We start from the raw sequence: 72,089 nt of genomic DNA on the forward strand, positions 1-72,089 counted from the left end.
TAATCATGGATTTATTCTTTTATCTACGTTAAATGTAATTGTTTCATGAAATATTATTTTTCAAATGTTCTATTACAATAAATAAATAAAAATGGAATGCATTCAACACATAAGACAAAATGATAAGGAAGAAAATGGTTGATCACAATGTTTGTGAGTACTTATGTTTTCAGTCTTATGTAACGTTTCATATTCATTGTAATCTTCATATTTAAATAACTAATTTACAAATTTCCATGGATATCATCTAAGAGATGTTAACATACAAATGAGATACAATCAAATATTGATCCATATTAGATTAAGTATGAGTTGTGAGTATATGTTGAAGTATCAAGGGCTAATTAAACAATTTGTAAGTAGCTATGTTGCTTAACTTCCCTCATTTTATAATTAATGGAATGTAAACAAACATTTATATTATTTATATCTATGCTTTGTCATGGAATATTAAATTTGTAGGAAACAAATTATGGAGTGGAGCCATCAAAAGAGATTTTGAGAGACAACATGGAGCATGGATTTGAAAGAATGTGTACTATTTATAAAACACTTGCTACTATTGTACATTTATTTTTATTTACATAACCATTTATATTTCACTATATAAATTTATATATACTTAGTACACTTTATTTCTATGTTAGTAGATGGAACTTGAAGAGATAAATCATAAAAAACAAACGAATCAATTTTTTTTATGTTAAATAACACAAGTACAATATTTTCTACAAGTGATGAGAGATGAAACTTGAGAAATGATACTAGTTTAGGTGTTGAATGAGAATAAATGTAATTGAATGTTATTGTAAGTTGTATGTTTCCAAATATTTGTTTACGAAAATTTGGTGATTATGTTTAATGTACTTGACAAATTCTCCCAATTGCATGAGGACATGCTACCAATAAGTATAACAATTACATATTAATATTTTGTTCGATGTATTCGACATAAAGTCCTATTTGGATGTTGATAGGTTACTAACAAATGTAGTATTTACATATTGGATGCATTTTGATTATTTCAAACCTTTATTGTTATGTAACCAGCTTACAAAATAGAAGAAAAGATAGGTAAACAACTTCAAAATCAACCTCTTCAAGGGGGAAACCTCCTTTACATTACAAAAATAAAAAATTCTTGGATGATTCAAATGAGAAATCCTCCTTTATATATATAGGAGTCTAAGGGGTCACAATATAAGCAGAGCCAACATAACAATAATAATGTAAGGGCACAAAAATAACAATAGTGGGATTCTATGGGGTACAATAATAAAAATATGGGGACAACATGGGCAAAACAACAATAATAAGGGGCTACAATGACAATAATAATAAGGGAATACACTAGTATTATAGAGACCTAACATACCCCTTTCCTTCAAAAGAGTGTTGTCCTCAACGCTTGAGTAGTTCTGGATGCTTTTGTATAAAATTCTCATCCTCCCATGTGGAATATTCAGCGGGTAAGTTCTTCCACTTGATGAGATAATATGATATTGATCGATGTCATAACTGTCGATTTCTTATTTCTGTGACTGCTTCATGTTCCAATATCATTTTTCCTTCCTCTTCAAGTTCTGGCAATATTGTTTGAATTGGGATCTTGTCACCTATTACCTTATTTAAGCATGACAAATGGAAAGCTGGGTGGACTCGAGAAGGTGCAGGAAGCTCCAATTTGTATGCCATTATTTTGCAGCACCTTTTACGGACCATAATACTTTGGTTATAGTTTATTATCCTTCTTATCTTGGTTGAGGGACATTTGTTTATATGTTTATAGACGTAGAAATACCAGTCACCTATATCAAAACTTATTTTGCTGCGATGTTGATCTACCTGTTGTTTCATTCTATTTTGTGCCAAAGTGAGGTTATCCTTTAAGAGTTGGAGAGCTTGTTGTTGATGCTCAATGTGATCTTCCACTGATTTAACCTTAGAATTTTCTCTTAAATATGTTGTGACGAATGGTGGATGATATCCATAAAGTGCCATAAATGGGGTCATTTTTGCTGCGGTATGAAAGGAAGTGTTATACCACCATTTAGACAGAGGAAACCACTTGACCCGTTGTGTCTTCTTATCACATACAAAGCAACAAAGATATCCCTCCAAACATTTGTTCACTATCTCAATTTTACCGTCAGATTGGGGATGATAAGATGAGCTATGAGCTAACTAAGTACCCAAACAGGAAAATAATTATGTAAAAGATTTCCAGTGAAAATGAGATCTCTGTTGCTTACAATAATCTTTGGGTTTACATGTAGCTTTTGAGTTGTTTCCATAAACGTAGTAGCAATTCTACTGGTTTTAAATTAATGAGATAATGCACAAAAGTGTGCATAATTGGTAAGTCTATAAACTACCACCATGATGACACTCTTTCCTCTGGACTTGGGTAAACCTCTGATAAAATCCATTGAAACCTCCTCCCGTCGTTGACTTGCAATAGATAAAGGTTGTATTTAGACTTGAGGTCTTAATGGTCTCAACTTTATTTTGTTCGTAAAGAAAACATTCCACCAAAAACTTTTGAATATTAGATTTAAGGCCATCCCAAAAAAATCCTTCTTAACCCTATGCTAAGTTTTTAAAAACCCTAATTACCCTCATAAGGGAGAAGTGTGAAATTCCAGAAGAATCTTTTGTATGAGTTGGGAATTCTTACAGAGGTATAAGTGACCTTTGTACCATAACGAGTCACTTTTCCAACTAAATGTATAAGATGTACTGGGATATTGCTCCAAATTTTGAATGAGTGCCCACACCTCTTCGATGTTCTTTTATTCATCCCTTGCTTCGTTTATCCAATCTAGTTGGATAATAGAAATGGCACAAAACAATGGTTCCACGTCCTCATCCTTTCTTGAGAGTGCATCTGCAACAACATTTTGCTTCCTTTTTTGTTGATGATTTCAAAGTCATAACCCAAAATTGTTGTGACCGATTCCGGCTGCTCTTTTGAAGATAATCTTTGTTCTAAAATGTATCTAAGACTATCATGATCTATTTTTACCTTGAAGTGTCTCCCCATTAGGTAAGGTTGACATTTCTTAAGTGCCTGTAGTATTGCCAACATTTTCCTCTCATAAATAGACTCGTGTAAATACTTTCCTTTGATTGGACGAATTTCAAAGGAAATGGGTCTTCCTTCTTGTATTAAAATAGCACCAATTCCATTTCCTGAGGCATCACATTCCACAATAAAGGTTTTTGTGAAGTCTGGCATAGCTAAGAACAGTGCTTGACACATCGCCTCTTTAAGATGTTAAAAGGCCTTTATTGCTTCTGGAGTCCAAGAAAACGCATCTTTCCTTACTAATGTTGTTAGAGGTGTTTCTATTCTCCCATAATTCTTAACAAACTTGTGATAATACCCTGTCAACCTGAGGAATCCTCGTAGATGCTTTATGGATGTGTCGATTTTGCATTCCTAAATGGCTTAAATTTTTCTACGGTCTACCTTAACAGCTTCATCAGATATAATATGACCCATATATTCCACTTCTTTTACTCTAAAGAAACATTTGGAGGCTTTTGAATATAATTGTTTCTCCTCCAATAATTTGAGCACCCTATCAACATGTTGAGCATGACCCTTCCAAGACTTACTGTAGATTAGTATATTATCAAAAAATACTAACACAAAATTTTTAAGGAAGGGTTTGAAAATGAAATTCATCAAACCTTGAAATGTAGAAGGTGCATTGGTAAGTCCGAAAGGCATGACCAAAAATTCATAATGACCCTCATGAGTTCTAAATGTTATTTTCAGAATGTATTTAGTATTCACTATGATTTGATGATATCCCGAACGAAGACCCAACTTGGTGAAGTAAATTGCTCCATGTAATTCATCCAATAATTCATCAATAATAGGAATGGGAATTTTATCTTTAATAGTGAGCTTGTTGAACTCTTTATAATTCGGACACATCCACCATGATCCATCCTTTTTGTGCACCAATACTACTGGAGCAAAGAAGGAACTTTGACTACGTCGAATTTTACCAACCTCTAGCATTTCCACAACCATACATTCAATTTCACTCTTTTGGGCATATGGATATCCATAAGGCTTGATATTTGGAGGTACACTTCTTGGAATCAAATGAATAGCATGATCATGATCACGAATAGGTGGGAGGCCTCTGAGAGTCTCAAATACCTTGGAATGATTGTACAAAACATTTTGGAGATCTAGATAAATAAATGATTTCAATGTGGGAACCTCTAATGAACATAATTGTGAAATTATGTGATCTGAATATCACCCTATGAGTGATCTCAGTTAAAGATTTATTAAATGAAGGTATTACAGACCCATGTGATGGTGTGTGTCTATGTTATTTAGGCAACGAATTGATTAGATTGCAAATACATAGACCCTTGAAATGGAAAATAACAGAGAAATACAATACGCAAATATAAGAACACAAGAATTTAATAAGGAGTTCATCCTATCCTCCAAGGCTACATCTCCGGTCTAGCTCTCACTGGTGGCCTTCTTTTAATGTGTCTTAAAGCATAGAATTACAATGAAGGAGCTCAATATGGGTCTCCTAAAATAGAATTTTGCTTGGTAGGGTGGTTCTTGGATTTCCCAAGTCACTAGAGTGCACAGACTCTGTTCCTTACCAGCTCTTTGACCCCTCTAGTATTTAATGGAAGGAGCCCAAAGTGGTGCTCAATCCAGACAGATCCTCTCAGGGATGGCTTGAATCTCTTAAGCTATCTGGTGCTCGACACTGCCTTTGGTCAACTCGACCCTTTGTCTTCTTCTGCTTTTTGCTTCAGTATCTTCTTTCCTTTCTTCTCTTTCTCCATCTCCGTCTCTGTGTCCATGTCTTCTGCTTTGTCTGTTCATAGCTTTAAAGCCATTCGTTCTCATGGCTGTTCGATTCCCCTTCCACCTTCATCGGATCGCCTACTATAGCTTCGCTTGGAGTTCCTTGTTTCGGCGTCATCATCAGGCTCATAGGGAGTGGCCACTTGTCGTCCTGCAAGTTGCACCAGCTTTTTCCTCGTTGGTTCAATTCTTCAGTCATTTCATGGAATGAGTCGTCTCCCACCTTGGTGGTCACATCGAACCTCAAATCATTATAGATCATGGCTTAATCCCCCGTCAGTTCTAGTTTCCCCATCAGGTGCGATCTCAACTGTTAGATCTAGGGCCTCAACATCCGACACCATTTGCACATTTCGCACAGTTGACTTGCTCGACTATTAGTGAATGATGAGTGGCAGTTTTCTCTCCCCTCCGCTTGCCATGTGTTGGGTGCTGAGTGGAATCACTCGGTTTTCACCAAATCTACTTACCGTCCAAGGGTGCCCCCAATACATACTATCGGTTTTTTGGAGCGCGGGTCCCGCCTTAGCCTTTAGCCTTTTCCCCATGGTTTTCCCAGCTCCCATGCAACCGCGCACTTGGGGCCTCTCCTTTTTGAGGGGTTTTTCCCAGCGATGCGTGATTAGCACTAGGCTCTATGCTAATTGCGTATCGAAAGTTGCCTCCTTTTCCCGATTCGGGCTTCCCAGGGGCTAGTTTCGCCTCCTACGCAGTCTCCATGGGCCTCAATTAGCGTGCTTTGACCGGGGTCCTCATCGTTCCACGCTGGCTACCAACTGCCACTGTTCAAAGGTACTTTTGATCGCTCCCTGCTATTAATTTGAAGTTTTGTCGTGATTTGATATAGTCATGGTTCTCTGATTTTCCTTCATGGATCCAATTCAGATCACGGCCTTCCCACTGAAAAAGCTTTTGGACCAACAAAAGTTTGTTTTCAAGAATCGACTAAGTGAGGGTACTGTTGTCCCACTTGTCCAACCTCAATCCATTTTGCATTGCTTGGCTTTGAACCTTTGAGCCCAATTCTGAGGTATTCAACATCTCCTATGCTCGTTGTCCTCACCTTCCTGTCCTACACTGTGTCTTCCTATAATTCATTAATATATTTAGGTAACAGGTCATCAATAGAAGGCAATTGACTCTGCTCTTCAGGATCCTCAATCATGGAAGGTTCAAACAATCTCAAGCAGTCTGCATTTACGACTAAGTAGATGTGCATGTAAGCTGGCAGATCAAGGTGAAACGAATTCTCACCAATCTTATCAAGTATTTTTAAGGCTGCATATCTGATATGCTTTAGATTTTTACCTTCACCTTGCATCATGTCCTTGCTGATATACAGCCAGACCTGGTCACCAACTTGGAAACTATGCTTGATCCTATGCTTGTCATGCCTAGCTTTGTGCTTGGCTTGGCTCTTTTCTAGCTATTCCTGTACTGCCTGGTGGATCTCCTAGATCTATTCAATGAACCTAGTTCCCTTGTCCACATAACTGTGTCCATCAACTGTGGTATCTTTATCAAAGAGAAAATCTAAAGGATACCTTAGTGTGAAACAAAAACATGTCTCAAAAGGAGATCTCTATGTAGAGGAATGTTTTGCTCTGTTGTAAGCATGCTGCACATAACACAAGTTTTCATCTCAAAGCTTAGGATGTTTGCTGCAATATCCTCTAAGTAACTAGATCACTGTCCTATTAACTACTTCTGTCTGGCCATTAGTTTGTGGATGAAAAGTTGTTCTTTTCTTCAGTTTGGTGTCCATCAGTTCCCACAGACTTGACCATAACTTCCCCACAAATAAGGTGTCTCGATCAGATACAATGGAAGTGGGTAATCCAAAATGAACCCATACATGTTCAAAGAACAATTTTGCAATTCTTTCAGCTGTAATCTGTTTATTACAAGGTATTAAAATACACATTTTGCTGAACCTATCCACAACAACATATAGATAATCATGACCTTTCCTAGATTTAGGCAGTCCACCAACAAAATCCATGGAAACACTTTCCCAAGGGTGAGAAGGAACTGGTAATGGAGTGTACAAGCCTAGTTTTCTATTGTTGGGCTTGCTTTTAGCACACATAGTACACCCTCTTACATATCTTGAAACTGTCTCATTCATTTTTATCCAATAACAAAATCTTTGCAGCTGTGAAACTGTTTTACTTACCCCGAAGTGACCCCATATCAGAGAAGTGTGTGCTTCTCTCACTATATTTACTCTCTCAGTTTGTGTAATGTAGAGCTTCCCACTATGATATAAGAGTCGGTCCTTCACATGATAATCTAATTCTTCTACTCTTTTGCCTTGACTCAAAGTTGCATATACATCTTTAAAGTCTATATCTTGAGCATATTGTTCACTGTAGCTTTCATGTAGCATAGAATTATGCTTAAGTATAGTAGATGCATTTATAATGGGTCTAGATAACATGTCCGCAACTTTATTATGTATGCCCTTTTTATATCTGATGACTAAATGGAACTGTTGTAGAAAACTCATCCATATGTAATGTCTTGATTGCTGCAACTTAGTTTGGGAGTGTAGATATTGAAGTGGTTGATGATCAGTATGTATTACTGTCTCTTTGCCCATTATGTAATGTTTCCAATTTTTCACACTTTGAACTAATGCATACAATTCTTTATCGTATGTAGGATAGTTAACTAATGAAGGTTTAAAAGTCTCATAATGATAACATATGGGTTTACCATGCTCTTTCAACACTTCTCCCATGGCATAGTCACTGGCATCTGTTTGGATCTCAAATGGTCTTTGCAGATCAAGCAATGCTAGTACATATGCTATACTAATCTTTTCTTTCAAGGTGTCGAAGGCTTTCTGGTGTTTGCCTCCCCACTAAAACACCTTGTTCAATCCTCTTAAAGCACGTAAAGGAGACACAATTGAGGAAAAGTTAGAAATGGACTTCCTCCAATATTGTGTTGCTCCTATGAATCTTCTCATTTCTCTAGCAGACTTGGGTTTAGGCCGGTTTACAATGACTACCACTTTAGAGGGATCTATTTTCAATTCACCACCCCCTACTATATGACCCAAATAATTTAGAGATCTTTTGCCAAAGTCACACTTTGAGAGTTTAACATGAAGTTTTTCTCTTTTCAAAACATCTAATGTCTGCTTAAAATGCTTTAAGTATTATTCCTATGTTTTTCTAAAAATCAGAATGTCATCCAGATATACAATAACAAAATCATCAAGAAAAGATTGAGTAAATCATTCATTAATCTCATGAAAGTAGTAGGAGCATTAGTTAAGCCAAAAGGCATAGGCAGCCACTCATACAATCCCTGCTTTGTTTTGAAAGTAGTCTTCCATGCATCTTGTTCTGCAACTCTGACCTGATGGTATCCACTATGCAAGTCTAGCTTGGTGAAATAATCAGCTTCCTTTAATTGATCTAAAAGATCATCTATGCGAGAAAGGGGATAACGATTTTTTATTGTTATCTTATTCAGTGCTCGATAGTCAATGCACATTCTCCACGAGCCATCTTTCTTTCTCACCAAAATGATTGGTGACCCACATGGTGATGTGCTAGGTCTAATGAACCCCTTCTCGAGCAACTCCTGCACCGGCTTCTTGATTTTAGCATTCTCTAAGCAAACAACTTGTGCATTCCAATGTTAGGAAATGGAATATCTCGCTGCAAAATAATATCATATACTATTTCCTTTTTGGGTGGCAGACTTTTAGGTTCTTGAAACAAGACATCATACTCTGAAACAACCTTTTCTATATCAGCTTGTTGTTTAGTACTACAACTCTCAAATACATTGGTTTTATCAGGTTTCTTCTCCTTTACAACCATCAGTAAGAATTGTTTGCATGAATTTATCATTCTTTTCATCTGCCCTAAGTTTATGAGAGTATAATTATTCTTGAGCTTGTGAGCTCTTACAAAGAATTCAATTCCATCTTTAACAAGTAGATACTTGTTCTCAGATCTATTGAAAATAGCTTTTCTTCATACAAGTAAGGACTTCCTAAAACAATTCCACATATATCCAAAGGAATTATGTCTAACTCAACCTCATCTGCAAATGTTGACCCAAAAGAAAACTTGAGTTTGCACTGTCTAGTCACTTGTAGTTGTGCTTTATCATTCAACCATCCTAATGGGTATGGTTTCTTGTGAGGTGTAGTTGCAAATCCCAATTTCTTTACAATTTCTCCAGAAATTAAATTTACTTGTGAGCCACTATCAAACAAAGTATCAATATTTTGATATTTGGAAACAACTCGAATATGGAAAATCTCATGTCTTTTTCTCTCATTCTCTTCATCAATAATAGATTGAACAGAATTACTAGTAGATGCTTCAGAAATCTTACCTTTTATACCTGTGGCTACAATGGTTGTTTCATCTCCCGAGTCTGACCCCAAATCTTTATAAATAGTTGCAACAATCTTCTTCTTCTTGCCCTCGAACTTCTTAGGTCTCAACTCCGGATGTAAAATCCAATAATTCTCATCATCATGCCCATCCTTTTTACAGTGAATGCATGAAGCTTTACTTTTCTGTGCAGTGTTAGCCTTCCTTGCTTTCCACTTCTGCTTTCTTTTCTCCTTACTCTTGCTTACAGTGGGTTGGGATGGTCCCCCAACTTTTGGATTTCCATTCTTTCCTCTAGCTTCTAGATGGGTAGCTTGTACAGATACCTCATCTATACTAGTGAGTTTAAACATGAGGATGGTATGCCTCATGTAGTTGTGTAGACCACCAATGTACTTCAAAAGAGTCTTTGGTGAGTCTAATGAGATTCCTAGAATCAATGCCCTCTTTCTAAATTCTTGAGTGTACCCTTGCACACTTTGCCCTTTCAACTACCGAAGAATTTGCCAACTCATCATGGCTTGTTGCATGTAGGCCAATGGATAGAACTGCTTTTTGATTGTAGAAACAAATTCACTCCAGATAGAGACAGTCTTACCATGTCTTTTCATATTAGCTTGGGTTCTGCCTTCCCACCAAACCAAGGCAGTGACTCGTAGGCGTAGGTTTGCCAGCTGAATCTTTCCCTTGTCTGAGTCGATGTTATGTACTCTACAATAAACATCAATTTGTCTAATCCAATTTTCCAACTTTTCTACATTTAGCTCTCCATCATATATAGGCAAATCAAATTTAACATCTAGTTTGATCAAAGATGCTTTCTTGTTATGCACAGGGCTATTAGGAGGTGTGAGAAAGCTTTCCTCTTTCCCTTTTCCTTTTGAGTGGTCATGGAAGTGAGACTCATCTTCTTCTTTGTCTTGTTTAGAACCTGATGAATCTTCATCCTTATGCTTTCTAAAGTCCCTATACATCTCTTCTACCATGGACTTTATGGCTAGGAAACTTTCTATGAATTGAGGGTCTGGCCTCATTGAACCTTTCTCCGACATGGTCTTCTGAGGATAGACTCTCCCAATTTCAGGATTAGTTTGGACCAACTCTCCTTCTCCTAATTTGAGCTTTGATCTAGTGAGCATTCAACAACTAAACCAACACAAGCTTGTCTAACCTTAACAACCTAGAGCTCTGATACCACTTGAACTGAATATCACCCTATGAGTGATCTCAATTAAAGATTTATTAAATGAAGGTATTACAGACCCATGTGCTGGTGTGTGTCTATGTTATTTAGGCAACAGATCGATCAAATTGCAAATACACAAACACTTGAAATGGGAAACAACAGAGAAATATAGTAAGCAAATATAAGAACATAAGAATTTAATAAGGACTTCACCCTATTCTCTAGGGCTACATCTCCAGTCGAACTCTCACTGGTGGACTTCTTTTATTATGTCTTAAAGTAGAGAATTACAATGAAGGAGCTCAATATGAGTCTCCTAAAATAGAATTTTGCTTGGCAGGGTGGTTCCTGGATTCCCCAAGCCACTAGAGTGCATAGACTCTGTTCCTTACCAGCGCTTTGACCCCTCTGGTCTTTAATGGAAGGAACCCAATGTGGTTCTCAGTCCGGACAGATCCTCTTAGGCATGGCTTGAATCTCTCAAGCTCTCTGGTGCTCGACACTGCCTTTGGTCAGCTCGGCCCTCTATCTGCTTCTGCTTTTTTCTTCACTGTCTTCTTTCCTTTCTTCTCTTTCTCGATCTCCGTCTACATCTATGTGTCCGTGTCTTCTGCTTTGTCTGTTCATGGCTTTAAAGCCATTCATTCTCATGGCTGTTCGATTCCCCTTCCACCTTTGTCGGATCGCCTACTATAGCTTCGCTTGGAGTTCGTTTTTTTGGCATCATCATTAGGCTCACAGGGAGTGGCCACTTGTCCTCCTGCAAGCTGCGCAAGATTTTCCCTCATCGGTTCAATTCTTCGGTTACGTCATGGAATGAGTCATCCGCCACCTTGGCAGTCACATCCGACCTCAAATCCTTATATATCATGGCTTAATCCCCCATTGATTCTGGTTTCCCCATCGAGCACAATCTCAGCCGTTAGATCTGGGGCCTCCAGATCAAATACCATTCGCACATTTCATGCAACTGACTTGCTCAACTATTAGCATGGTGAGCTATAATTTTCTCTCTCTTCTGCTTTCCACGCGTCGAGCTCTAAGTGGAATCGCTTTGTTTTCGCCAAATCTGCTTACTGCCCAAGGGTGTCCCCGATAAATACCGCCAGTTTTTTGAAGTGCAGGTAATGCCTTAGCCTTTAGCCTTTTCCCCATGGTTCTCCCAACTCCCATGCGACCGAGCACTTGAGGAATCTCCTTTTTGAGGGGTTTTGCCCAGTGATGCATGATTATCGTGCATCAAAAACTGCCTCCTTTTCTTGATCTGGGCTTCCGAAGGGCTAGTTTCACCTCCTATGCAGTCTCCATGGGCTTCAGTCAATGCACTTTGACCGAGGTCCTCGTCGTTCCATGCTGGCTGCCAACTGCCACAGTTCAGAGGTGCTTTTGATCACTCCTTGCTCTTAATTCAAAGTTTTGTCGTGATTTGATACAGTCATGGTTCTCTGATTTTCCTTCGTGGATCCAATTCAGATCATTATGACCCTTTGTTATTTCTTTAGAAGATTTGTCATGCTGTTATAGCTTATTATCTTTCCTTGTTTCCCTATAATACCCCTTAATTCAAATTCCTTTCCTACTGAAAAAGAAATAAATAAATAAAAAATAAAATAAAATAAAATTTCTTGAAAATTAAAAGTTCTCATACCCAAAGATTGTAGCCATTGGACTCCTAGTACAACATCAACACCACCCACTGGAATTAAAAGCCTTGAACTATTCACTACATATTCTCCCATGGATATCTTGATATTATAGCACTTTCCAGAGAAATTTAGGGTTCCTCCGTTTGCAACCATCACTTGACACTTTGGTGCTAGATATAAGAAGTAATTCAATTCCTTGGCTATCTTTCAATGAATAAAATTATGGGTACTACCCTAACCAATCAACGCTATTACCTTTTTCTTCTTGATATGTCCTTTTATCTTGAGGGTTTGAGGAGTGGTAATTCTTGCCAATGCATTACAAGATATGGTCAGATTCATTTCTTCCTTCTCCAGGGTTGGTTCCTAGTGTATATCCTCTTATTTTGATGTTTCTTATTCCTTTCCTTCCTCCTCTTCATAATGTATGTAAAATAATTTATTCTAAGCACACTTATGACCTTTAGTGTATTTTGTATCACTACTGTAACAAAACTCTTTTGCACTTTTTTCTTCCAATTTTTGTGGTGTCAACCTTGTAGGTTGTGGAACGCTAGGGGCAACAAAAGTTCCATATTTATAGTTGTGAGCGGTAGGCTTCCTTGTTTCGATAATTCTGCTTTCAATTTTTCTTACCAACTTGAATGCCTTCTCCAATGAATTAGGTTCCCAAAGGTGAACCTCATGTTGGATGTTATCCTTTAAAGTCCCTATGAACACATCAATCCTATGCTCCTTTAGAATATCTTTTACCCTTATATTCAATTTTTGGAAGCCCTCAATGTGCTCGACCATTGAACCCTTTTGTTTGAGATTTATCAATTGGCGAAAGAAGGTGTTTCCTTTTGTATCCTCATAATGTGCTATCATTTCCTCTATAAATATTGACGAAGTGACATTTTTTTTACGAGAGCAAAGCCATCGATACCATACAAACTGATTTGGGTTCTAAATATAAAGTTGTAATACGTACATTTTGTGTGTTTTTCACATTATGGAGATTGAAATATTTCTCCATATATAGTATCCATGTTATGAGATCCTTTCCATAAAACTTCCTCAGATCGATCTTTGGAACATGGAGAGTCTTCAATACTACACTATATTTTATGAAATCATGATTAACATTGTTTTTGTTCTCATCATGAGTTTCCTCTACTACCTTTTTGCCATTAGGAAGCATTTCTTGTAGCAACTTGGCCAAACCTCCTTTCAAACCTTCCATGTCTTTCTTCAAATCTTCAATGTTTCCTTTCAGTTTTGCTTCTAAACCATCCATCTTAGCTTCCAACTTAGCTTCCATGCCATCCATTATGCCTTTCTTTAAACCATCCATCTTAGCTTCTGTTACTTTTTGTGAGAGTGAAATTTGTTGCACTTGCTCTCGTAATTTTGATATATCATGTTGCATTTCTTCCTATTCTTCATGAGTCATGGTAGATATTTCAGATTGCTTACTAGGTGTTTCCATTTTCTTTCTTCGGGGCATCAATTAATGCTAATTATGCTTCATTATGCCCTTTGAATCACTTCAAACTAATTTTTCAAACCAAACTCATGAATTTTTTTAAAAATACTACACACATATTTTTCGCTTCGTAGGAGCTCGATATTGAATCTATTTTATCTCTGTAATTTCAGATCTTCAAGGTACGCAATTTCATCCTACAGTAGACCTCTAAATCCTCTATCCAACACCACAAGTTGGATCAATATTGGATTCTTCAAGAAAGAGTTATGCCAAATCTCCCACGATGACCTGATTATAGACTAGTTCAATAGAAAAAACTTGTATGACCCACCCCGTATTACTATATACACCAACAACTACAGTCTGTCCTCTTTCTGTAGCTTCTTACAAAATTTCAATCTGATGCTTAGATAGGAATATATGATGATTTTCCCAAGGTCACCTGTTTGAGATGTAAATTAGGAGCCTGCAAAAACCATAACTTCCTTGGACCATATCTTTGAAACTATAGCGAACCAAGATCTAAAATTGGGACTTGAGGTTTATCAAGATTTCGGCTCAAATGGGTTTAATTTAAGATTCTAGAACTTCGTAGAATAAAGGTTATAGTGAAAATTCCACAATCACTTGTTTGGAGCAGCGAAATCCTAGAATCAAAAGTGCTAATACCAAATGTTATGCAACCAACTCACAAAATAGAAGAGAAGATAGGTAAATGACTTCAAAATTAGCCTCTTCACAAGGGAAACCTCCTTTACATTACAAAAATGAACAATTCTTCGTTAATTCAAATGACACAACCTCCTTTCTATATATAGGAGTCTAAGGTGTCATAGTATAATAACAACTGACATAACAATAATAATGTAAGTGCACAACAATAACAATAGTGGGCTTCTATGGGGCACAATAATAAAAATATGGGGACAATATGGGCACACCAATAATAATAAGGGGCTACAATGACAATAATAATAAGGGAATACACAAGTATTATACGGACCTAACATTTACATTGTCACATTTTGTATTACAATCGTTATCTTATTGATTTATGATAACATGTGTTTCTTATTTTATTGCATTCTCTATTGTTATGATATGTTGCGATGTTGATTAATTAATATATGTGTGATTTACATTGTAATAAATAACATAGGTGTAATACATTAGATAATGAATTAATTTAGTCATTATATCTAAATGAAATAATTTAAATATAAAAATCAATATTATTATAAAAATATTTGATTTTGAAATTATTAATTGTAATTTGTAAATAAATAATTAACTAAAATATATACATATTGATCCATTATTTTTTTTTGAATTCATTAAACTGTGTGTGTCATAAAATAGATGTTGGTACAATTTTATCAGTCATGTGCATCTGTTCATATTCATTATATTAGTGCACTCATGCTAAATATTGTGAAAATGAATTGTTACTTTAAATGATGTAGTGTATGATATAATGTATAATTATTTTTATCATTTCAAAATATTATGATGTGCATGATTACAATACATGGTGGTGCTTTAAATATAATATACACATCAATTGTTAGTAATAAAGAATGACACTCGCATCTCACCTGTAGTGTTCAAATTTTCACATCCCTCTATTGCACATGGTAATATAGGCATGAATGCATTCATATGAACAAAATAAAACTTAATACACATCAATACTTTATTTAGGCATATGAGCAATTAAAAAAAAGAAAAAAGAACGAACTAGTACATAAAAATTATACGAGCATTGATGTGTTAAAAAGCAAAAAAGAATAAAAGAGTGCATAATATTAATATGAGCATTAGTGCATCATATAACAAGAAGAAAAGAACTAATATATAGTGATTCGCCAAAACATTTTATTTATCTCAATGTAATAAAAAAACAAAAATATACTATCTCAAACTATAATTTATAAATAATATAATAGTATTTATAAAATAGTTTCTTTTATTTGTATTAAAAATAGTGAGAGAAGCCATTGTAGAGTAACTTACTATGTTTTAATATCAATTGACTAGTGATTACATAAATTTCTCGTTTACTAAGTAATAATAAAGTTATAAGGTAATAGAAAATCATAAATGTCGGCTTATAAAGCACACATTGCTATTTTATATTTTTGAAAGCTAAAGAATAGCCAAGGAGGTATGAAATGAGGCAAAAAGATGATTGGTTTAAACGATCATTGTGTAGGTGTATCTAGTGTGTTAAGATTAAAAAAAAATTATCTTTCTTCCCTTAACCTTGGTTTGGGGATTTAAGAATAATTTGGGGGAGTTTGGTGGGCAAAAACTTGAATTGGTTTGATTTCAAAGATTTCTTTTTTTCAAAATTATTGTCTAAACTTTAAACGTTTTAAATGCTTGCTCAGAATTATAAGAAGAAAAATCACAGAGAATTTGAAAACTAGGTAATAAACCAGGGAATCATATGGAAATAATTTGATGGTGCCTCTTAGAGGATTCTTCATAAAAATAGAGCATAAGGAATATTATATGTTCGTTGAAATTATATTTCTTTCCTTTAAAGATAAAATTTTCGATGATTTACACGAAGGGCCTAAAGTTTTTAAAGAACATAACTGAATTATTTAAAAATGAAACAGAATCCCAGCAAAATTTTAGCGCAGAGTGAGTGGAAACACTTTGTATCTATGGACTTTTGCTACATTTTAAAGCTAAATCTATCGAGACGTTTAGAAAATTATAAATTTTAGATATAAAAGAAATTTGATTATAATTTTTTTATAAATGAATTACCATATATAAACTCAATTTATATATCTTATTCTTGGTGTAGATGTTGTTTACCATTAAACCACTAATTTTAAAGAGTTGTTGAGGCAGTTTGAATTCTTACAAAAGAGGAACTGTTGAAACGTTAAATATATTATTTTTGGTTGAATATTATTTACCATTAAACTATTAGCTCTGAATCCAATGGTTCCCACTCACAGTTTTAACCCTAACCTCCCTTTGGGGATCCTTTCTCTACGAAAACCTTGGAGATACTACTACACCAGGGTATTTTTAAGACATTTTTTTATAATCATTTTTTAAGTTATTTTACATTAAAATTTAATATTATTTTAATTATATTTAAGACAAAAACATTTTGAGAGAAAAACAGTTTAAGACAAAACTTTATATTTAAGACAAAAACAGTTTAAGACAAAATTTTAAATTTAAGACAAAAACAATTTGAGACAAAAATATTTTAAAACAAAAGTGTTTAAAACAATTATATTTTAAGACAACTTTATATTTAAGACAAAAAGAATTTGAGATAAAATTATTTTAAGACAATACTTTATATCTAAGATAAAAACCGTTGGAGACAATTATTTTAAGATAACTTTATATTTAAGACAATGGCCACTCAAGATGAAATTCATTTAATAAAATTAACAATTAAGACAAAAACATATCAATTTACGATAATATTATCTAACAACTGTAAAATTGACTCTGATAGTGCGTCTTAAGTCCCGTAGTTTGTGATGATGATGATGATGATGGTAGTGGTTAATGTCCACTGAGACCAAATTGGTCTATCGGACCTATAATTTTCTTAGTTTTTAATTGTCTGGATCCTCGTATTTCTTGGCGAGATTGGTGTTGTAGCTTTCTTTTTTTTTTTCTCTACGGTCTTCCAACTTCCTTTATCTTGCATCTCCTTCATCTCTTCTAGTTCTTGGGACATTGGTGTAGGCTACTACTGTATCGCCCCTATATTGAGGTTGTTATTTGACATACGATTCACGTTATCTTATATAAGGACAATGATTTGTTCACTACAACATAAAGAGGGGTTTTAAGACAATAATTGAGGCAATTTTTGGCTAAATTGTCTTAACTTTGAGATAAAAAAATTTGTGTATTGTCTTAATTATTGCTTTTTAAGCAAGTGCCTCAAATTATTTTGTTAGAAAATTGTGTGACACCTATTATGTTAAAATTATCACTAATTTGTACCTAGCCTCAACCCCATGTAATGTTCTTAGCATAGAGAACAAACCTACTAAGTTTTGAACCTAAAGTATCATTTCTCCAAGATAGAGCATAGCTATAGAATAAAACATCAAGTTAATGTTACTTTGGATTGGGCCTTTCAGTTAATTAATTTGTAAAATCAATTTCATTTAGTCTATTTTTTTAGACTAAACGGAGAATCATATGAAAGGTGTCATATATTTGAGAAGACTTCATGTGCTATACAAATATTCTTTTTAGCTTTACTAAGTCTAAAATTCATGGACATCTACCTTCTCTCTGAAATTCCCAAAAGAATAGAATTCAAATTTGGTAGGTCCTTTACAACTGTTATTGAGATGGATTCCTAGTTGAGTACCTTGCTAAAGTGAAGAAAATAATGGCTGGTTATTCTTTATCATAGGGACACAGTGATAGTAAATTGTCTCTACTAGCCTTGGATTGCAAGAATTGCTATGTGAATTGCTTGCATCTATACGTGAATTGCTCCCTTCATGTTGTTGGAGGAAAAATTTCTATAAAAACCACAACAAAATCTATTAATCACTTTGAATGTGCTTTTAAAAACTTCAATGGTTCATTATGTTATATAAATGAATCACATTGGTTGTGGCTTATAGACACTTACAAATAAGTGAGGCTGTCATGTTTACAAAATTCCAAAGAAGTGGTTCCATTCAAACAGTTTCCATGTACATTTCTACACAACAAAATTCAAGAGAAGACACAACCCCAATATTGTAAGAAAAATAACAAGATTATATCCCACAATTTCTCTAGTAGACTTGAAGATTATATCACTTAAAAGTATTTAAGAGAAACACATGAACTAATGTTCTCTATAATTAGACCTTCAAGATGATTTCCAATAAGGTTTATGTCCCAACAAAATACAACTTAGTATCGTTAAATAATTATAGAAAAAATCCACAAATTCAATGATTAATGTGTACTTTTTAACTAGATTTGAATGTTCTTCTACCATGCTAACATAAACTTACAATTCAAACAGTTGTTACAACTTCCCCAGCTCGGGTGGAATTTTCCCTGTAAGCGAATTGTCATTTGGCTACCTCCATATCAATGTATTGGTCACTACCAATGGGGGTTTTCTTATCATTCAAATCCAATTTCTAAGTTTTTAAAGATGTGATTTGAAGTTCTTACAAGTAGCTCAAATGTGTCATGCTCCTGAAATCTGGTGGAATAGATCCCGTGAGATTATTACAGTGCAAATATATGAAAAATAGAATGGAAAGAGTAACATAATCAATTACTTTAAATTTGAAAATGAATGAAAGTTATAGGTAAGATGCAGGGAACCAAAGGGTATAATTCGAGAATTTAAGTATGCAAGCAACTTACAACTTTCCATTCTGAGTGAAATTGCCTAAGATGGGAGGAATTCTTCCCATAAATTGATTATCACTCAAATCCATGTAACAAAGATACTAATGTATCATTGCACTAAAGTATAAACCAAAATTGTATAGTCAAATATTTAATAAGGATCACAAAACGTTGATCAATGAAACAAGGAACATGGATTGACTCTGCATAAGAAATGTATTGACACGATGCAAAAAATATTATGGATTTTAATTGAGATAAGATTGCATGCACTTCATGCACTGAGGTTACACTTTCAATCAAATTGCAAGAAAATTTCATAGAAGTTGAGATCCATTAAAAAATTTAACTAAAAAATAGCGAGAGCCTGCATGATGATGACATTAATAAGTTCTAGAATCCTTCATGTCAATTTGTTTCCTTGTAGTGACCTATGGAAACCAATTCAAAATTAGCCTAACAACAAAAACAAGAAATTTAATACCATTCCATGGATGGTACATACCTTGCAACAAACTAAATAATTAGGCAACTTGCATGATGTCATATCTCTTAACTATTTAATGAAAAAGTTCAGATACATGTTGTCTTTCACTATCCAGAATAATACACATCAAGTTGTTGTTTCACACATCACTACATGAAAAATATCGAAATGTTTAAAGGTCAAAAACATTTTAGCTGTATTCTTCAATAGTAGTAGATGGGAAAAAAATAGAGAGTATAAACAATAGTTGCAGAATGTATCTATAAACCATTCAAAAACATCTCAATTTTTCTATAAATTATTGTAAAAATATTTCTCTGGATCTATTAATGAGGATGTGTATATCCTTTGGTTAGTGCCTCTACGAGAAGTGATCTTGTGGAATATAGTTGAATAGAGTGGTTTCTGGAAATAATGTATCTCCACCAATGTCTCCAAGGGATATGCTAGCCTTGTAGAACAATTAGCAAAGATCTGGGTCCATATATTAAATGGGTTTCTATCTCATATCACTATTAGTAATGCAATAAGGGATACACATACAAAATGTGAAAGAATATAGAATGAAAAAAACCATTTTGACATAATTTCTGAACGAGATGTATTATCATACAAATTAATTGTTACTCGATATGCTTGAAAACTGTAATTTAAAGGAGGCATGAGAATTTATTTAGAGAAAATGTTGGAGAGAGACATGGTTTAGGGACCATCACGGTTGACAGTTATGCCAAGTGTTTGACAAAATGGTTGGATGAAATGTTGTCTCATGGTCCAATACAAGCTCAAATTATCCTATCTAATTCACTTCTCTCTTGCAATCCTGCAAAGACATGAAACCTTTGGAGAAAGCCTATACCCTCTTGGCCATATGAAGATAAGATCAAGGTACATGTCTTGAAATGAGGTTGGTGAGAATATATGCCTTCCTTCCCAAGTTAGATAATGCATATTATGTGTTCAAAAAAAAAGTAGTCTCTTTTATAAAACTAACAAAGCTTGTGTTCGCCACCATTTTTCAATTACAATGGTTCGACTTTTCCTCTACCTCCATTGCTCAACATGTTAAGGAACTATGAGAGGATGGAATATGATTGATGGTGTTGCATGCGATGAGCTGAAGAGAATTAAAACATAACTAGGTGAAAGTGGAAACACAAACACATATATAGCACACAACTTCATTTGGAAAAAATAAATTAAATTATGATCTTCCAATTTTCTTGCATATCTATTTCCATTTCCCTAGGCCATATAATTGGTTGGGTATTCCATTTATCTAGTGATGAAATTCAATGAGGGTTTTTAAATATATGTGCCATTTTAATTCATCAATTACTTGTGAGATTAGATGGTGTGTGATTGACTGAATCTAGAACTCTCAAATCCAATATTTCTCAACTGTCAAGGATAATCCATTGAGGTTGGAATTTTGGAAACCTGGTATACTGATAGTTGCAGGAACTATGGATCTACTCCAAACAATTCCATCTTGTTAGCTTTTTCCAAGTATAAACTTCTAAAATATTTGAATGAAGCATGCATCTCATAGATCAATATTGAAAAGCTCACAAAATTGATTTTACTCCTCTAGCTAAAGTATTTTATTTGGTAAATTTATCAGAAGTAGATGCAGTTGATGTACTTCATACCTCACAATGTATTATTGTCATTGGTCAAGAAATCTTGACTCTGATGTGTTATATTGGCCCCAAACTCTGATCAATTGATTTAAAAGATGTTTGAATGGGAAAATATACTCTTAGTCATCTTTTGGAAAGTGGCTTTCCATGCCATATTTTGAACTTGATTTCGTGTCATACCAAGAAAATAAACATGACAGGATGGTTTTTAGCGCTTCGCACAATGAATATGGACTTCAAGGTTTACATAATTAGCCTATCTCAAGAGAATAGTAGTTGCATTATGAATACTTCCCTCATTATTAGAGGTTCATACTTAGAATTGCTTGTGCTACAATGGTAGAGGGAAATGTGCATTTTCTTCAATTGAAAATAATAACTCCTTTGTTCGTGAAATTCTTTGCGTAAATAAATCCTGTAAGGCTTGTTGCATGGAATGGTATTTTCTTGATCATGAAAATGTTAGGTTCCTAGATTCAAAGTCCTTATAAATAGACGTAGAGGCTTTCCCTGAAATAATAGCAGACAACGAGTCAATTATGTGCCATTGTTTAGTTCATAGTTCTAGTGAATATTCTTCAGATGAAAGTGTTGTTGAATTCCAATACCATTTGAGATAGTAATCCTTTTAGAGGATAATCCTAGAGACATTCAGAAAACATATTTTCTGGGAGATATGAAGAGAGGAAATAGAATCACAGATATGAACTTCAATGATGCTAATATCTCAGTGCAACAACTTGTGCTTGTAGGAGCAGAGGAAAGATTCTTTGAGAGAAATTAAGGGTTTTTATAGGAAATATGGATTGGTGTGTATTAGAGATGGGGGAATGTAGGGGAATATTAATGATGTTTCCAGTAATCCATTTAAAAGTATTGTATCTCTTAATGAATTTTACGATTTAGTGGAGGCACTCAATGCAAGTGCAATAAGAAATGGATAAGGGACTTCCAGGGATGAGTTGAACATTGAAGGTTCTATAATGCCTATTGGCATTACACTTATATGAAATTCTTCACACTATCCCTCCTCAATTTGTTTTGAAAAAAAAAATATTATAGAGATTTCGTGATAGCCTCATTACCTGGTTTAAAGTTTCTTGACAATTTACTTATAACTCAGCTGGAGAGGGAGAACATGAATAATATTTGAACAATATTTTGAATGTCTTTCATAGAATCAGAGAGATAAAGAGAATGTTTTCAAAATTTTAAAAGGGCATGAAAATGGAATAGTCTCTAGAACACTTTTGTCATGCAAGTGAAAGCAACTAGGCATAAGCAATGGTAATTCTATTTCATTTTCTAGCTCTCTTTATGTAGCCAAGATGGCCCTTTTTGCATCCCTAGCCACTTACCCTATTTCCAAATTGAAAAGAAACTCTACTAAAAATTATACAAAGATTAACAAGGAGTTTCACCCCATACAATTTGAGTATCATCCCTCTGATTATAGTTTTGATGGTCTTTGGGACTTTAGATGGGAAAGTAGTAGTGATCAACCATGAAAGTGGTAAAATTATTGGCCATGTTCAGTCAGTTGGAGAAAATCACAGTATTCTTGGACTCTATTGGCTGAACAATGACCATACCAAGACAACAACAATAGAAACCCTACCACTTACACATAAGAAGAGTTTGAGCAATTAAAATTTAACATATGTTGATATTAATGCAACAAATAATTATTTCCTTGCTAGTGGATATTCAAAATATGATGCTCTGTATGAGGTGTGCAGTAGAAAACAGTTACAAGATTTTGAAGATCTCCACCATGAACATATAAATGTGGTAATATTTTCTCATTATTCCCCATACTTGTTTACAACTTCATCATTTCATCAGGAAATAAAAATGTGGGATTTATGACAAAATCCTATGCATCCTTTATATATGATGACCAACTTAAGAAACAATTTGATGGTGTGCATTACATGTGATGATCATTATACCCTTTCCTTGGTTTTTGATAACAAGGTAAAACAACATTTAGCAATGGATGGGAGCCATATATGAAATTTTACATTTCTCCCCCTACAGGAAGTGCTCAAAACTATACTCAGTCATATTACATGAATGGGATGGATTACATTATTAGTGGGAGTTGTGAGGAAAATGTTGTTCATATATGTTGTGCTTATATTGGAAGAAGACTTAAGGATCTTTCCCTTGAAGAGGAATACTCTATAAGGAAGAATGCCTAGTTCAAGTTTATGAGGTAGATCTACCAGTGAATACTTGATTGTTACCAACAACTTATACACGACATTTAGAACTACTATTTATAGACCTAGCAGCATGAATTATGACAATAGGCCCCCATGTATTTTGGGTGCTAAATTATCAATTTGGATATTATGAGGTAGAGCTATTGGTGAATATTTGATTGTTTCCAACAACTTATACACAACATTTAGAACTATTCTCTATAGTCCTGGTAGCATGAATTATGACAATAGTCCCCGATGTATTTTGGCGTTAAATTATCAATTCAACTATCTATCGGGATGAGAGTTAGTAGCTTCATTGAAATCATTTTTTTCAATTGTGAAGGCCCATTGGATATTCCCGCATTTGTAGATGGCGGCATACTATCAAAAAAATTCTAGATTACACACATACAGATGATAAAATGAATTCAAGGGCATCATTACTATGATGAAATTTTTGTTCAAATACTTGAAACCAATACTTCTGAAGATGAATTAACATAATATTCTTTATGTATTAACAATTTCAAAATCTACATGACATGAAGGAAAAAGAAAAATGCTTCCAAGTTTTCATACTCGTCAAAATTCTAATATACTTGGGAGGAAAATTCTGCCAGCAAAGATCATCAGATCATTAGAGTATAGAATATGGAATCAAAGTGACTACAAGTAGTAATAACATATCAGTGACTATGAGTATCCAGGGGATCTCTAAACATATATCCATGACACTTGTTACTCAAATTATCTAGGTAGTGAAAAGAGTCGGTTCCTATTTCCTGGTGCTAGTGAAAATATCTCTATCATTGAGAATATGGAGTTAAAGAGTCAAAATTATGTGAGTTTTTGTAGTGGTTGTTGTAGCCACCAATCCAATTCCGATGAATTTCATGATCTTTAGAATGTCTAAGTGTTTGGCGGTCAATTTCTTGGTGGTTATGATAATTGTGGCAACTTGAACCTTGGCGAAAAATAATATGAGAGATATCTTTGAAAATATTATCCAAAAAGAAGGTATATTGAAATTAAATAATAATTAATGAGGTACCCATCCTACTGGTAATGAATATGGTGCACTTTTTAGGTGTTATGTCAGCATTTTCAACTGCTACTGGAGCATGCTGCCATGAGGGATACACAACACAATGAATATATACTCTTAATACAGATATAAAAAACAAAATGAAATTTATTCTTATCTAAAAGCTAACGATTTCATCCATATAGTCATTCTGGGATAACATGGCAATCAACACATCCTCAGGTCTAAAATTAGAGAAAGGCTACATAACTACGAAGACATGGTTAAACTTAGTAACAATGCCTTTCTTGAATGATGATTAAGCATAATACCTTTAAAAATAAAAAAATAAAATGTATGTAGGTGTTTTATATTAGCAATCAAGGAGAGATGATTGTATTTCATTCAAGTGTTTCCTTGGATGAAAAAGTGTAGGCTTATAAGGTGTTTGTTGCAAATGTGTTCCCAACATTTCAACAGAGCTTTTGGGTATCAACGTTACATTAATGAGGAGCCCCAAAGTTCTAATCAATAATTGGGTGTCTCCTAATGGTAAGTCATATTAATTGAGGGAGTGGAGAAAGAGTGTTGAAGTAGGTAGCTAGCAAACCCTAACCAGTGACCAAGATTGTAGACAAAAAACATCAACTCTTGAAGCATGCAAATAATGCGATAATTTTAGATTGATTGGATCCACTTCTTAGCTAAGAGAGATGTTATTAATTGGAAAGTCAATTTAGTTGTACTCTATTGCTCTCTTAAACATTTGACAATAATAATATGAAGAATTGATCAATGTTTTTCCCCATATTCGGGTTTTTCCTTGGCTTCAACGATATCCTTGTGTTCTCTTATCTTGGCTTGCCTTCTGGATCTATTGTTTATGTTCTTTCTTTGGTTACTATCAATTATGATTCATTTGATTGCTAATGGAAATGATATGGTCTTGTAAATGGGCTAAACATTGATGTAAATGACCTTAGAAAATAACATGTTAACTAAAAATTGATATGGTATGAGAACACAGGTAAGGACAAGGCAAAGAAAGAAATGCAGGCCCTAGCAAGGAAGGATAATCTCTAAAAGATCAAGGCCTCATTCTGGACATGATCTCTAGTCATAGCATCTCTAACTAGGCTTAAATCTTATCTAAATAAAGCAAAGATTTTTAAAGGGAATATATTCCATGATCTGGAGGACAGAGGGTCTAATATCCCACACCAAGCTCAGTTATTTTTAAAACAGGTCAAAATTCTGGGTTCGCTTTTCAAGATCTTTCATTGGAACTTCTATAAATTAGCTCAGGCTTCCTGAGGCCATTTGACCCTATTATGACAAAGCATCTCTCATGGAATTTTGTTATGGGATTGAAGACCTACTATTGGAGATTGCCTTGATTTTCTTGTCAGTTGGCATATCAATAAAAAATCGAATTTTTTTCTGATGCAATTCTCGACATGCCTAAAGACTTTGTTTTTTTTTTTTGTTTTTTTGTTTTTTTTTTTTTGTTTTTTGTTTTTTGTTTTCTTTTCTTTTGTTTTCTTTTGTGTTTTTGTTTTGTTTTGTTTTTCGTTTTTTTTTTGTTTTTTGTTTTCTTGTGTGAGAACTTTAGCATTCTACCTCTGACAATAACTGTGACATCCTTCATAGGCCAGACTTTGAATGACTTGAATTTATTTGCAACATTTTTTTGTGATAGATTTGGACATGTCGTAAGGGCATTCGCCTCTATAATCTGTGCAACTAATTGAGGTACATTGAAACATATTCACAATTTAATCTTGGGTGTTTGGCACTGAAGTGTTTCTTTTTGAATTATGGAATCTGAGCACACTTATTGAAAAGGTACATCCTGTAACCATTCATATTTTGGAAGACAACTTGAAAAGCTACAACTAGCAGACAACGTATTTGGTTTGACTGAATCATACGTGACATGGAATTCAGGTTTAGATTTATGTATTGACATGTCGTCTGCAACACATGTGACTTCTTGTCCCTCTTTGATAAAGAACACTATTCTGGCATTTCATTTTTAGTCAGGTTAACATTGACATCATCACACATACATCATTGAATTTATTCCAAATCCAATTGGAGTGCTTATCCATTTCTGTGTGGGTATATTGTGGGATGGACTCATTCGGTTATCCATCATTGACATTGATAGTTCATGAAGTTCCTTTTAGAATTTCATGGTATGCCTTTCAGACTTCACTCATGGCAGGTGTCGATGGAAGGACAATTTCTTCAGCAGGTAGCTTAACAAGTACATATAGTGGACACATCGTAGGTAGCAGTTGAACAGGTTTTCGGTGACATACATATTTTGGGTTGTGTATGAGGGGATGATGACAGTGAGATGGGCGCTTAGATTCTTTGTTTTTGCATATTTCTAAAAGGTTTTTATTTCTAGAAACTTGTTCTTTTTAGCAGACGATGATAACATTGGTCACCCATTATCAAGTTCTCGAAAAGTGTACTTTCAGAATTTCAAGATTCTCAATCCTGGAAAGATTATACTTTTAGAAATTTTATCTATTTTAAAATCTGATTGTAGCTTTGGATACTCTTGGGAGAGGAGCTCGCGGGCCCAAATTTTCATGAAATTTGGAGATATCTAGGGCCATGGTTAAAGATTGTCAAACCTAGGTCATAAAAATAGTCACTTTGCATTTTCAGAGAAAATAACAATTTTGGATTCTTAACATTGAGCGAAGCATGGGAATTTTTTTAGTAACAACTGTAATTGATTATCGCCTTGCAATTTATATTGATTCATTTTTTTTCTTTAGAGTGTAATTGAGAGCCGACACCAAGTACTTCTCATATTTAGACTTTGCCTCGCAGCATCACAATTGTGCCTACCCTAGTGTGTGCAGGACAAATTGTACATCTTGGCTTCCCTAAGAACTTGGAAAGTTCTTTGTCTGTTTAGTCTTGCTACGGACTTTTTCCATCCTACAACCATTGCCGATAAAATTATTCTAAGAATTTTCTTGGCAACTATCCCTTGTTTTCTGTTTGTAAGAGTTTCTATTGTACTTGGACTCTTACTGGATTTTGGTTATGTTTTGATAGTATTTAAATAATAGGATTTGGATATTATGATCCCTCCTATTCGCTTTTCTCTCCTTGATATCATGACTCCATAAGGCGCTGTTTGATTTACCTTCGGTTGTTAACATACATTAAAAGAAAATATCAATTTTCCTTGATTTTAGTGCATCTGAGGCATTTTACACATATAGAATAGGCATACTTAGTTCACTTTTATTTATTTATTTATTTTTTGGTCAAATTTCAGAAAGACAAGCTTGTTGTTTTTTCAATTTTCATTCAGAAAGAGAGAAACTATACCTCTTTCCCAATTTCCATGGACTGAGAGGCATAAAAACACCTAAAAATACTAAAGCAAAACATTTCAAATTGCATTTATAGTGATAAAAACCGTCTAAATAGGTTGTTGTATCTGTTGTTTTTGAATTTTAATTTGGCATAATTACTTAAGATTTTCATTGAGTTGCATTCACAACATAATGTTAAATATCTCGATTGATTTCCACGCATTTAGGACCTAAAGAGTTTTTTAGCTTGTTGGTTTTCATACTTTAATAAAAAAGTATGAACAGAACAACAATCTTTTATTTGTTTAAATATACTTCTAATTTTTCTATTAGAAATTAACACCATTTATGAATTAGGGATACTCTTTTGAAGTTAGAAAGCATTAACTTTGAAGTGAGAGGGGTCAAGCAAGACGGTAGTGGCTTGATTTCTAAATTTTATCTAGACTACCTTATAGTTTGAGGAAGTGAAAATTTTTAGGTAATAACACATAAATTTGTTAGTATTCCTGGTAATATAGATATATTAAGTCCAGTGGGTTAGATTAATAGGTCCAAACATATAGTTTTAAGTGGAGTTTGTTCTGAGATATCTAGTTTCTGTTTAGCCTAATCCCATTGGGTAAACGGATGTTATTCTAGCTTGCAGTTGAGCTAGCATTCATTTTGATACTTCACAAAAAAGGAGGGATCCCATGTTGTTATTTTTTAATATAAATAGTTATAGTTATTGGTTTTTTCCATCTCTAGTTTCTGTCCCCTGAAAATTTGGGGTTTTTTTTATACATCCCAAAAGTTCATCTCCTGTTAGACCTTATCCTACTAACCTTATATTTAGCCATTATCCTACTAGCCTTTGCCACACAAAATTCACATTCAAAACCAAAACCATCAACAACAAACATTCTAAGCTCTTCAGCTCAATTCTAAGCTTCGAAACTACTTTTCCAAACAACCAGTCACAACCCACAATTGCTTTCCTCAATTCCAAAACTTAATAAACAACTGAAACAAAAACATACCTAATTAAAAAAAACTAAAACACAAAAAATATGTATATAAAAACATAAAACCATAATTCATCGAAACATATTCTCCATATGTTCATAAAACCATAATTCCACAACTCCACTTAACATGTTGACAAAGATGCAAAATGGGTTCAAATACTCACCCAAAAACTTCCAAATCAGGAAAATAAATACCAAACCCTAGTGGTGTGAACTCACAAGGCAAGCACTCCTAAGGATTTGAAAATCCTTTTAAAGGAACTAATTGACCTAGTTTATTTGTTCCACCATAAGGTCTTTGTTCTAGGCATAAGAAGAAGTGGCTGTAGTCGGGACCCTTTCAACATGGACATCACACTGGCTTTCAAAATCCTTAAAGGAGGGTACCATCAATCTCCTCATGTTTTCATATAAATCCTTCAACTCACATGAATCTCGAGTTCCCTAATGTCCATTTGAGAACCCCTACTTGGAACTGATGTTCTCTTCTACTTCTTCTGAATCAACACATCCCTTTGCAGTGTCCATGACCATGATGCCTAGGCCTTCCACAAACATGAGTCAAAGACTGGTTGAGGGAAGAATTGGTTGGCATTTTTTGATCTCCAAAGACTAGGTTTTTGGTTAACATTTGGAGGAACCAAGAGACAACATCATTAAAGCAAACTTTGAAGAGCATTATGGAGGACACTCTGAGAGGACAAACCTTGAGGAAACCTATTGAAGAAGTCACTGCCATGAGATTCTTCTCACTATTATCCTTCTTCCTCCCTAGGTTTATCTATCGCTTGCCCTAGTGTTACAACCCACACTATTGTAGATTCCTCTATAATGCTTCCTTTGGCATCGTAATCTATCCTTTATCTTCCAAAGTTGATGGAAATAGGGGAATGCCTACAAGGTTACCCAAAATGTGACTCACATACTCTAATTCATGCATGACAAGAGCTAACACATTGTACATTTGGACATGGTAGTGCTTATGAAATACAATTCTACGAGTTTATCGTATATTTATTTTGATGTTTCGAGCTTAGATACATATGGGATGATGGGATCCTTGATGGATTCAATGAGAATCCTCTAAGCCATAAATCCCCCCTTCATAAACATTTTAAGTTCTTGATCATCTTATTTTGATGGTTTGGTGATCTATAGGTAGTAACTTGATGCGTGATAAGTTCCTGATGCATGAGAATTTATTGATGAACCTCTTGTAGTAACCTGCCAATCCCATAAATGATATCACATCATCTACATTCTTAGGATCTTCCCACTCCATGATAGCCCTTATCTTTTCTGGATCTACTCCTATGCCATCCTTGGAGACAACATTCCCCAAGTAATGTACCTCAGTCTAAAAGAAGCTACACTTGCTAAGTTTAGCATACAACTAGTGTTCCCTTGGAAATATCATCAGTGTTTCTAAATGGTCAACATGTTCTTTCTCATTATTAGAATATACTAGTATGTTATCAATGAATACAATAACAAACTTTTCCATATAAGGATGCAACACACCATTCATCAAACACATAAATTTAGTTGGAGCTTAAGTTAAACTAAATGGAACAACAACAAACTCATAATCCCCATAACTAGTCTTGAATGCAGTCTTGAAGATATCCTCTTCCTTGATGTGTACCTGATGGTATCATGATCTCAAGTCGGTCGTAGAGAAAACTGTTTCTCCCTTCAACTAATCGAACAAATCATCACTCGTCAGAAAAGGGTACCTATTCTTGATGGTTTCATTGTTCAACTACTTGTAATCAATGCACAATCTGATAGTACCATCTTTCTTCCTTACGAACAATACTAGTGCACCCGAAGGTGATACACTCGGCCTAATGTACCCCTTTTCCAACATTTTTTTCAGTTGCAACTTTAACTCAACCAACTTAGGTGTGCTCATCCTGTAAGGTGCTTTTGATGTTAGAGGTACCCCTGGCACCAACTCAATAAAAAAGTCTACCTCCATGTGGGGTGGAAACTATGTCATGTCCTCCGAGAATACATCCTGAAATTGCTGCAAAACCAGGGATCTTCTTAACATATCTACATCCTCAACCTCCTTGCCCTTGTCACTAGAAATTTGTATTGCAAAAATCACAAAACCTTTTCTGCAACTATGCTTAGCCTGCATAGTGGTAACCATCCTCACTGGTGTAGGCTTCTTCTTATCCTACAATGTCCTCTTTTCCCCACCTATTATCCACACACTCAATGGCCTTGTCAAAGAAATCCACTTTGGTTCTGTGAAGGTATCGCCAATCCATACCAAAAATCATATTGTCTGATCCCAATGGAAATATATTCAAATGTGCTGCTATAGGCATACCATTTAGCTCAATGCATAAGCTCTTACTGAATGGTGAACTTGCTTCTTTGTACCTGTAGCCAACTGTACAAAAAAAATTCTACATTCACTTATTTTCTCAAACCACACTTATCCACGAGGTTAGGATTAATATTACTATAGTTAGATCTAGGATCAATTTAAATAGAAACAACTTAATCACAAATCTTACCGTCCATCTCAATGATTGATGCCTAATGATCCGCTTGTCAGTTTCCCACAACTACATAGATCTAAGGAATTCTATGACCAACATCACCAACTGCATGTGACTCCTGAGCATTGTAGATCTCGTGTCTACTACCACTTTGATACTGCAGATAATCCCTCTTATGATGATCCTTACCACATATCCAACATTGAAATGGTTGCCTACCACTGCCTCTAACGTGCTTCTCTCCACTTCCCTTCTCAGCTGTATTGAACCTCTTGTAAGGAACTGCATTTTGTTTCTCACTTGCATCTTGAGGTCTTCCTCTCTATGGTGGCCATTTTCCTTTAGCTTTCTGAGTTATTTCAAGTGATGCTTAGGGTCAACTTTGCGCTTTGACTTCTCATAACAATGTTTCAACTTTCAGATGGCCTACTCCAATGATCTAGGCTCATCGAACTCAATACTCTCTCTGTATTCTACTGGAAATCCACCAATGAATCTCTAAACCTTGTCCTTATCCTCCTTTAGGTAAGGCACATATCTCAACAACTCCAAAAATCTATTAGTATACCCCTCATCTATCATAGAACCCATCCACAACTCATAAAACTCCTTAGCTCTGTCATCATATTACCTATTCGACAAGTACTTCCTATTGAAGAGATTTTCAAAGGCATGCCAAGTCAAATCTTCCACATGTATACCTTTGACATTCTTCACGTCTTCCCACTGAATATCCGCTTTACCTTTGAGACTGAAAGTGGCTATATTTTCTTTCATGTTTTTCGAATACTCATGCAATTTAAATAACTTCCTCGTACCAAGCTACCACGCCTCTGAATCCTATGATTTTATCATCTCTCCATCAAAGTTAGGTGGCTTTCCTTTTTTAAAATCACTTGGAAAGTATCCCCTATCTCTCCTCCTGCATACAATGGCGATCATGATGTCTATCAAAACCAGAACTAGAATAGTACCTATGTTGATCACCTCTCCTATCTAGAGTGTTTAACAACCTTCCATATTTGATTGTGTCATATCTATCTAACTTGTATCTGTTAGGATACCTACTTCCATATGCTCAATTAGTTTTTTCTTCATGTCCATGGCTGATTTGAAGTGGCCCTTTTCAATGCAATTCTGAAAAACTCTAAAGAAGTATCACACTCACCTATGCTTATTTCTCTTGTGCCTATATGATTTTGTCATTTTCTTCTTTCTCACTCCTTATTTATTCCTTCAGGCTTCTCAATCTGTTTTCAAATCAGAAGAGTTTCCTAGACAATGTTGCCCATTTGATGTATAGGGCGATTCTATGTAGTCTACAACCTTTCTATCCATCTGATCTCTTTCCTGCAGGGCATACTATGTCAGATAAAACAAAATTATAATAAATCAACATACCCTATAATAATTTGGGGTGGATACCTTGTCTGCAAGATCATCAAATTAGCGTGATACATGTATAACATAAACATAATAGCATATAGACATATATAGAATAATTTCATAAATGCATAAACATCATTCTAGCTGGGGTCCAGTCATCAATGCAAGGCCATATCAACAATGCATGCTATGACCTCATGCATGAAAACAACCAATAGTCCAATGTACACATTGCCACATGCAACTATCAACATGCATAATCAATGCCTAATCAACTACACATACATATGAATGCATATAGTCGAGCATAAGTGATCAATTCTTGTAACCAACCCACAAAACCGATACATGTAATAAAACAACTAGGAATGCAACTTAACATACAAGGAGTTAACATAAAGTCAACATTAAGTTCATCATGACAGCCTTAGTACAATCATGATCAATCATTATGCAATGAAACAAGCACATGGAAAGCAAGTGTAAGAAACACACATGCAACTGACATGCATGCATGACCAACACATTCAACCAAGGAGAGCACAACCATGATATGATACCAATATGTAACACCTCATCCTCCCAAGTCCACCCAAGAAACCAACTAGCCTCGATAAACATGCGACAAGAGAGGTCACTATTAGGGATTCAACTTAACTAGTGACCTTAAGGAAATGGAATCAATGAAACATATCAAAAAAGCCCATCCACATAAGTAACAACACCCTCAGGAGACATGTTAGCCACTTAGACATCTAGTCCATAAGTCCAATTGATGATTTAACCCTTTTCACCCCTTATCACTCTCATGATATAGGCAAGACAACATAAAAAATCTAATGTTGCTCTGATAGGCCTATGTGCCAGCATCCCTGGACTCTTTTCAGCAGAGATGTGTCATCGTCCCTGAGATTTGAGCCACTTTTGTAGCCCAAAATCTTGACCTTTGCCCATAACTTGTTACAACCTCCGTAATCCATCAAAGACATGATGACAATATAAAGAAATCAAAGTCTAGCCTAAGACTAGCCGTAAGCATCCACAAACGAGACTGACATTCTGTAAAACACTTGGCATCAGTGCAACCTATAGGTCTAGGATACGAGACGGATCGTGAATGAATGAAAGAAATTATGAAACATAACCAGAAGGATCACTACCTTCTCCATTGAAGTGTTATATGATCAATTATGTCTTTCATCCATCCATTTCACAGTTACAAGTAAATACTTGAAATAACCATGACATGAACTAGTCATATAACATGCTTATAATCAACTTAAAACCATATAAATATCATATATATGATATCCATTAAATCCACATATAAACAGTTGCAAATGTAAGATAACTTAGCTTTTATTAGTCATAGGTAAGTCCTACAAAGTTTGGGACTTCCACGTACCACCTGACCATATACATGGTTGAACCAAATCTCTCATTCAACCAATGACCCTCATGCTATATTCCAAGCATGAATGTGGGATCTCATAAAAAAAACAATCCAACAATAACCAAGGGAATCAAGAGGTTAAACCACCTTCACTGTCATCAAATCGTGATCACGCCAAAACAAGTTCTTCGATCACAACTGAACTGAACTTGGAATTCCATTTGGAATCCATCACTATCCTTGAGGAATTTTCCATCTCCTTGTCTCTCAGGCTTTACCGCAATCCAATCTGAATCACTAGGACCTAACTCGAGACTAGTCTCTCAGACTTTACCACAATCTAAACCTGGACCACTAGGCCCTAAACTAAGACTCCTCCATCAATTTTTACTGTGTATCCTGCGAAAACCAGTCAAGGAATTCCTAGGCCTTTGGGAATGAAACTTGAGACCACCTACACCCTAGATTCTGAAATCCATCTGACAAACCAAAGATCAAAACTACGATAAACATCCCAACATACAATGTTTTATTGAAAAATTCAGGGCTAGTCTGAAAACCGTTGTCATAACCCGAAAAAACCATGCCCACGACAACAAGAGTACCATACACCAACATGCAAAGCCATGCAAGTCCAAATGAGGTAGGAAATCACACATGGAAAAGGTTACCTACAAGTATTCATGCTGAAGCTGCCTTATCCTCATTCTTCTTCCTTGATCCTTGCTTTTTTTCCTTTCTCTTTGATTGCTTCTCCTTCCTTGATCAAAAGCAAGACTCCTCCAAGAAAAATCTAAGTGACCAAGAGTGAGACAGAGAGAGAGAAAATAATGCGAGAGCTCCAAACTGGAAACAAAAGGATACCAACTGATCCTCAAAATCCTTTTTATTAATGAGGTCTCTATTTTATTCATTTTCCATTATTTTCCTTCAATTTCCTCCTCACATTCAACTTGTGATCCTTCACCTTAGTTTTATCCTAAATTACTTTTTTTTCATAAATAAATGTTCCAAAAATGCCTTTTCCCCTTTTAATTCCATTTCCTTAGTCTTTGACAATTTTCCTTAGCCAAAACAATGCCCACTAGGATTTGTTTTCCCAACATTCATCTTGGAATAAGTGTCCCTTAACTGTGGTCTTATTTTTCTTTTATTAATTTTTATTACATGAACTTTTCACTAGGGCTATTACAGTCTTAACTCTTGGAATCTCCTTCAATTCTAGGTACCCGCTAATGTCGAGCATTTGTAGTTTTGAGAGACCACAAAGTTCTCTTACTTTCGTTAGTGCACCACAACATAACAAGTTCAAAGTTATCATTGTTGTTGGAAATTCTCTAATATCCACTAGACCATTACAATTCTCACAAATATATAGCTCCCAAAGTTGTGTACAATGCAATAATGCCCTTAGTATCTTCAACTTCACACAACACCATTAGTGTCTTCAACTTCACACAACTGCCTGGTCTCAATCTCTCCAAAGATGTCAATGTTTCCATACTGAGACATTTACAAATTACAATAGTGGAAAATTTAAATAGCTTGGAGGTTCACAAAGTTTCAGAAGGAATCTGGGAGCATCCATAAAGGGAGGAGGCACGAAGGTGAACAATTTGGAGGTTTGTTACATTTTGGAAGTAATATGAGAGTTTTAGAAGGTTATTTATTTAAATTTTATTAAAAATTAAATATATTTGAATTATCCATAGGTTTAGATTAATTGTGTGTATTTCTTATTGCATGTCATAAGAAATTTAAGAAACTGGATAAGATTGTTCACACTTTAAGTGCAAAAAAGTGTAAAATATTTATGAAAATATTGAAAAGAAAGTATTTAATTTGATCATCCATATGAAGTTTTCTTTAACTTCTTTCTCAAAGCCGATTTTTACAAAGTTACAAGGGATACAGTGGAAAGAACATATATATGTAATTTCCACTTATACAAAAATCGATCCAATGGCTTAAAAACTCAGATTATATATTGAAATGCCCAATGAGACCTATGACAATTGCAATAATAAAACTTAAAGTAACAAAATATGAATGATCTAAAAAGTATTACTCATAAACATGTTTTTATTTTATAATATGTCTCAAAAATTACGAAAACAATTTTTTTTGCTAAATTTACTTTCATCTCATTCAATATATATATATATATATATATATATATATATATATATATATATATATATATATATATATATATATTCTTCTTTTCATTTTTCAAAAATATCTTGCATATCCACATAAAAAAGTGGATGGAAAACCAATAAATTCCATGCCAAAATAGATGTTTAAAAAAATTGAACATAATTGCATCACAAGAGGTATGTAATCATGGATTTATATTCTTATCTACATTGAATGTTATTATTGCATGAAATATTAATTTTCATTTGTTATATTACAATAAATAAATAAAAATGGAACACACATAAGACAAAATGAAAATGAAGAAAATGGTTGATCAAAAAGTTAATGCTTTCAGACTTATGTTGTAATCTTCATATTTAAATCATTAATTTACATTTTTCCATGGATATCTTCTAAGAGATGTTAGCATACAAAGAAGATCCAATAAAATATTGATCCATATTAGATTAAGTATGAGTTGTGGGTATATATGTTGAAGTATGAAGGGTTAATTGAACAATTTCTAAGTAGCTATGTTGCTTAATCCATATTAGATTAAGTATGAGTTGTGGGTATATATGTTGAAGTATCAAGGGTTAATTGAACAATTTCTAAGTAGCTATGTTGCTTAACTTCCCCCATTATATAATTAATGGAATGTAAACAAACATTTATATTATTTATATCTATGATTTGTCATGCAATGTTGAATTTGTAGGAAACAAATTATGGAGTGGAGCCATCAAAAGACTTTGAGAGACAACATGGAGCATGGATCTCAAAGAATGTATAATGTTTATTAAACAGTTGCTAATATTGTATGTTTATTTTTCTTTACATAACCATTTATATTTCACTATATAAATTTATATATACTTAGTACACTTCATTTGTATGTTAGTAGATGGAATTTGAAGAGATAAAACATAAAACATAAATTGCATTGTCTATTGTTGTGATATGTCGCGATGTCGATTTATGCATGATTTACGTTGTAACAAATAACATAGGTGTAATGCATTGGATAATGAATTAATGCAATCATTATATTTAAATTATTTATTACTATAAAATATTTTATTTTGAAATTATTAATTTTGATTTGTAGATAGATAATTAACTAAAATATAGACATATCAATGCATTCATTTTTTTTTTGGAATTCATTAAACTATGTGTGCCATAAAATAAAATAAATGTTGGTACATCATTCATTATATTAGTGCACTCATGCTAAATATTGTGAAAAGGCATTGTTACTTTAAACAATGTAATGTATGATATAATGTATAATTATTTTTATCATTTCAAAATATTATGATGTGCATGATTACAATACATGGTGGTTCTTTAAATATAATATACACATCAATTGTTAGTAATAAAGAATGAACCTCACATCTCACCTACAGTGTTTAAATTTTCACATCCCTCTAGTGCACATGGTAATATAGGCATGAATACATTGGTATGAACAAAATAAATCTTAATACATATGAATGCTTTATTTAGGCATATGATCAATTAAAAAAATGAACTAGTGCGAGCATTGATGTGCCCTCTAGTGGACATGGTAATATAGGTAGAGGTTACGTTGGGCCCCTGACGCGTTAGACCCCTGCACCAACAAAGATGAATATATGCAGAAGCATCTGGCTCGGTATGCCCTAAATAAGTTGGTTGAGGAGGAAATTTCTTCGGAAGAAGAAGAAAAAAAGGAATGAAACATCACATAACAACACCGTGAATAATTGCAAACCTCTCTCGATGTATTTGTTACAGAAAATTGATTAACTATAAAGAGCTCGGTTACGTTTATTTACTAATTTCTTTGTTAATTTATTTTAAATACTTGCTTTAATTTAAATATCACATATTTTGTGTTCAATTTTTTTGTTTTGAACTCTAATTCTCGGGTCCTAATTTTTCGACCCTTGATTAAGGTTATTATGGAAATACTATTGTGCATACCCCTTGTATGATGCTTTCGATCACTTAACTCTTGTCATGCAATGTTAAAATGCATTCATATTGCTTTGTCTCCCTCTAAGTTTATTATAGCCAATTATTTTAGCAGATCCTAAGCGCATTAGCATTGAATTGCTTTCTTATAAAATGGACATCACCTATTCCTCCTAACCTTCATTGACACCCCTATTTAATTATTCAAATTCTATACATGCATTTATTAACTCCATGGACTTTGGTTAAAATGCCCGAGCCCCTTTAAGACATGTATTATAACATAATCCCCGCATCGACAATTTTATGGAGATGTGCCGCAATAAGATATTTTGAAATAGTATGCCAGATATGTGGGACAGAGCACCCAACCTTCATTTGAAAACTCATCTCTTTCATGTGATATGCCTCCTCCCACCATTTACTCGCATTAAGGTCCAACTACTAAGGTTACGTGGACGGTTCCCATGATTTCCCCCGAGTCCGATCGTTCGCACTCAGAGTTCTAACGTTAACTTTCCTTTGGGATTCCTTTCTTTTCCATTTGTTTCCCAAAAACCTTGTAGATACTAATGTAACCACGACACTTTTAAGACATGTTTTAACACAAAATAATTTTTTTGGGAGTTGTATTTAGTGTCATTTTTCGGAAGTTTTCTGGTTGGATTTTTTTCGTTTAATTTCTCTAAAATCTAGTTCATTGAAATCACAAGATTGATGGGTAAATCCTACACAATAGAAGTGCCCTAGGGGTTTTTCATGTTGCTGAATCCATATATACACTCAAAGAACTAGTTTAAATAATACTAATCAATATTTCACCTCAATTTTTTCCACAGGATTTGGGCACCTGAATCTCCAATATCAAGATTTTAATTATATTACATTAAAAATAAAACTTAATATCAAGTGAACCAAAGGGTATAATTGAAGCATTTAAGTATGCAAGCAACTTACAACTTTCCATTTTGACTCAAATTGCATAGGATGGGGGGAAATGTTCCTATAAGCATATTATCACTCAAATCCATATAACAAAGATACTAATGTATCAGTGCACTAAAGTATAGACCAAAATTCTATAGTAAAATATTTGAATAGGATTGCAAATTATTGATCAATGACAAGGTCCAAAACCATTATGGATTTTGATTGAGCTAAGATTGCATGCATTTCAGGCGTTGAGGTTACACTTTCAATCAAATTGCAAGAAAATTGCGTAGAAGTTGAGATCCATTAAAATATTTACTTACAAAATAGCCAAAGCCTCCATGATGATGACACTAATTAGTTATGGAATCTTGCTTGTCAATTTGTTTCCTTGTAGTGACCTATGGAAACCAATTCAAAATTAGGTTGATAATAAAAACAAGAAATTTAATACCATTCCATGGATGGTATATACCATGCAACTAACGAAATACTTAGCCAACAAGCATGATGTCATATCCCTTAACTATTTAAGAAAAAGTTCTGATACTAGTTGTCTTTGACTAAAATAATGTATGATAGATGGAAGAAGGATTAGTGATGGTATAGGACATTGGAACACATCTTATATCTAGAAATTTTTATACTTACAAAATATCCACTTTTAGAAACACAATGTTGAAGGGTATCCCTCCTCTGAGTTGATTGTATGCCAAGTCCTTGATATCAGGACCAATATTATCCAGAATAATACACATCAAGTTGTTGCTTCACACATCAGTACGTGAAAAAGATAAAAATGTTGCTTCAATTTCCTCCTCACACTCAACCTGTTTCCTTTCACCTTACTTTTCTCCTAATTTCCTTTATTTCCATAAATAAATGTACCCAAAATGTCTTTTTTCCTTTTAATTCCTTCACCTTAGTCTTTGCCAATTTTCCTTAGCCAAAACACACATCCATTGATGCTCACTAGGATATCTTTGCCCAACATTCATCTTGGAATAAGTCTCCCTTAATCGTGGTTTATTTTTCCTTTATTAACTTTTATTACATGAACTTTTCACTAGGGTTGTTACAGTCTTAACACTTGGAATCGCTTCCAATTCCACGCCCCTGCTAATTTCGAGCATCTGTAGTTTTGAGACACCACAAAGTTCTCCTACTTTCCTTAGTGCGCCACAACATCAGAATTTCAAAGTTATCATTGTTGTTGGCAATTTTCTAATCGCTACCAGACCATTAAAATTCTCACAAATATATAGCTCCCAAAGTTGTGTACAATGCAATAACACCCTTATTGTCTTCAACTTCACATAACTGCCTGCTCTCAATCTCTCTAAAGATACCAATGTTTCCAAACTGAAGCATGTGCAAATAATGATAGTGGAACAAATAAATAGATTGGAGGTTCACTAAGTCACCGAAGGAATTTGGGAGCATCCGTAAATTGGAGGACTGAAGGTGAATAGTTTTGAGGTTTGTTATGTTTTGGAAGGAATCTGGGAGTTTCAGAACGAGATTTCTTTAATATTTATTAAAAAAATCTATATATTTGAATTATCCATAGGTTTATGTTAATTATGTGTATTGCTTATTGCATGTCATAAGAAATTTCCGAAAATTGATAAGATTTTTCACAATTTAAGTGCAAAAAAGAGTAAAATATTTATGAAAATATTGAAAAAAAAGTATTTAATTGGATCATCCATATGAAGTTTTCTTTGAATTTCTACTGAAAGCTAATTTTCACAAATTTATGAGGGATATAGTGGAAAGAACTTATATAGGTACTTTCCAGTTAAAGTACACAAATCAATCCAATGGCTTAAAAAATTAGAATATATATTGCAATGCCCAATGAGACTTATGAGGATTGCAATAATAAAACTTAAAGTAACAAATATGAATGATATGAAATGTATTACTTCTAAACATGTTTTTATTTTATAATATTTCTAAAAAATTAATATAATAATTTTTTGGTATATTTACTTTCCTCTCATTCAAAAAATAAAGAAATTGTGCTTTTCTTGAAAAATTTCATGCATATCCACATAAAAGATATGTTGATAGGTTATTAACGAATGTAGTATTTACATATTGGTTGCATTTTGATTATTGCAAACCTTTACTGTTATGAAACAAGCTCATAAAATAGAAAAAAAAGATAGGTAAATGACTTCAAAATTAGCATCTTCAAGTGGGAAACCTCCTTTACATTACACAAATGAAAAATTCTTCGATGATTCAAATGAAAAAACCTCCTTTCTATATATAGGAGTCTAAGGGGTCACAATATATGTAGAACCGACATAACAATAATAATGTAAGGGCACAACAATAACAATAGTGGGCTTTTATGGAGTAAAATAATAACAATATGGGGACAACAAAAATAATAAGGGGCTAAAATGACAATAATAATAAGGGAATACACTAGTATTATAGGGACCTAACATGCTCCTCTCCTTCAAAAATGTGTTGTTCTTAGTGCTTGAGTAGTTCTGGATGCTTCTGTATAAAATTCTCATCCTTCCATGTGGAATCTTTAGCGGGTAAGTTCTTCCACTTGATGAGATACTCTAAAATTGATCGATGTCGTAATTGTAAATTTCTTATTTATGTGACTTCCTGAGGTTCCAATATGATTTTTCCTTCGTAGTCAAGTTCTAGAAATATTGTTTGAACTCGGAGCTTCTCACCTATAACATTCTTTAAACATGACATATGGAAAGTTGGGTGCACTTGATAAGATGCAGGAAGATCCAATTCATATTCCATAATATCAATCTTTTGTAACACCTTATATGAACCGTAATACTTTCATGATAATTTACTATCCTTCTTAGCTTTCTTAAGGGACATTTGTTTGTATGGTTGTAGTGGTATAAATACTGAGACACCTATAATAAAAATTCTTTCACTATGATGTTGACATGCCTATTGTTTCATTCTATTATGTGCCAAATTGAGGTTATCCTTTAAGAGTTGGAGAGCTTGTTGTTGATGCTCGAAGTGAGCTTCCATTGATTTAACCTTAGAATTTTCTCTTAAAGATGATGCTACAGACGGTGGATGATATCCATAAAATTCTATAAATGGGGTCATTTCTGTTGTAGCATGGAAGCAAGTGTTATACCACTATTCAACAAGAGGCAACCACTTCACCCATTGTGTTTGTTTATCACATACAAAGAAGTAAAGATATTATTCCAAACATTTTTTCACTATCTCAGTTTTCCCATCAGATTGGGGATGATAAGATGAGATATGAGATAAATGAGTACCCAAACAAGAAAACAATTATGTCCAAAAATTTCAGTGAACATGGGATCTCTATCGCTTACAATAATATTTGGGTTTCCATGTAGCTTTTGAATTGTTTCCATAAATGCAATAGCAACTATATTGGCTTTAAATGGATGAAATAATGCACAAAAGTGTGCATACTTGGTAATTCTATCAACTACCACCATGATGACACTCTTTCCTTCAAACTTGGGTAAGCCCGTGATAAAATCCATTGAAACCTCCTCCCATTGTTGACTTGGAATGGATAAAGGTTGTAACAGAGCGAGGGTATTAATTGTCTCAACATTATTTTGTTGGAAAACCAAAAATTCTACCGCAAACTTTTGAATATCAGACTTAAGGCCGTCCCAAAAAAATCCTTCCTAACCCTGTGGTAAGCTTTTAAAAATCTTGATTGCCCACCTAAGAGAGAGGTGTACAATTCTAGAAGAATATTTTGTTTGAGTTGGGAATTCTTACATATGTATAAGGAATATTTGTACCATTAGGAATCATTTTTCCAGCTAAATGTATCATATGTACTAGGATCTTACTCCAAATTTTGAATGAGTGCCCACACTTCTTCATCGTTCTTCCATTCATCCCTTGTTTCATTTATCCAATCCATTTGGACAATATAAATGGCACAAAGCAATGGTTCCACATCCTCATCCTTTCTTGAGAGTGCATCTGCAACAACATTTTTCTTCCCTTTTTTGTAGATGATTTCAAAGTCATAGCCCAACATCTTTGTGACCCATTTTTTCTTTTCTTGTGAAGATAATATTTGTTCTCAAATGTATCTAAGACTATCATGATCCAATTTACCATGAAATGTCTCCCCATTAGGTAAGGACAACTTTAAAAAAGAATGGGTCTTCATTCTTGTATTAAAACAACACTAATGCCATTTCCCGAGCCATCAAATTCCATAATAAAGGTTTTTGTGAAGTCTGGCATAGCTAAGACTGGTGCTTGGCACATTGCCTCTTTAAGATGTTTAAAGGTCGTTTCTTCTGGAGTCCAATAAAATTCATATTTCATTATTAATTTTGTTAGAGGAATTGCTATTCTCTCATAATTCTTAACAAACTTGTGATAATACCATGTAAACCCGAGGAATCCTCGTAGATGCTTTATGGATGTGGGGATTTTCCATTCCTTAATGGCTTTAATTTTGCTAGGGTCTACCTTAACAACTTCATGAGATATATGACCCAGATATTCCACCTTTTGTACTCCAAAGAAACATTTGGAGGCTTTTGCATATGATTTTTTCTCCTACAATAGTTTTAGTACCCTGTCAACATGTTGAACATAACCCTTCAAACACTTACTATAGATTAGTATATCATCAAAAAATACGAAGACAAATTTTCTAAGGAAGGGTTTGAAAATGGAATTCATGAAATCTTGAAATGTAGAAGGTGCATTGGTAAGGCCAAAAGGCATGACCAAAATTTCATAATGACCCGCATGAGTTTTAAATGTTTTTTAGGAATGTCTTTAGTCTTCATTTTGATTTGATGATATCTTGAATGAGGATCCAACTTGGTGAAGTGAATTGCTCCATGTAATTCATCCAATAATTCATCAATGACAAGAATTGGAAATTTATATTTAATAATGAGCTTGTTGAGCTTCCTATAATCTAGACACATGTGCCATGATCCATCCTTTTTGTGCACCAATACTGCTGGACCAGAGAAGGAACTTTGACTAGGGTGAATTATACCAGCCTCTAGTATTTTTGCAAGAATACATTAAATTTCACTCTTTGGGCATATAGATATCTGTGAGGCCTGATGTTTGGAGGAACAATTCCTGGAATTAAATGAGTAGCATGATCATGATCACAAATAGGTGGGAGGCCTTTGAAAGTCTCAAATACCTTGGAATGATTGTCCAAAACTTTTCAGATATCTAGAGAATTAGATGATTTCAATGTCAGAACCTGTAGTGAACATAATTATGAAATTATGCCCCTTTGTTCTTTCTTTAGAAGAATTTTCATGTTGTTAAAGCTTATTATATTTCCATGTTTTCTTTTGATACCCCTTAATTCAACTTCCTTTCCTTCTGAAATTTTTTTTTAATAAAATTTCTTGAAAATTAAAAGTTATCGTACCCAAAGATTGTAGCCATTGGACTCTTAGTACAACATCAGCACCACCCATTAGAATGGAAAGCCTTGAACTATTCACTACATATTCTTCCATTGATATCTCGATATTATGGCAATGGTTCCTCCATTTGCAACCATCACATGACACTCACGTGCTCGATATAGGAAGCAATTCAATTCCTTGGCTATCTTACAATGAATAAAATTATGGGTACTACCCAAATCAATCAACAAGTCTATTGCCTTTTTCTTTTTGATATGTCCTTCTATCTTGAGGGTTTGACGAGTGGTAATTCCTTCCAAATGTGGGTTTTAACCCTGTATCGAAATTACCTGCATACGAATTCTAAGAAGAGAAAATAAACAATGCGAGAGCATAACACATAAAATACATATACACAGAGATTTTCCCTTCGATCCCAAAACCGGGACTACTAGCTTGATTTTTCATTATATTGCTTTCAATGTTACAATACATATTTATACATTCCGAAGCATCCAATACCATGGACCGAAAACCATTGCATCCAAAACCATGGACCGAAAACCATCGTGTTGAAAACCATGCACAAAACCATAGGTAGGTCTGCCCAACCTAATATAGGGTCCAATTTTTTTTTCCCTGGGGCACTTCCCCAGACCCCATAGAGGGGGGATATCCACCCCCCTCAAACCCCCTGTGACCCCCCTCGCTACGTAATCAACGCAATGAAGGGGGGGCTCCACCCCCCTCTAACCCCCCGAATAACTACACAGGCTAGTCATGGAAAGAATATAACACAACCCAACATGCATTACAATATATGGTCAGATTCATTTCTTCTTTCTCTAGGGTTGTTTCCTTGTGTATATTCTCTTCTTTTAATGTTTCTTGTTCCTTTTCTTCCTCCTCTTCATAATCTATGTAAAATAATTTCTTCTCAGCACACTTATGACCTTTAGTGTATTTGCTATCACAACTATAATAGACCCACTTTTATCTTTTTTCTTCCAATTGTTGTGGTGTCAACCTCACAGGTTGTGAAAGGCTAGGGGCATCAACACTTCCATCTTTATAGTTGTGAGTGGTAGGCTTCCTTGTTGCCATAATTTTTCTTTCAATTTTTCTTGCCAACTTGAATACCTTTTTCCAATGACTCAGGTTTCCAACTTTAACCTTTTCTTTCAAATAAATAGAACCTTTACCTTTAATGACAGCTAGTGTGTCATTTCCAAAGGCGACATTCTTTTCCTTTTCTAAAGCATTATATGAATGCAGTTTCTCGTTATCACCTGTCATGTGTTTAGAGAATTCGCTGTCAATGTACCACTTATTTTCTTGTCCTTCTGCAAACAGAGCTACGCCACATCTTTCTGATTGAAATTACTTCTTTCTCCATACCCTGGAATTTGATGATGTTTGCTCCTTTTGAAGTGTTGGCCGAAATTTTCTCCTGCATTCAGATTCTTCATTACCAAAGTTATTACAAAATAAACATTCAATTTCCTCTTCAAGAGAAGAGAGGTTATTATAAGAACTTTTCTTCATTCCTCTTATGCTCCTTTGATTTCATTCTTCTCTAGTCATCATAGTTTTGTAAGCAATACATTGAGCAATATTATGCCCAAATTTATGTCATGAAAAACATTGTCCATTAAAGAGGTTTTTGTGATGATATAAACTTTTGGTATTGTTGACCTTTTGGTTGATGCTTCTGTTGATTTTCATCCTTGTAGTAAATTGAGCACGATTTACCTGATGAGTACTTTTAGGCTTTTGCTGACAATTGACATACTATTCACTGGTCTTTACTGCATCAAGATAGCTTCTGGTGGAGGCTGATGGCTTTTGTGATTGAGATGATTCTTCAGTATATCCAAGACCTGTTTTTATCAAAGGAGAACGCTGAACCTTAATAATTTCATTTAAAGTTTTTTATCCTTTAGAAAATCTAAGATTAAGAGATTTTGTCTTCTCAAGTTCTTTTCTTAGACCTACAACTTCACATTCTAGTTTTTCATTGTGTTTTTCTCTTTAAGTGAGCTGATGTATCAACATGTCTATGATCATATTATTTTCTTCAAACATATTTTGAGTTTAGTGATTTATTCAAGAAATTATTCCTCTTCTAAGGCATCCAAAAAATCATCATTATCATAAGCCATGAGTAGTTTATAAGCTTGTTCAGTATCATCTTCATCACTATTAGATAACCCATCACTATCTTCATGAGTATAGTAGCTTCTTCTATTAACAACCTGTTTTCTATTTCCTTTTGCAAATTCCTTTCCTTTTTCATGATTATGTTTATGAGGACATTTTGCAACATAATGACTGACTCTACCACAAGCAAAGCATTTCAATAGTAGCTTACCTCTAAATTTTCTGGAGCCCCATTGAAGCTTCTTGACAAAGTTTACCTCATTTTCTTCTTCTGAAATATATCCTGATTCATTGTGCTCTTCCTTTTCCTTTCCTTTAGCTCAAGCTTTGAAAGCATCTTCTCTCATATCTGATGGACCTCCTTTCCTCATTTCAACTGAAGTTAGAATTCCATGAAGTTGAACCACAGTAATAGATTGAATATCCTGCTTTTCTTCTATGGCAGATACTTTTGACTCAAATTTAGAAGACAAAGATCTGAGAATTTTCTCTAGTAAAGTAGCCTCCTTTATCTCTTAACCCAGATTCTTCATACAATTATCAATCTCATCTACATGCAAGAATTAACTAGCAATACTTTCATCACTATGCATCTTAAGAGTTTCACACTGAATTCTGAGAGTTTGGAGCTTAGCTTGTTTTACTTGTGAGTCTCCTTCATAGCTTTGAATGATTTTGTCCCATATCTCTTTGGATGTCTTGAGTTGCACGACATTGATGAATTTTGATTCTGACAGACTTCCCAATAAAGTATTGACTAATTTGGCATTCGTTTAGTATAACTTCTTACCTACTGTATATGTATGTATTTCTACTAGAAATTGGTATCCTCCTTCAACAATTTCATAAACATCGGCTCCAAGCAACTAAAGATAGGCTTTGTTTCTTGTTTTCAAATATACTAAGTTATTCTCATTGAAGATTGGTGGTCTGATAGATCCCATGCCTTCGTGATTATTCATCTTGAAAGATCTTCCTTCAAGCGATCAAGATTCTTCTGAAGGACCTACTCTGATAACAATGGTTGGAAATAATATTGAGAGGGGGGGTGAATCAGTATTTACAATTCAATAATATTTCATTTACCAATCAAATTTATATACGCTACTTTAGTGAAGTGAACTTGCATGTGCATGCTACTATGATTAAAGAAACCAATTTATACCTAGAGAACTTATGATTTAGTTAATTTATCATGTGTTGATCTTTAATCAATGCATCAGTGTCTTATTAAATAGTAACTATGTGCAATAATAATAGAATAAACTAGCATATAAAAGCAACACACATGAACACCAATATTTAAGGCAGAAACAAAATGCGAGAGAAAAACCACTTTCTGTTGTCGTCTATGTATTCTTAATATAAAGAAAATCAGCTTACAATCTTTTATTGGTGCAGAATCATACCAGTATACAGGGACCCACTTGCAGAAGGCTACAACCTTCTCTCATTTTCTAGATTCTACTGGAAGGGAGCTACAAGCCCCCTAGCTCTGGTACTCGCTGATGTGTTTACTAGTATGTAGGCGTCGACCTATAGAAGGCTACGACCTTCTTTCTTCCTCCAAGGATCATGCTTCATTAATTTTTAGACTGGATGCTCCTGGTACACAACAACAGAATATGAAGGCCTTATTTCATCAATTTTTCACATTGAACCCATTAGAAACTTTCAATCTCAAATTCTGTAATACTAACTGCATTAATTAACAACCAGTCAATCTGAGCAGTCAGATCACTATCACCAGAACACTGTGCTGAACCCAGAAACCTACATCATCATTCATAACCAATTGTAACCTCAAAAATCATACATCAGAATGTATACACTATTTTACTTAACCCAACCGATATGTATACGCTACTTCCTGTAACAATACCTGCATATACCTTTCAAGCTACCGAATTATGCAAACTTCTGAATCAAATTTGTACCAACCAGTTATATTCTGAACATCTACTGTAAATTTATAGAGATCCAGATAGTTAGCAAAAAAGATAACCCTTCTCCCTTAATCAATCAATCAATCAGACTCAAACTCCTTATGCATTTAGTTTTACTTAAAGATCTAAGAAGACTTTATTGACAGAGAGTAGTAAAACAACAACACTCATTAGATAGATTAGTCATTAATAGGCTTTTATTTTGTATATGCTACTTCGAAGAGTCGAACCTGCGTGTATATGCTCCTTTCCCAAGGCGAACCAACATATATGTCTGCAAAAACTAACTTACAACGTTTCTGCTATTCCAGACTTCAGACATACCAAGATCATGACATTTAAAGAATAAAACATGCGTAAAAAATCAGATCTAGCCCTAACGATATCAGATCATACGATGATAAGTCATTTTAGGTCTCATGATTGAAACCATATTGTTGTTGATTACTGCAAGCTCTAGAAACTGTTAGAGATATCAAGCAATGCCAAAATACTCTCCCCCTTTGACATTAAGGGCAAAGGGAGGACCAAGATATTCTCCCTTGAGATACACTATGATGTCCATGCTCCCCCTAAGTACATGTAGAGTCTACAGAGATATTTTTCAAAGAATAACATGACTCTATAACTCAACTATGTAAGTATGACCTTCCTATCACCAATGACTCATACATACATCAATCACCCAACCAAGTGGGGATACACCAAATTTAACTTATACAACCAAACAAGTGGGGAAATATCATTGTTTATACATGGCTGAAATATAATAATTGTTACATCATCCTTCCCATGCATAGTGGGGAAACAAGTTACATCTAATAGCCCTAGGTGTATGGTCACTAAGTGTTACAAGAAATTTTGGGCACATCAACCCCGACTTCTAGATCTATATTATTAGGGTATATCAACCCCTAATTGAATTGTTTTCATTCCCTAATGAACTTAACCTACATCATGCTTGCCTCCCAAGAGTTTCATGACACCATTCATCCAAAAAATTCCCTTAAGGAGATCATCTCAGGTAGCCTTCTATCTGGTTGCAATGCATTGCAGGAACTGCTCTCTCTGGGTGCTATGCATCGCACCTAGCCTTTGTTTCACCTACGATGAGCGAGATTCATCAAATTTTTGAAATAAATACATTCGATTCCTCATCCAATGGATCCTTCTGGAAGTTTCCAGATGGATTGGACTTCCTTTCGGATGAGCAAGGAGATGAATGAACCTTAATCCGTTATCCCTTCCTCCATGGAACCACCTTCCAAGTTTGGTAAAGAATTCATGAGGGCCATTAATTGCTTAACCTCCTCCATTAAGTTATAAACTGACAAGGCATTCAAAGGTTGGTCTAGGTTGAAACTTCTTGAGCTAATGAAATGTTGTTGGAAAGAGATTAGTAGAGAGAGTAATGTTATCATGTCAAACTGTTGTTCCATGAGGAGAGAAGGGTTTGAAGCTGTGTGGATGACGCTGAATTGGACATGCATCTACATGGGTCGTAATCTTCCTTTCTATGAATAAAGAGTTCTATGTTTTTTCCCATTCATGTGTTATGTGATGTATATTGTACTTTCGATTCTATAATATGTTTAGTTAACACATTGATATGTATGCTTTGATGGTTTTATGTCTCGGCTCGTGTGCAAGTACCTTTCGAGCGAGTTAAGTATGGAAGGGAGTGGCGAAAGAGGTCAAAGGGAAGAGGGATCGAGCGAGAGATACAGGTTGGTACTTTCGCTCCTCTTTCTTTTATCTGTTAGCTATAGGAAAAGCAATGGAATTACTTTAACTATTGTTCTAGACTTGCTATTAGGTCTAGGAGTTAGTCATTTGAAAAGACACTAAATTTTCCCATAACAAAATGGTGACTCTGCTGGGGATTGATCCTATCCCTTATAGTAGCTTATCATTCTCCTGGAACAGTTTGACATACTTTACCCTCTATTTTTCAGCGAATTCAAGTTCAATTCAATGAAATTTGAGTCAATTTTGAACGTAAAATTGTCATTTTGTAATCATCGCAGCTCTATAATTGACAGGGTGCTATGCAATGCACCCTCTGCATAGAGATAGTGCTATGAATCACACTATCCCTCACTCTGACTTGCACTGATTCCTTTAGGGTCACTTTTCCCATCTAGGAGCTGAAACCTTAAGTCAATTTTCAACTGTTTGAATTGTCTGTTGGATTTAGATGAGGTCTTGTCTCTGAAAATAGTCTTTGTTTCCTTGTTTCAACCCGATTTAGACTGGATTGTTAAATGTTTGTTTATGTATTTGTTTTATCATTTGCATTCCATTGTTGAAAATAGTTTCAGTTGATTGTTTTGTTAAAAAACGAAGTGTCGTAAAATCTTCCTTCTTAGAATAATCGATTGGTCTATTTTGTGCATCTGATTCATATTTTCATTTAAGTGTCGAAAATCTTCATTTCCTTAAAGTTGAAAGTGTTGTTTAGTCTTCCTTTATCTTTAATTGAAATTGTCATAAATAGACATTTATGTGAAAATATCTTTTGAATCATTGTGCATTTGCCTTATTTAGTGCATAATTCACATTAAGGAGAACTGAAAAGAAAAAGAAATACATATAATTGCATTTTAGAGTTTGAGTGTGTGTGCTTAAAAGGAATGGTTAGGGAAGTGCATTAGTTGTGCCCTTTGTTGTTTGATCCAAAAAGTAATTGTTTTCTTTATCCCTTGTAGTTAGGATTTTCATTGTTTAAACAAATGAAAATAATGCTTCTCATTTTAGTTGCATTTTTAGGAATTTTGGAAAAGCATCACATGGTGAAACCCAAAGGCAAATTCTAAGCAAGATCAACCTAAAATTAACCTCAATTAACCTAATAACACATTGGAATTTAGCGCAAACATCTAGAGGTGTCTAGGCTAGAGATGTGTTCCGGTGTCTTAAAACCTAATGGTTTTCATTTTCATTGAGGTTGGGTGATTCCTCCTCTTTGAACCAATAAGTACTAGTACGAACTTGTGCTCCCTGTACCATCGATTATATAGTGGGAGACCCCAATAAGCTTAAATCCTTTATCCCTAGGAAGGCGAGTCTATTGCCTTACCGATCACAATGCACCGAACACAATATTCGGTAAGACTGACTGTCGTACAGTAAATCCTTGGTAATTTCTCTTTAATTTACCACCAAGGTGTATATTTCAATTTTGTGATTAGTTTGGTAAACTCTATTGCTTAGTATCTCCAAAGTAGTCACTTTTTCTCCTTTTCGACTATTTAAAAGAAAAGGTCCATCTGAGCGCTTGTCCTTTCAATCTCATTAAACATCGAAAATGACTAGAGTCATCTTTTGCTTTTTCTCGACTCTTTAAAAATGAAAAAGCAATTTGTGTTCCAGTGTCGTAAAAATTAATTGACCATGGATAACATCCTCCAAGTCCTCTTCTTAGTTGATCCTAGGTTGAAACATATGGTGAGAAATTCGGAGTCCACCAATCAAGGAATTCCTTTTGATGGGAATCCTAGTCCTTTTCCTCCATTTGGAAATATTGGTGCTCCATATATGGCTACATTATCCCTTCCGAGATTTACCATTGGGTTTCCAGTATGGTTTTTTTCAACCTCCTTGGTTCAAAATGTCATGATTTCTCTACAATCGAGTACACCTCCAACTGGACAAAGTCAACCTCTAGTTGATCCTAAAGTTAACCCTTTTCCTTCTTCCTTGGTTGTTTCTTCCTCCCATTCTTCCTCTACGCGTGGTGAAAGTATTTGTATTAGTAACTAGGTGGCTAAGAAGAAGAAGAAAGGGAAGAAGAAGAAGAAGAAGAAAATTCAGCAGAGGGGCAACCAAGCAACCATTTCTTTGAATGCAACATCTGATGAGAAACCATCCGTCAAGCCTCACAAAGTTTGATATCCATGAAAAATTTGTGCAGGAGACCATCTTCTTCAAAATTGTCTTGATATTCCTCAGATCTTAGAAGAATGGTCATCTCATTCACATCATCCCGTGTCATCAACCTGTGGTGATCATGTTGGTGACATACCATCAACTAGTGATAGTAAAGTTCATGGACAGAAGGAAAAAGTCAAGTTTCCATGTAGGTTATGCAAAGGGAATCACCCCATTCACCTTTGTCCCTATCTGAATGAAGCCAAAAGAGTGTTGGATAACCTTCCTGCTTCACTGCAACAACTTCCATATGGTTACAGGAAACTCTCCCTTAATCCTTCACTAGTTGATGAATTGACTGACTCAAATCAACCTTCGGTCAAACCCACTCTCTCTGAAAGTGAATCCTCTAAGTCTATACCCAACCCAAATCAACAAGTCGAGGTAATAGTTGACTCTATTTCACCTTCCGTCAATCGTACCTTTCCCGTAGAGAGTGAAAATGATATCAATGAAGCTATTTTCGTTTCTTTAGATTCAAATGAGCTTGGAGGAAATCCTCTTGTTCCATCAAGACATGAGGAAAATCCTCCCGTTCTTGTAACTCAAGGTGTTAATTCTTCCGTTTCTGTGGTATCCCCTCCAAGTAGTCTAGTCACTTCCTTTGATTGGAATCGACTGGTAGGATTCCGCCTTCCTTCTTATGTGCCCTTCTAGATCATAGTACAAGTTTGTAATATGATTGTATCTGGCACTATTATAAATGAAGGTGCGTCTGTGAGCATCCTTTCCTCAACTGCTTGGCTAGCACTTGGTTCACTGCCACTTGTGCCAGTTACCCATAATATGTTGGGTTTTAACAAAGGAACCAGTCAACCATTAGGGATCCTTCCTCAGTTACCTATTACTTTGGGAGGAAAAATCGTTTATCTGAACGTGATGGTAGTCCCAGGACCTTTAGATTATAATTTATTTCTTGGGCATGACTATGTTTACGGCATGGGAGCTATTGTTTCAACACTCTTTCGAGTGATTTGTTTCCCCCATGAAGGCAGAATTGTCACCATTGACCAACTTTCATTTCCTAGTCCAAATATGGCTCCTAGTCAACTATCTTCCCTAAATGGTCCTTTTGTACCAATGGTATCATCCCCGCCACGAGTTAATCATGTGGCAACCTGTTCCATACCTACATCAACTGGCGATCAATTCAGTGATGTTGTACATTATGTACTGGGGCCATTGGAACCAGATCTCTCCTTCATGACCTCTTATGGGTTGTGATCGAATCCTGAATATAGTTCATTGTCTTGTGTCAACCTCATTAAAAAAAGAAACAAGGGGTTCGAGGATAGTTCCTTGTCTTGTGTCAACCTCATTAAAAAATGAAACAAGGGTATATGAGAATGGTTATTTTACTATGTCAACCTCACTAAAAAATGAAACATGTCCCCAAGGGTAGTTCGTTATCTTGTGTCAACCTCGTTAAAAAATGAAACACGGTCTGAGGATAGTTCTTGGTCTTGTGTCAACCTCGTTAAAAAAATGAAACTAAGGATATGAGGATAGTTCTTTTATTGTGTCAACCTCATTAAAAAATGAAACAAGTCCATGAGGATAATTCTTTTACTATGCCAGCCTCGTTAAAAAATGAAACAGGCCATCGAGGATAGTTCATTGTCTTGTGTCAACCTCGTTAAAAAATGAAATAAGGAATTCCGAGGATAGTTCCTGGCCTTGTGTCAACCTTGTTAAAAAATGAAATGGAGGATATGAGGATGGTTCCTGATCTTGTGTCAACCTTGTTAAAAAATGAAATAGGGAGTATGAACAGAGTTCCTTGTCTTGTGTCAAGCTCATTAAAAAATGAAACAAGGTCCCTTAGAGTAAAGCTCCAAGTCGAGTCTTTGAGTAGATCTCGTAAAATCCGAGTCGAGTCTTTCACTTGATCTCGTAAAAGAAACTTCATTCCATCCACTTGATAGCCACAAGTAGTCTACTTACGTGAATGTAATGAAGCTTGGGGGGCATGCACTTAGTGGTAAAGTTAAGTTTCCCTATAGGTTATGTGAAGGGAATCACCCCCTTCACCTTTGTCTATCTGGACGAAGCCAAAAAGCTGTTGGATAACCGTCCTGCTTCACCACAGTGACTTCCATCTAGTTATAGGAGACTCTCCCTTTCATCATGCTGGGGGCATGTAAACTGAATCCAAGCATAGTTTTTCATTTTAAGCTTTTGTAAAAATGAAACTGAATCCAAGCATAGTTTTTAGTTTTAAGCTTGTGTAAAAATGAAACTGAATCCAAGCATAGCTTTTCATTTCAAGCTTGTATAAACATGAAACCAAACCCAAGCATAGTTCCCTAGGGTTCAAGCTTGTGTAAAAATGAACCCATTTCCATTTTAACCCTTGTGATTGCCATTCTATCAACCTCTTTCATCGTATGATCTTTGGTTGTTTTCATCCCATCGCCATCATCTCTTTGGCTGATCATATGCTTTCACTTGGTTGTTTACCCTTTTTGAGGAACAGTTGCAATGAGTGGTCTTATTAGCCAACCTCTTCACATAAATCAACATGTTTTGAGATGTTCCAACATCACCAGAACAAGTTGCCACCCTAGACACCACTCGTTCCTCAAAGCGGAGTCCTCTTTAAGCTCTTTTCAGACTCTCTAAATATGAAAAGATTGTCAAGAGCTTGTCATTTCTAGCTCATTAATGGATTAGAATCGATATCTACTCAATATAGTTTTACCCCTTCTTTGAGCTGAGATAGATTAACTACAAAAAAGGTACTCGTTGATCAAACATGATCAATAGGTTCTCTCTTGTATTTTTTTATGCTTTTTTGGGCTTGAGAGACAAACTTACAAAAAATAATTTTTTGAGTTTCCTTTCAGTCCCTTTTTAGAATCTATAAATGTGAAAGGGACCGAGTTATCTTTGTCGTTAAACTCATTAAAAAACATCAAATAGCGACAAACTTGTCCATCTAGACAAGACCGAATTTCACCTTCGCTAGACTTGTTAAAACATCAAATAGTGATGGATTCACCCGAAGGGTGGAATTATACAACAAGCATATGTTATCCTCCTCAAGCTTGACAAAAAATAAAGGGGTACTGGTCAGAAATGACTAGGGAAAATGGGAAAAAGTTGGGAACACTTTATGGTAGTAGGTCGCTCTTGAACATGACACTTTCACCTCATCACCGTGACTATGTGGGTTGGGTCATTTAGCTTGATGGTTATCACACCATTGGTCTATCACACCATCCATCACTTTGTTTTGGGTCAATGCTATCAATTCACTTCAGTGTCGCCGATATGTTCAAGAGAAGCCATCCAGTTCAAAAACGTCATCCTTTGCAATATAGTAAACCTTCATGTTCATGCCCACCATTCCTGAACCTTGTGTCGTCAGTCGATATTTCATCTCCAAAATCATTTACCTCGTTTCATGCCATTGATGTGGGATATGTCTATTAGAAAAATTATATATATGACAGAGAAATGCAAGACATATAATATGCGGAAAAACACAAACACATAAAACCAGAGATACACAGATATATGTGGTTCAGCCAGTTTGGGCTACGTCCACCTTGAACAACCAGTCCTTCCTCTCTATTATCCAGCAAAATGAAGAGACACAACCTACAGCAAATCCGATGTAATATCCTCTATTTTTTCTCGCAGTCTCACCTCTCTGTTTCTCGCTCAGAGAACACATATCTATTATACAGCCTCAATACAGTGCCCTCATACAAAGAGAGGGGTTTCCTTCTAGAGAAAAAAAACCTAAACTAAAAATAAATTCTACCGTCAGATCATCCACCTAATGAACGACCGAGATTGACTAGAAATATCTATACTTTTACAAGGCAATTTTACATCTATTTTTACCTTCGTGGGTGCTGCCCCTGAAATCCCTGCCAGGGGACCACTGGTCCCCAGACCCCCCAGCCGAGGGGGATCGCCCCCCCCCCCAAACCCTCGCTGTGGGGACAAGTCCCCCCCGCGTGGAGGGGTGTACAATCTTCTTGAGGTATACATCTGGCTGAAACAAAGACCTCTAAATTAGGATGATAATCATGCTCCACACCCAACAATATCCCACTTAGAGAATGATTGTACCAACTCCATCGCTGCTTCATTTGCTAGACAATAACACCTCTTTGGACCTGGTTATTTCTCATCTTCATCGTCATCCTTGAAGACCAATTGAAACTGAGCATATTCCCAGTTTCTCCTTGGTTACAACTTTTGTTAGCATATCTGCAGGATTCTGGCTAGTGTGTATCCTTTCCAGCTTCAACTCTCCATCTTCCAACACTGATCATATGAAATGGTACTTGAGCTATATGTGTTTACTCCTGGAATGAAATGCTGAGTTCTTTGCAAGATGAATGGCACTTTATCTATCACTATATAACGTGCCCATATCATGCTTCTTACCCAATTCATCCATAAACTTTTGTAACCAAATCATTTCTTTACTAGCCTCTGTAGTAGCAACATACTCTGCTTCTGTTGTTGAAAGTGCAACAACACTTTGGATTTTTGAAACCCAACTGACAACAATTCCACCTGCAGTAAATACATATCCTATAGTGCTCCTCTTGTTATCTCTGTCACTTGCCATATCTACATCAACATATCCCTATAGAGAAATGTTTGAACCACCAAAGAATAATCCTTGATTTGTGGTACCTCTCAAATATCTGAGAATCCATTTCATTGCCATCCAATGATCTTTTCCTAGATTGTTCATGTACCTGCTCACAACTCCCACTGCGTATGCAATATCAGGCCTTGTGCAGACCATTGCATACATTAAGCTTCCAGCTACTGATGCATATGGAACTTTAGACATATAATCCATGTCTTCATGGGTCTTTGGGCACATCTCCTTACTAAGTTTGAAATGGCTAGCAAAAAGTGTGCTAACTGGTTTGGCATTGTGAATATTAAATCTTTTCAACACCTTTTGTATGTACTCATTCTAAGACAATGTTAATTTGTGATTTTTCCTGTCTTTAGTTATTCTCATACCAAGGATTCGTTTTGTAGCTCCCAAATCCTTCATTGAAAATGGATTTGCCAATTTTTTTTTGAGCACATTTATTTCCTGCATGTTAGACCCTGCAACAAGCATGTCATCTACATACAATAATAATATAATATAGTTGCCATCAATTTTTTTTTTAGATAAACACAATGATCAGAGTGACATCTAGTATAACTTTGTTAAGATATAAACTTGTCAAATTTTAGATACCACTGCCTTGGAGCCTGTTTTAAGCCATACAAGCTCTTCTTCTACCTGCACACTAGTTTCTCCTTCCCTTTTACCTCATATCCTTGTGGCTGCTGTATATATATCTCTTCCTCCAAATCCCCATGGAGAAAGGTTTTCTTTACATATAACTACTCAAGATGCAAAGCTTCAACTGCTAGCAGACTTAAAATAGTTCTGGTTGAAGTGATTTTGACAACAGGAGAAAATATTTCATCAAAATCATTACCTTCCTTTTGTGAAAACCCCTTCACCACAATTCTAGCTTTGTACCTCTGTTTTCCTCCATATTCTTCCTCCACCCTGTAAACCCATTTATTCTACAATGTAGTTTTACCTGCAGGCAACCTGACTAAGTCCCAAGTTTGGTTATGCATTAAGGAGTCCATCTCTTCTTCCATGGCTAGCTCCCACTTCTTCATAATTTCAACCTGGATTGCTTCTTCATAACATTCGGGTTCACCAGAATCAGTCAACAATAAATAATATGATGAAGGAGAGTATCGTTCAGGGGGTATACTTATCCTGGTAGATCTTCTAACACCACTTTCAGGTGTTTGGGGTGCCTGTTGCTGTTCTAGTGGTTGTTGTTGTTGTGGTTGTTGATTATTATTATTTTCAGGCACCTTTACTTTTTCAGTGATCCCATTAAGAACTATGTATTCCTTGTTTTGTTTTTCCTGTTTCTTTTCCTGTAAATGATTCTTATACAAGATCTTTTCATTGAATATTACAGCTCTGCTCCTAATGATTTTGTGATTTTCATAATCATATAAATGATATCCAAAATCATTAACACCATATCCAATAAAGGTACATTTCTTTGATTTTTCCTCAAGCTTTGTTATATTTTCTTTATTAATATGGACAAAGGCCTCACAACCAAAAGGCTTTAAAAAAGAGTAGTTTACCTTTTTACACGTCCATGCTTCCTCTGGGACACCACCATCCAAGGAATTTGAAGGCCCTCTGTTTATTAGATAAACAATAATATCTACAACATCTGCCCAAAATTGTAAAGGCAATGCTGCATGTAATCTCATGCACCTTGCACGATCCATGATTGTTCTATTCATCCTTTCCGACACACCATTTTCTTGTTGTGTTCTTGGAACTATCTTCTCTCTGTGAATTCCATGCTCTGAACAGTACCTATCAAACTCTTTGCTGTAATATTCACCTCCATTGTCTGATCTAAGACACTTCAATTTCTTTCCTGTCTCAATCTCAACCAAAGCTTTCCATTTCTTGAAAGTATCAAATACATCAGATTTATTCTGAATACAATAAATCCAAGTTTTTCTAGTTGCATCATCTATAAAAGTAACATAATAATGAAAGCCATCGAGAGATGATACCTAAGCAGGTCCCCATACATCTGTATGCACAAGCTCTAATTTTTCGTTCTTCCTTTCTTTCCCAACTCTAAGAAATATGACTCTCTTCTATTTTCCATAAATTCAATTCTCACAGAAGTCCAAATCAACATTATTCAAACCCAGCAACAAATTCCTCGAGTGAAAAATTTTCATCCCCTTCTCACTCATGCGTCCAAGCCTATGATGCCATAATGCTGCATCTGATCCTTTGGAAGTTAAAGCATTAACAGATTTAGAAATACCATTGCATAAATACAATGTACCAACCCTTTTGCCTTTTGCTATTACCAGGGCTCCTTTGGTGACCTTCCAAGCTTTATCTGTGAAAGTTGTCACACAACCTTCACTGCCCAACTGCCCTGTTGAAATCAGATTTTTTTTAGATCTGGAACATGCCTTACCTCCTTCAGTAGCCATTGGTCTCCATTCTGCTGTTTTACAAGAACCTTACCCATTCCAACAATTTTACAGGGTTTCTCATCACCCAAATGGACTTTTCCAAAATATCCTTGAACATAGTCATGAAAATATTTCTTATCAGGTGTGGCATGGATGAGGCCCCTGAATCTAGCACCATGGAATCAATAATATTTTCGAAAGAAACAATCAAATAATCTTGTAACACCTCACCAGTGACATTTTCTTCATGATTTTTTTCTTGTTGTGCATCTCCCTCTTTTCCCTTCCGAGATCTACAGTCTTTCTTGAGGTGTCTTTTCTTTCCGCATTTCTAGTACACTATCCCCAATCTGGACTTGGATCTACCTTTCCTTGATTTACTACAATATCTTGAGCTCTTTCCCCTTCCCATTCTTCTTCCCCTAGACTCTGCACTCAAAGCATTACTTGATGTCTCACCGAAGCTTTTTCATCGCATTTCCTTACTAGGGATAGTACCAACAACATCATCAAACTTTAAAGTACTAGATCTAGAAACAGAGTTACTAATGGCCATTACTAAACCATTCCAACTTTCTGGCAATGAGCACAAGAATAACAGAGATCTAACTTTGTCATCAAAGTTTACCCCTACAAAACTTTACTGACTTGTAACTGTATTAAAATCATTTAAATGGTCTGCAACAGAACCACCTTCCGACATATTCATATTAAATAACCGTTTCATAAGAAATAGCTTGTTTGAGGCTGAGGGCTTTTCATATAGCTTTGCCAACACCTGAATCAAACCCTCTTTCATTATTTCCTTCGAAATGTTGAAGGCGACTGACACTGTGAGGCACAATCGTATTGTTCCGAGTGCCTCTCTATCAAGAATGTTCCATTCTGCATCTATCATAGCCATTGGCTTCTTTGCTTTTCCTCTCAATGGTAGCTATAGATCTTTCTGATACAGATAATCTTCCATATGCATCTTCCATAGGAGGAAGTTTTGGCTGTTAAATTTCTCGACCCTGAACTTACCATCTTCCACCATTTCTCCCACTTGAACAAGGAACCCTTCTTTTCTGTGAGTTTATTAGCCAAATAGACCTTTAGCTCTCATACTAGTTGTTAGAAAAATTATATATATGACAGAGAAATGCAAGACATATAATATGTGAAAAAAAACAAACAAATAAAACCAGAGAGGCACAGATATATGTGGTTCCCCAGTTTGGGTTATGTCCACCTTGAATAGCTAGTCCTTCCTTTCTATTATCCAGCAAAATGAAGAGACACAACCTACAGCAGATCCACTGTAATATCCTCTATTTTCTCTAATGGTCTCACCTTTCTGTTTCTCGCTCAGAGAATACACATCTATTATACAGCCTCAATACAATGCCCTCATACAAAGAGAGGGGTTTCCTTCTAGGGAAGAAAACCCTAAACTAAACATAAATTCTACCATCAAATCATCATGCTCCACACCCAACAACATCAAGGCACTCCTGCGACGAGTCGTTTCTTGTCGACATCAGCACATCATCCAAGAAGTTGACTTAGAAACACCCCTTCAATACCTTGAGGCTTGCATAGATCGATGGTAGGTTTCTTGCTTTCGGTGCTACGTCGACATCACTGGCCTTTGACCGAAAGACTTCGTATGGTGTTCGACATCAAATCATTTATTCATACCATGCGGAATGTACTATAGTACCTTGAGGATCATTATCATTATCGGTGTTTCCTCTCGCGTCCGTTAACGACTTACATCATTGGCTGGTAATCAAACTATGTCTCTCCATGTTTGACTTCAGATCATCTATTCACATGGTTAGACTTGTATGTTGAGTGAAATATTGGATGAGATTGAAGACCTAAAATCTAGTTTCATCCATATGGGCTGCAATATATATTTCAGGAGTAATATATCAAATGTACAATGGCCTTACATTCATGGTCATCCATTCATTGTTGTATATCTGTAGACGACTATATTTGTACATGTAATGAAATTTTATAAGCTAAGCATGGGTATGCCTTCCCTCAGCTAGATTATGAGAAAAATAAAAATCTCATGATTATGTATTGTAACTGATGTAGGTCACCTTCTGCTTCGAAACCTTCTCTCCAAATGGTAAAGCATCTCACTCTACATGGTTATTTTCGACTTCATGCTTTAGGGGAAAACTGTTACAGGAAAATTTGTGCACATCAACCCCGACTTCTAGATCCGTATTATTAGGGTCTATCAACCCCTAATTCAGTTGTTTTCATTCCCTAATGAACTTAACCTACATCATGCTTGCCTCCCAAGAGTTTCATGACACCATTCATCCAAAAAATTCCCTTAAGGAGATCATCTCAGGTAGCCTTCTATCTGGCTACAATGAATTGCAGGAACTGCACTGTCTAGGTGCTATGCATTGCACCTAGCCTTTATTTCACCTGTGATGAGCGAGATTCATCGAATTTTTTAAATAAATCCATTGGATTACTCATCCAATGGATCCTTCTGTAAGTTTCCAGATGGATTGGGCTCACTTTTGGATGAGGAAGGAGATGAATGAACCTTAATCCATTATCCCTTCCTCCATGGAACCACCTTCCAAGTTTGGCAAAGCATTCATGAGGGCCATTAATGGCTTAACCTCCTCCATTCAACTATAAATTGACTAAGCATTCAAAGGCTGGTCTAGGTTGAAACTTCTTGAGCTAAGGAAATGTTGTTGGAAAGATATTAGTAGAGAGAGTAATGTTATCATGTCAAATTGTTGTTCCATGAGGAGAGAAGGGTTTGAAGCTGGGAGGATGACGCGGAATCGGACATGCATCTACATGGGTTGTAATCTTCCTTTCTATGAATAAAGAGTTCTATGCTTTTTCACATTCATGTGTTATGTGATGTATATTGTACTTTCGATTCTATAATATGTTTAGTTAACAAATTGATATGTGTGCTTTGATGGTTTTCTGTCTCGGCTTGTGTGCAGGTACCTTTCAAGTGAGTTAAGTATGAAAGGGAGTGGTGAAAGTGGTCAAAGGGAAGAGGGATCGAGCGAGAGATACAGGTTGGTACTTTTTATCCTCTTCCTTTTATCTGTTAGCTATAGGAAAAGCAATGGAATTACTTTAATTGTTGTTCTAGACTTGCTACTAGGTCTAGGGGTTAGTCTTTCGAAAAGACACTAAATTTTCCCATAACACTAAGGTTACCCACTACAACAATTATACCTAGGGGAACAATCCCATATCAGAGGTACATGCAAGGGCAGAGTAACAAAGCTCAATCCCCTTGAAAGCTCCTCAACATGGTCAAAGGGACATTTACTTTCAAGCGAGCCCAACTACCTTTCGGCACCGTTGTAATACAAGTAAATCACTTTATCATATCCAATGAAGGGGGTATGATCACTTCACCAGTTCTGACATGATCTCGAGCTTAAATCATGTGCTAGAAGAGCTTCTGAGAGAAAAACTAACATAATTGGATTTATCTCCCTATAACAAGATTCTATTGTCCGTTTGCAACTTTGGAAATTTTATTCAATTTCCTATTCCAAAGCCTTGCAACTTGTTGAAGCCCGAAAATCAGGTCGACAACAAGGGGGATACCCGCCCGGTCCGGACCTTGGTTGGCAGATCCTTATCCATTTGGTATAGCAGGTCCGACTCGGGATAATGGGACCAGTTTCCCAATCTATGGGTGTGTGTGTGTAGAATTGGATGTTGTTGATCTAACAGTTCCTATGTAAGCTATTCTAATTCAAAATTCAATCTAATTCTATGCTATTGTAATCTAATAAAAACAACACATCGAATCTATGCTAACCCAGGATGTAATTCTTCTATTATGTTATCTAAAGAGATTTCAAATAACAACTGGTAATAAATATCATTCAGTGATTATAAGAAAGGAAATCAATTGAGATGAACTATTTTGGATAAAAAGTTAGGCAAAATAGTTGTGAACAGCGTATCGCATAATAAGCTATTCATACATTAAACATAAATAAATAGCTACCACCATACAAAAGTTCCAAATGGTAACTCAAGCATTCATGCAATAACATATAAACAACTAAAAAACTGTATATCACTTTAACATATAAGCAGAAATGATCAAGAGATAAAAGTACCATTTATGACTGGTCCTACTCATAAGCTTCAAGTAATAATGATTTATCTCTCCATGCTCTAACATCTACTAAGAGTACAGAAGTGCAACATCAGTAGGAGATCTAAAATGCAAACATCAACAAATCTTGATCCATTCATTCACCAAAACCTCCTCTGAGGGTGCAAAAGTGCATGTTCTGGGGACAAGTTTTGATAAATTTTTGGACCCCTCTCTAAATGCATGAGAAGGGTTTAAATACTACTTCCTAATTTGAATAATATTTTATTTACAGAAATTCAGGATGCGGTTTTCAAATGACCACCCTTTTTCTAAGAAAAATTTAAAGCGAAAATTAAATTCAGAACTAAACTACTTTTGTATCTGGTCTTTAAAACTGCATGTATTCAGCATTGGTTTAAGGAGAGTCGGCTGGCCGACTTCTGCTTTGAACTGGGCTGAGAAAACGGAATTGATGAGTACTGGTACCACCTTTTCGGATGCATTTATGATACACTTCACAGTCATCCACTGACTATCCGGCTTCACCAAGTATGTCCAGTAACATTCCCAATTTAACCTGTTTAGTGCTTGGATTGCCTTTCCCTTTTCTTGCGCTCTCTGCTTCCATTCCGCCTCTAGTTGTAGTTTGTTTGGTAAATACCGCGGGGTGGTTTCTGCGATTAAATTAGCTTTGTGAAAATTCTCATTTACCCTGGGTGTGCCTGCTCTTTTTCCCTCGTCCTCATCCTGCCAAGCCAAGTACTCAATCACTCGTTTGTCAATCAGATCATATTCACTTCGTAAGTCGACCACTTGATTAGTGATCTTATCACTCATTTCACAATAATCATTCCACTGTGACATCTTTTGGACCAACACTTCTTGCTGCTGCAGTAGTTGTTCATTCAAAGAAATAGATTCTGAAATAAACTCTGTAAGCTTAGGGTCGTCCCTGTGCATTTCTTGTACATCCTGTAACTGTTTTCCCTTCTCGTCCAAACTTCTCTGATAACTTATCTGCATTTGCTGGAAGTATTCCTGCAATTTTTCAAGTTGTTTGTGTGCCTCATTATTAGTATTGGCTTGTTGCAATTGTAGTTGCAGTAACTGTATTTGATCTTCTCGCTCTTTCAACAATTGTTGTACTTCTGATGCTTTGTCAATAGTCGCAGAGGCATACGCTCCTGCGATCTGGGATAGTTTGGTGAGATTTTCAGTCGGATTACTGGTGGGATCTTTCCATAAGACGTCTAATTGCTCACCATCCTGAGAGGGTGTATTTTCTAACTTCCTCTTCTTTCTCTGTCTTCTTACCACTGCTTTATGTTGGGGACTATAAAATATGTCTAGAGGGGGAATTTCTTCTACATTAAGTAGAAGCTCAGAAGATGGAGTGATAGGAATATGCTCTGTTTCTAAGACATTGCTGACTATGGTTGGGACCACTTCTTGTGCTACCTGTGTATTGTTCACAGGTGGTTTTGGGGCTTGTACTTCAAGATTGATCAGTTCGTTGAAGGTTTCCCATTCCTTATCTAATTCTGTCATGAGGGGTGGTGCTTCAATGATGAGATGGGGAGGATCTCTTTGCGGGGAGGTAATAACTTGCTGTTGTGGAAATTCCATTGACTGAGCAGTGTCTTTAGCTGACTCCTCGCTCCTATCTTGGTCGTTCCCGGATATTTTATAATGTTCAGGCATTTCTTGTACAGACTTAGATTTAGATCCGTTAGTGCTTTAAATCCCACTGAGACTAATGCTTGGAGTTGGTTCTCTTGTAGACAGTCGCAGCTTTTCTAGAGGAACACTGGCTAGTCTTCTTTATCTATATACCATGAACTTTTGAAAGTCTTCTGGAGACAATTGCAATTGGGCTTCACGCAAAATTTCTTGAAGTGAGCTTTTATTTTGGAATATATCATCAAATAAATCCTTTTTCCCAAAGAACACTTTTATCTTGACTGTAGTTGTGAAATTCTGGGCATCCTCATTTGGGTCAAATGGTCTTCCTGGTAATTTAAATAATTGTAGACACGTCATATTTTGTACTTCAGTGAACGCATGACCTACATCAAACAGCAAAAAGGCCCCACAAGCCACAGGAAACTGTGGCCATATAGCCTTCTTTTTGTCCTTTAAGTCTTTAGTTAGGCCGCCTTCTAAATAGGTTTGATATGCAATTTCTCGAGCTAGGAGCTTATCAAGGATATACAAAGGTAGAACATGAGGGGGTACAGTACTTCCAAAAACTCTAACATAAGTGAACAATTCTTCTCCGAACCATCTTGTGATGGGGAGGATATCTATCTGTGCTTCAGGTGAGCACCTCGAGGGTTCTTTATCATACAACATTCTATACAAGGGCAACATGAGTCCGTGACAAATCTGGTAGAAATATGGAGTGAACTGAGAGTCCCACAATATCTTATGATAGACATGGATAGGTAAGGGGTCTTGAGTTGCCCACTTCCAACCCATAACAGGGAAATTAGACACATAACATATTGAATCCATAACATATGCGGCTCGGTAAAAAGGAGAATAAATCCTTTGAGATGTAGATCTTTTGGACCTGTAACTGACAATAGCCGTGATTAGGTTATCAGATAAAATCTTGGCCCAATCTACAATAGTGGCATTTGTGGCAGCATCTAGTAATAGTAACCATTCGGACGAAAATTTGTTGATATCTGGCATTCCAAATAATCTATAGAGCGTGGCAGCAGCAAAACAATATGGGGAGGTAAGGGAACCAGTACTGTACATACCGTGTTTATCTTTCTTGAGCGGTTCATCTTTTCTGGACCAATCTTTGGTAGTCTCCGACAGGTTCGGGTTCTCCGCCACAAATTTTTCTATGAATTGCATATTATAAGTTGCCTGCGGCTCAGGCAGATGATACATAAGCTTTAAATCCTACGCAACGAATGACCCGATGAGCCCTTGACCATGAATCTTGAACTGTCTATTTTTCATTTCTGCACTATCAAGTATCCACTTGATCATGTCTGTGTATGGGATAATTTTAGGCCTCACTGCTATCCGATGTAGGAATGAGCATGCTAGCTCTTCTAGGGATGCTTCAGAAGAGCCCTGTGATCCCACGACAGCAGTAACCTTCATTATTCTGGGATTCTCTTCTTCGAGCAATCTGTACATGCCTTCCCATGTTGATATTCCTACGTCTCTGTTACAGGCTGTGTCTGTGTATAAAGGTGCCATTTCCTTCTCTTCGGAGCTCTGAGCCTTGTTTTTCTTCACCATTTCAACCTGGGTATTGCCTTGTATCATCCTCCTTTCTCCGTTCCTGAAATTCACAAGTGAAATGGAAATGAATGACCCGGACGGGTGATGGGAGAGTTTTTAATGCCGCAGACATACCAAATACAACACGTTACATGAAATCATTCTTTGAAAAGCACGCATCCATATTTTATTAATAACTGGCAACTAAATCCTGTATTAGCATTTAAAGCGCGTAATTATGTGTCAGCTTATGGCAAGTGGCTTTTCTTGAATATTGTGCCCGAACGATTTGCGATGGAGCGATTTTGCGATTTTCTTCGCAACATCCCAGATCACAACATCACAGATCGCAACATCGCAGATGGCACCATCGTAATAATGTAAAATCTCACAAATGTAATATCGCAGTGTTGGTCTGGCTTGACATTGCAATCATCGCTATATCGCGATATCACAATATTGCAGATCATAGAAGTTTATGTATGACAAATTTAGTTAACCTGTTTCCTGCGATATGCGATCTTGCGATCGGCGTCATCGCAAATCGGTAAATCTTGAAGTTTTTCTTATAAGTTTTACTTATTGCGACGCGATAGTTGTTTTAATACCACAATCTCGCACATGCCAGGATTGTACTTGTATGGTGGGGTTGTACTACCGTTATATGATGCATTTTTAAAGATTTCTTCCTCATCATAAACTTTAGGTTTTAAGTATTCGAAGGAGTTTCCTAAGATTATGATGATAACTTTATTTTGAGGAAAAGAAAGCTAAGCCCTACTCTTCCTTTTCCTAAATTGTAACTAAGTGTTACACAGCAATTTGTCACCGTCCCTGTTACCCCTCACCCACACACTGGAGGACTCATTCCGGGACCTGTGAGAAGTGACATGACCTGAAACCACTTGCATCATATTCCTCTAAGTATGAGTTTCATTTGCCCTGAAGACATCTCCTGCAAAATATCCATGAAAACAGCTCTTTTTGCATTAGCGCGGGTCCACAGTTCACTGCCCGCGCCAATGAGGGAAATCCTCTAAAGAGGGTGCGCCATTGGCGCTCTGTCTCAGAGTCACACTCGCGCCAACCGAATTGAGTGAAGTTTTCAATGAATAAGCTTCCGAAGGTTCTCCTTAACCCATTCACCAACTGAATCTATGTTGAGCTAAGATGGTTTGGCTTCGAATCTCCATAGAAGGGAAGTGGTTTGCCACCTTTCATGGAAGTTTCCAAGTGATAAAGCCAATCCCATGAATAATGTGGTTGATCCTATCTCTTTCCTCTCTATCTATAAAATCTTGCCTCTATGACTTGAGCAAGCTAGTTACAGTAGTTCTAGTCCCAGCATAGTGATAGAGAGTTTGAAGCTGCAAGAGCCTTCTTTGCACCCATAAGGCCAAATCTAAGTAAGGAGAATCTTGTCACCCAAAGAGAGAGAGGCTTGTTCCTCATCCCAACAAGCTTTGCAAGACTTGTGTAGCTGACTACCCAGCCAAAGGAGGATTTGACGTCAGAACAATGGTTGTATTCTTCTTTATTATTTATTAATAATAGATGACTATCATTATGGTTCCACTCTCATTGTGGTATGTTTGATGTTGAGTTATATATTTTCTGACTGATATATAATTGCATCTACTAGATTTTATGCTTGTATTCGTGTTGTTCATTGCATGTGCAGGTGTCCAATCACGAAGATCGTGGGGATCGTGACCGATCGAGGCAAAGGAATGAGGGAAACATCTCTTCTATGAACACTAGCATTGGAATCCAAGTAGGTTCTCACCATCCACTTTTTATTTGCAATTAGGAACTTGCGTGATAGCATTGTGTGATTGTTGCTAGACCCGGTCTGGGATAGTAGGGATCGTCTCTGTCCACAGAGAGGATTTACCTCCACAACAATTTGGCGACTCCACTGGGGAAGTCTTGTCTCTTTGGTTTCTCGTTTGATTGCTTAGATAGCTTTCTGGGTTGGATTTCTTGCTGTTTCTTGCTTCCTGGTTTACCTAGATACTGTTTTCAAGCCCTGGATTGCTTGCTTTTGTTTTTGACTTAGCAAACTTGATTAGCGTGCTTTTTAACCTTACAGTCATGCCAATTGGCACAAGTTGCTCAAAGACAACCCACGCCAATCCCATAAAAGCGCGAGTTGCAGCCTGATAGTCGCGCCAGGCCTGTCAACTTTTCCAGTTCGCTTGTCTTCAAGCCCTCTGAGCTTGGATTTGTATTTTGCCGCGTCTTTTTCAATTACTGGAGTGTGTTTGATCCTTGTTTGACTGGTTTTAGACCTTCATCCTTCGGGTGTTTGCCTTTTTCTATCGATTTCACATTTTAGCCCTAGGGCATCTAGTGGCTTTGTGCGTCGAGCCTTCCGTAGGAGTCTTGGGTTCTTTGATCGTCCAGTCGACTTTGTGATTACTTTTTGCGCTTGCTCAGTAGTTGTCAAAGCCTTTTGTTGGTATTCAAGTGATTTTCTCCTTTTCCGCTTGGATTTCGCTTGACTTCGTTTGGGCTTAGATTACATAACCTATAGAGGTCTTTGTGTTTTCTTCTTGGTTTGAAGGACTGTTTTGGTGTCTTGGGGATTCGATTGTGTTCTCATTGAGTGAAATTTGTCTTTTTACTCGGTGTTACTATCTCTCAAAAAAAATTTAGTGCACTTTGCCATTGAAAAGAAAAAGAACAATCTCTTTTGCGTTGCATTAGTTAATTGAAATTAGAAGATTTTCATTGATTACTCGATTTAAAACAAAGAAAAGTTTCATTTATTTGTCATTAGCTGCATTGGAGTGGTTCTTGATTGTTTGTGGTCATTTTGTTTGAAAAATTCTCAACTCTCTCGTAGTTAGTATTCATCGAACGAAATGATATTCTTTGGCATATAGTTTGCATTTAGGGAATTGTGAGAGATTACATACGGTAGGACCTGGAAATCGAAACCTAATCAAAGATCAACCGTAAAATGAACTGAATGAACTTAAAAACGCATTGGAACATAACACTCACTGATTAGAGGTCTAGGCTAAAGACGTGCTCCGGCGTTGTTAAACCTAGTCACGGTTTTTCACACTACGGTTGGGTGATTCCTCCTTTTGTGACTCGATAGTGGTCTAGCACGGATTTGAGCTCCCACGTACCATCGCGTATATAAGGGAGACCCCACTAGGTTATCATCCTTTATCCACAAGAAGCCGTGTCTGCCGCCTTACAAGCTGTAACGCACTGAACACAACATTCAGGAAGATTGATTGCCGTACAGGAAGTCCTTGGTTTTCATATGACTACCAAGGTGTATATGCAGTTTTACGGATTTTTTTGGTAAACCCTTTGCCTAGTCTCTCCAGAGTAGTCACTTTTGATCGTTTTCAGACTCCTTAAAAGAAAAGGATCACTTGAGCAGTTTGTCACTTCGGGCTCACAAAACATTCGAAGGCGACTAGAGTCACCTTTTTGTCCTTTTCTCGACTCTTAAAACATGAAAAGGTCAAGTTGTGTCTTTGCGTCTTAAAATTTATTTGGCCACGATTAACATTACCCAGTTAGATCTTGTTTGTGTTAGCTTGAGTAGGCTTCTTTTCGTTCTCGATGGCGACTTTTTCGGGGTTCACCAACCCAGGGTTCCATCGGGGGACTAACGAATGACACTTGATCGATAGTCACAATTCTTCCATCGTGCGGAAAGCAAACCACACGGAAAAGCGAAGAAACGAGGGCCCCCATCGTAATGACGCTCACAAGCATATGCTATCCCCGTCAAGCTTGTTAAAAATAACTGGGGTACTCGCCAGAAATGGTGGGGAAAATGGACCCATAATTATTTTCGTGTCGGCAGTATGTCGCTCCTGAACATGGCACTTGTCTACATTCGTGTCTGGGTGGGGACATCTCATCTTGTTTTACATTAGCCTCCGTGGGTTTGGGTTATCCTATTTGACCTCTCATCTGCTCATTGCCTCGTCACCATGACCTTTGATCCGTTGATGTCAAATACTACCAAGTCCACTATCATGCCGTCGATATGTTCAAGAGAATTTGACCTCTGCAGAATTACAACCCCCCTCTGATACCTCACATAATTCTGATTCACCACAACATTCTTCCTCTGTCTCATGTCACTGATGTGGGAAACATTATGGCCCACCTTTGATCAAGGTCACTTCCTGTTGACTTCAGCTCATTATCCACGAAGCTGATCTAGAGACTCCCTTCTGGTGCCTTGGAGCCTGCATGCCTCAATGGCAGGTTCTTCGTGTTCGACACGAGGTTTTCATCATTGGCCTCCGATCGAATGATTCTGCGGGTGTTCGACGCCAGCTCATCAATTCGCACGCTGTAGATTGTACCTATAGTACCTTGAGGGCCATTGTCATTATTGGTGGTACCTCTCGCGTCTGTTAATAGTTTTCATCATTGGCTGGTAATCAGACGATGTTCATGCATGTTCGACTTCAACTCCTGTATTCACATGCTTGGACTTGTACTCTGTTCGGGTCGAGATGGAGCGCAAGACCCTGGATTTTGTCTGTTGGAATCCAGGTTGCGATTTGTGGATTATTATGATCATTACATGACTCATTCACTGGATGGCTGCGACCATGCCTGAGTCTCTATATCGATCCTCACTGGATGGCTGCGCCCATACCTTGGATCTAGATTATTATGTACTCTGCTATGGATGGCTGCGCCCATACCACATATATCATGTACTTGAGATATCAGTTGTACTTCTTTACGCAGGTTCTCCGGCGGCCGTGTTTTCAGTCACGCATGTTCTTGTAAAGCATTTCACCCCTCTCTCTCTCGGGCCTCATGCTTTAGGGGGCATCTGTTACACAGCAATTTGTCACCGTTTGTCACTGTCCCTGTTACCCCTCACCTGCACACTGGAGGACTCATTCTGGGACCTGTGAGAAGTGACATGACCTGAAACCACTTGCATCATATTCCTCTAAGTATGAGTTTCATTTTCCCTGAAGACATCTCCTGCAAAATATCCATGAAAACAACTCTTTTTGCATTAGCGTGGGTCCACAGTTCACTACCCGCGCCAATGAGGGAAATCCTCTAAAGAGGGCGCGCCATTGGCACTCTGTCTCAGAGTCGCACTCGCGCCAACCGAATTAAGTAAAGTTTTCAACGAATAAGCTTCCGAAGGTTCTCCTTAACCCATTCACCAACTGAATCTATGTTGAGCTAGGATGGTTTGGCTTCGAATCTCCATAGAAGGGAAGTGGTTTGCCACCTTTCATGGAAGTTTCCAAGTGATAAAGCCAATCCCATGAATAATGTGGTTGATCCTATCTCTTTCCTCTCTATCTATAAAAGCTTGCCTCTATGC

This window comes from Pinus tabuliformis, chromosome J (assembly GCF_031772625.1).
Source record: "Pinus tabuliformis cultivar Carrire ecotype Pingquan chromosome J, CPIR1, whole genome shotgun sequence".
Classification (NCBI taxonomy): Eukaryota; Viridiplantae; Streptophyta; class Pinopsida; order Pinales; family Pinaceae; genus Pinus; species Pinus tabuliformis.